This window comes from Triticum urartu, chromosome 2A, assembly GCF_056163025.1.
Source record: "Triticum urartu cultivar PI428250 chromosome 2A, HENAU_Tu73, whole genome shotgun sequence".
Classification (NCBI taxonomy): Eukaryota; Viridiplantae; Streptophyta; class Magnoliopsida; order Poales; family Poaceae; genus Triticum; species Triticum urartu.
In genome coordinates this window covers 694,335,316-694,406,510 of record NC_141874.1, presented here as the reverse complement: position 1 = coordinate 694,406,510, position 71,195 = coordinate 694,335,316, and the positions used below count along the sequence as shown (strand labels likewise).

Here is a 71,195-nt window from a genome sequence, read left to right as displayed (position 1 = left end):
CCCCGTCACATTACCGTTATGTGGATGCAGACTTCGAGGGTACGGTCTTGACCGCTTTATGGGAGCCGACTCCTTGGAGTCGACCTTCTCGCAGCCGGCTCCTCGGAGCCGGCCCTCCCGCGGCTTTCTTCATGAGGGCTGAAGTCGGGCCGCCTTCCAATAGCCGGCCTGGGAGACAGCCGGCCAGGGGAAGGAGGCCCCAAGTCTTGGATTCTTGAGAGCCGGATCGGCTCGTAATTTTTTCAGAAAGGCCAGGGAGAGCCGGCTAGGCTACCTGTGGTCACTTACTCCGACAGTAGTCCCCGAAGCTGAGCGAGCTTTGAGGCTGATAAAGGGACGACAAGCTTGGTCAGCTTCCTATCCTGAGGAGCCAGCTTTGCTTGTGCGTACCGTCTTCGGAAAAGCTCCGTTTCTCGTAGGTGGGAACGCGGGCCACGTGGCGAGGAAATCCTGCCAACGCACGCGCGCGACGGGACGCCGCCGCAGGCCCGGGCCCGCCACTCGCAGGCCTCGGTCCGAGCGCGGATCTTCCGCGGCCCACATGGACCGCTCGCCTTCCCGCGGCGGTTTTATTCTGCCATCAAGGCACAATAATCGCGGGACGTGGGGGAGTGGGCGCAGTTGATCCCCACGTTCCCCCACGCCGCGCCTCCTCGGCTCCGCCATGCGGTCTATAAGTAGGAGGAAGAGGGGGAGCGGCAGAGGCTCGCGCGCTCTCCCTCACTCCGCCCCTTCTCGCCCTCCTTCTTCTTCTCCTCCCTGCAGCAGCTCTTTGCCGCGCCGTTCCGCCGTCGCTTCGTTCCGCCGCCGCATCGTCTTGCTTCTCGCCATGCTGCCCCATGGCGCTGTCAAGCTCGTGGGATGGCTCCAACGTCCATGAGGACCACGTCGAGTTCCTCCGCCAGACGCGATGCCTGCCCGGCGAGAACTTCGTTCGGGTTCGTCTAGCGCCGGAGAAGGAGATTTCGCCGGCACCGGAGGAGGACGAGTGGGTGATCTTCCGCTCGCACTGCCTGCGTGGCTTCGGCCTTCCGGCGAGCGGGTTCCTTCGAGCCTTCCTCGAGTTCTACAACCTCCAGCCGCATCACCTCACGCCCAACATGGTGATGCTGCTGTCGGCCTTCGTCACGCTGTGCGAAGGCTTCCTTGGGGTCCTCCCCACGCTCGAGCTCTCGGCGGAATTCTTCCAGAGCAAACTCGGCACCATCGTCGTGGGCGTGCCTGCCCCCTGCGGAGCCTATATTGCCATGAGGCGGTCGGGCGAGAACAACCCGTTCCCGCCCATCCCGCTGATCCAGTCGGTGAAGCTCTGGCAGAAGTCATACTTTTACGTGAAGAATGTCGCGCAGCAAGGAGACTACGTCAACCTGCCGGCTTATGAAGCTAGCCCGCCGGCTGGGAGGCGACCTTCGTGGAGCTACCGGGCCAGGTCGTTGTCTCGGGCCGGGAACGCAGCCGTCTCCCGGCTTCGGGTGATGATCCAGTCGGAGGGCCTGACCGGAGCCGACTTGGTGGCCGCCTTCGTGGAGCGTCGGGTTCTTCCCCTCCAAAGCCGGCCTCACATGGTTTGTCAGATGAGCGGCCGCTTCGACCCAAGCCGGCTGAGCACCAGGGAGATGCCTCATGCGGAGGTCTCCTACATGGTGAACTATATCTCCAACTGCAAGCTCGCCGAGGATTGGCGGTACGGCAAGGGGCCGTACTCTCGCACCAACCCTCCGCCTGTCGTAAGTTTTTTTTTGGTAGCCGGCCTCATGATAGCCGGCCTCTGATCAGTCGGTTTGCCCCTAGCAGAACCCTCTCCTTCCGCCAACGACCGGGGCCGCAGGGGTAGAGCGCCAGCTCGTCCCTGACCACGCGGTGGACGACGCCGACGACCCGGACTTGGGAGCGGCCACCATGGAAGACGCCATCGTGGGGGAAAGCGACGAAGTCGGAGGCGCGGGGCTCACGGCCGGCTTCGAGGACTGGCCGGATGATGCCGAGGTCGAAGTCACCCCGCGCCGCCAGCCGGCGCCTGATCATCAAGGCGCGAGCTCATCCGCTGCGCCGGCTGCTGGCGGCGGCGCCCAGAAGCGCCGGGCCGTGTCGATCCTCTTCGGCAGCCGGCCGACGAAGTCCAAGGCTTCCACAGCGGCGACCAAGCGAGATGAGGCGGCCGCGAAGGCGGCCCGCTTCCGCAAGGCGGTGAAGCAGCCGCAGGCGATCTCAGCGTAAGTCGTCGAATGCTTGGATACATATTTTTTGTTGTTCTTCTTTTCGATTGAAAACTCTTCTAAACCTTTCTTTGCTCGCCGGACAGGGCGCCGCTTTCCCTTGAGCGGGGTCCGGGCGGCTCCGTAGTCGGGCTGACTGGAGGGTCTTCAGGCTCCCGCCGCGTGGATCCCCGCGCCGACCTCAGGGAGGCCACGGAGCGGAACGCACGAGAGGCACGGGAGGAGCGGGACGTGGCGGAGCGAAGGGCCGCCCAGGCGACGAAGGAGCTGGCTGATGCAGCAGCCAAGGCCCGGGCAGAGGCGGCAGCTGCGGAGACGGAGGCAGAGGCTTCGCACAACTAGCCTCCGCTGCTAGCCATTCCCCTCTGCGCCGTGGCCCCCAACATTCCTGTGCCTCTGCTGGAGGAGGTCGACCAAGAACCGCCGTTGATGGAGCGGAGGGAGGACTCCGTGATCTTCGTGGAGAGGGCGCCACCGGCAGCACCAACCGGAGCGGGCCAAGGCAGCCAGTCGGCTACGGCGCTAGAGCAGCCAGCTGGGGGTGAGCCGGAAGCAGGAGCCGGCCTCGAGGTGCAGCCGGCAATGCGCCAGCGCGCAGGGGGAGGCACCGCTGCGCCGCAGCCGCACCGAGCTACGGGTGCCGGCCAAACGGCGGAGGTCTTGGAGGCGGCCAGCACCGGCACGTCCGAGTGGACTCCCAGCGGCGGGATGGGCGAGCTGAATGTGGCGGCCCAAGAGGTTCGGAACCGGCTTCAGGCCCAAGCCGCCTCGCTGCAGCAATACACCCAGGAGTTCCTTGCGACGCGGGCCGTCATCCGGGTGGGTCTTCTATCTTTGGTTGCTTTGTTCTCTTGATTTCTTCCGTGGGGGCGCGTCAGCGCACCCACTGGGTGTAGTCCCCGAGATTCGGGCCGACTGCTGAGCAGTCGGGTCGGATCTTCCTTGACGACTACCTTATTCTCGCCTCCTGTCTAATCTTCCAGGAGTATCATAACCTCCGTGCTACCGCCTTCAACTCCCAGGCTCAGGAGCTGGGTCAGAGAACCGAAGACCTGATCAGCAGCCGGAGTACGTACTTGGTTTCGTTCATCTCCTGTGGGGGCGCGTCAGCGCACCCACTGGGTGTAGTCCCCGAGATTCGGGCCGACTGCTGAGCAGTCGGGTCGGATCTTTCCTGACGACTTCACCTTACTGTTTTTTTCTTTTGTCTTTCGTGCTCGCAGAAGCCAATGCCGACTTAAGGGGGCAGCTCAGCGAGGCGCAGGCCGCCCTTCATGCCAAGGAAACCGAGTACGAAGCCTTGGTCCTGGAGCGCGACCGCCTGGCCAAGAAGCTAGCTGACCAGGAGGAGAGCCACAAGGCGGCTCTGAAGAAGGCGCAGGATAACGAAGCCGCCCTGAAGGCCGAGTTCGAGACTGAAGCGGCGGGCTAGGCTGAGACCAGGCAAGCGCTGAATGAAGGCTTCGGCCGTATTGAGGATTTGATCGACGGTAAGCCGCCTTCCTCGCTCCTTGCCTGCCCCTTGCCGCCTGACTTGTGTTCTGACTTGAGCTGCTTTTTATTCTCTATGCAGACTACTTTCCTGGCTACTCCGTCTTTGCCGCCCAAACTATCGAGGCCCATCGCGAAGCGCGCCGGCAGGCGGGGGCTGAAGTCGCGCCGGACGCGAGTCGGTCGCTCGAAGAGCAACTCTTGGCGGTCCAAGCGCGGCTGCAGCCGGCTCATCGTATGCTCCGCCGCCTCCAGCGCACCGGAGCGCAGGTGTTGGCCGCCCTCTGGCCAAGCGAGATGATTCCCCGCACCCCAAGTAGGACTGCCGACTGGCTGGAGGTTGCGGTTGGCCGCTTCGAGGCCTGGAAGGCGTCGGCGGCCCGGCTTGGAGCTGGGCGGGCGCTGGAGTTCGTCTGAGCTTGGTATCCGGGGCTGAACCTGGACCAGCTGCGCACCTGGCGGCTGGAGGCCGACGAAGAGCTAGCGGAGGTGCGGTCGGCTATCGCTCAGCGCGCATCGACAATCGCCGAGTGTACTGACATCAGCGTCTTCGCTCCCGAGATTAATGATGATGGCGTTGCCCAGCCGGAGGAGTGGTTCGGGCTGGACCCGGCGGCGGGTGAAGACTCGGTAGAAGAGATCGCCTCCAGCGACGAAGGCGAAGACGACGAAGGAGAGGAAAGCGAAGACGTCGAGCCAGCCGGTGGAACAGCCAGCCAGCCTCAGCCTGACCGTGCCTCCAGCAACGACGCGCGCCTTCTGCGGGAGGCGGTGATCATGCCGAGGTTCGCCAGCCGGCCACTCCTCCAGCCGGTACTGCCGTCTCCACCGACCTGCCCGGCTTGTCAGTCGCTCCGCCGGCTTAGTCTGCCGTCCTTGTTTTTTCCTGCTTGTTGCCTTCTGAACAATTTTATTAAGCTTCCGCAGTTCCACCCACTGGGGGTGTATCCAAACTATGTTGAATGCTGGCCTTTTGAAGGTCTTTTATGTAAATATTATCGTGTGCATGTTTGGTTTCCATTCACGTATGCTTTTTATCCTTAGGCTGTTTCCTTTGCCGCCTTCCCCTTCTGGGAAGGCAAGTACTCGAGCTTTCTTAGATTGCAGCGAGGTGAATGAAAGCCGGCCGGTGGTGGGAGAAAAACCGGCTTTTGTTATATTAGTCCGTTAGTCCCTAGCCGTTTTTCGTGTGGGCACCCGTTCCTGCCCTTAACTCTTGCCAGCCGGACAGCCGGTTCTTCGAACTGCGACTTTTGGCAAGAGAAGGCTTGGGAGCCGGCACACTACTTGTCTGACTGCGGGTAGGACTTCTAATATAACTCCAGGCGGCCAGTCCCCGGGCCGACTAGTCGAACCCGGTGCCGGACGGAAAAAAGTGAATTCAATGACAAGGCCATAAGCATGATACTTTTCATTTATAGACAGAAGATGGCAGTCCCCGAGCTCTCCTCGGGGGCCCTATTGTCTCGTACATAGTACAAAAGTTAGTGTGATACATACTGCATTTCAGCTGTAAAACCTTCGGAGGAGGTTGGCGTTCCATGGTCGTTCCGACTCCTTGCCGGAGTCGTCTCTCTTTCGTGCCTTCGGCTTTTGCGCGCCGATCAGGTAGTAGGAGTCGTTGCCTAAGGCTCTGCTGATGACGAAGGGGCCCTCCCAAGGGGCCGAGAGCTTGTGCTGGCCGGCTGTTCGCTGGATCAGCCGGAGCACAAGATCGCCCTCTTGGAAGGATCTTGGCTTGACCTTCCGGCTGTAGTAGCGGCGCAGGCCCTGCTGATAGATGGCGGACCGGCTGAGGGCTAACAGCCGGCTTTCCTCCAGCAGGTCGACGCCGTCTTCTCGTGCTTCCTTGGCCTCCGCTTCCGTGTACATGGTTACTCGAGGCGAGTCGAACTCGATGTCAGTTGGGATGACCGCCTCGGCACCATACACGAGGAAGAAAGGGGTGAAGCCAGTTGACTTGTTTGGTGTAGTACGCAGACTCCAGAGGACAGCCGGCAACTCATCGAGCCAACAGCCGGCTGAACACTCCAGTGGTACGATCAGTCGGGGCTTGATGCCAGAAAGGATGAGGCCGTTGGCTCGTCGACCTGGCCGTTTGACTGCGGGTGGGCGACGGATGCTAGATCCAACCGGATGCCTTGCGTCACGCAGAAACATGCCAAGGCTCCCTTGGCGAAATTTGTGCCATTGTCGGTGATGATGTTGTGTGGCACGCCGTACCGAGTTGTTATATCTGCGATAAATGTGACGGCAGTCGGCCCATTCAGCTTCTTGATCGTCTTTTCTTCAATCCATTTGGTGAATTTGTCCATGGCGACAAGCAGATGTGTCATGCCGCCGCGCGCCGTCTTGAATGGGCCCACCATGTCCAGTCCCCAAACGGCGAAGGGCCAAGTGAGGGGAATGGTCTTGAGTGCTGAAGCCGGCATGTGTTGCTTGGAGCTGAAGAGTTGGCACCCTTTGCAATGTTTAACTAACTCCTTGGCGTCATCCAAAGCAGTCGGCCAAAAGAAACCATGGCGGAAGGCTTTGGCGACGAGTGATCTTGAGGCCGCATGGTGGCCGCATTCTCCTTGGTGGATGTCTCTGAGGATTGCAATGCCCTTCTCTTGCTCGACGCATCGCTGGAGGACTCCAGTGACACTGCGCTTGACGAGCTCTTTGTTGACGATTGTGTATGCTCCGGCTTGGCGTTGGACTTGTCTTGCCTCTACTTCGTTAGCCGGCAGATCTTGGTTTATTAGGAAGTTGAGGATGGATTGAGCCCATGACGGAGCTGCGACTTCTTCTATTGCCAAAACGGCTACTGCAACCAGGGCGGGCGGGCTGGGCGGTGAAATGCTGGAGTCGACCGCCGCCTGTTGTGTTGGTGTAGTCTCCGGGCCGACTACCACAGTCCCCGAGCCGGGTGAGGCAGTCCCCGGGTCGGGCGTAACTACGGAAGTCCCTGAGCCGCCTGCTGATACCCCCTGGCCGACTATCGAAGTCCCCGGGCCACCTGCTTGGTTCTTCGAGCCGGACCCGGCCGCGTCGGGGTCAGGCGGCACGAAGATGGAATCGGACTCTGGAGACGGCTTGATAGACGGCTTGAGGAGGCGTTGTAGAGAGACGCCGGTTGGTATTGCTTGCCGGGTGGAGCCTATTCGAGCCAGAGCATCAGCTGGCTCGTTGTCGGCTCGCGGTACGTGGAGGAACTCGCATCCTTCAAAATACCCACTGATCTGCTGAACGAGGAAGCGGTAGCTTGCCATATTTGCGTCCTTGGCGTCCTAGTCGCCGGATGATTGCTGGACCACCAAGTCCGAGTCGCCATAACATAGGATCCGGCGAATGCCGAGCTCTTTGGCAAGCCGGAGCCCGTGTACGAGTGCCTCGTACTCGGCTACATTGTTGGAGGCGGCAAAGTGGATTTGCAGCGTGTATCTGAGCTTGTCGCCTTTGGGAGAGGTGAGGACGATGCCGGCTCCCAAGCCGGTGCGCATCTTGGACCCATCGAAGTGCATGCGCCAATGAGTGGAGTCGGGAGCCGGCGGCAGGTACTGGGTCTCGGCCCAGTCGACGAGGAAATCGGCCAATGCTTGGGACTTGATGGCGGTGCGAGGCTGGTAGAAGATCGCGTAAGGGGCTAGCTCGATGGCCCATTTCGCCACCCGGCCGGATGCATCCCGGCTGCCTATGATCTCGGCCAGCGGGGCGGTGCATACAACCGTGATGGGATGCTCTTGGAAGTAGGGCTTCAGCTTCTTGGCGGCGAAGTACACGTCGTAGCACATCTTCTGGTAGTGCGGGTAGTTCTACTTCGAGGTAGACAGCACCTCGCTCAAATAGTACACCGGCCTCTGGACCGGCTGGGCTCAGCCTTCTTCTGGGCGTTGGACTATGATGACGGTGCTGACCATCCGGCTGGTTGCGGCAATGTAGAGGAGCATGGGCTCTTTCTCAGTCGGCGCCACCAGGACAGGCGGCGTGGCCAGCATCTTCTTCAGCTCGTGAAAAGCTTGATCGTCTTGGTCATTCCACTCGAAGTGGTTGGTCTTCTTCATGAGGCGGTAGAGGGGGAGAGCTTTCTCTCCGAGCCGGCTGATGAAGCGGTTTAGGGAGGCCAAGCACCCGGTGAACTTCTGGATGTCTCGAAGCTTTGTGGGAATCACCATTCTCTCAATGGCCTTGATCTTTACTGGGTTGCATTCGATGCCGCGTTCGGAGACCAGGAAGCCTAGGAGCTAGCCGGCTGGTACTCCGAACACGCATTTCTCGGGGTTAAGCTTGATTTGGAACCGGCGTAGGTTCTCAAATGTTTCCTTGAGGTCTTCCAGCAAGGTGCCGCGCTTCTCCGTCTTCACCACAATGTCGTCTACGTAGACGTGGGCATTTCTGCCGAGTTGCTTGAGGAGGCACTTCTGCATGCAACGCTGAAAAGTGGCACCGGCATTTCTCAAGCCGAATGTCATAGTCAGGTAGCAAAAGGCTCCAAATGGCGTGATGAAGGCGGTCTTCAGGCGGTCTGCCGGATTTAGCTTTATCTGGTGATACCCTGAGTAAGCATCCAAGAAACTCAACAGCTCACATCCGGCCGTGGAGTCTATCACTTGGTCAATCCTTGGTAGGGCAAAGGGATCTTTGGGGCAGGCCTTGTTGAGGCTCGTGTAGTCTATACACATGCGCCACTTGTTGTTTTTCTTTAGCACGAGGACCGGGTTGGCGAGCCACTCTGGAAAGAAAACTTCCATAATGAAGCCGGCTGCCAGAAGCCGGGCTATCTCCTCTCCCACAATCCTGTGTTTCTCCTCCGACAGTCAGCGGAGGGGTTGTTTGACTGGCTTTGCGTCTTCTCGGACGTGTAGTTTGTGCTCGGCGAATTCCTTCGGAATGCCCGGCATGTCCTTGGGGGACCATGCAAAGATGTCCCGATTCTCACGGAGGAAATCGGCGAGCTCGCCTTCCAATTTGCTGTTTAGGTGTGCCTCGATGACGGCAAACCTCTCTGGGTGCTCGGGGTCAAGAGGTATCTTCTTCGTCTCCTTGGTCAGCTGGAAAGATCCTTGAGCATCATGCTCCTTGGGATCGGGGGGCAAGGCCGACTGCTTGCCGGCTATGGCCATGACTCGGTCCAACATCTTCTTTTCTTCGGCAATCACAAGGGACTCGGCCAGCCGGCTGCTGGCTGCTGCGCACTCAGAGGACTTCTTGTAATCGCCGGCTACGGTGATGACGCCTTTGGTGCTTGGTATCTTCATCTTGAGGTATGCATAGTGGGGAACTGCCATGAATTTGGCCAAGGCAGGTCGGCCAAACAATGCATGGTAAGGGCTCTCCAGGTCCACCACTTCAAACCAGATCGCTTCCTGGCGGAAATGCTCCTTGTCCCCAAAAAGTACATCAATCTTGATCTTGCCAATGGGGGCGCAGGACAGGCCGGGTACGATGCCATGGAACATTGTCCGAGTAGGCATGAGTTGCTTTGTCTTGACGTTCAGCTTCTCCAGGGTGTCGCGGTACAAGATGTTGATGCTGCTCCCGCCGTCTATCAACACACGGGAGAAGTGGGCGGCGCGTCTGTCCATTGCAAGGGTGGCATCCAGAACCAACGCATAAGAGCCGGGAGATGGCATCACCTCTGGTGGTCGGCCCGGCTCCAGCTGATAGGTTTTTCTGACTAGTGCATGTGCTCGGCGGGGTTGGCAGCAACCATGCTGACTTCCTGGTTCTCTCGGCGTTTGCTGCGCCGGTCTTTGGGCTGGCTTGTAAAGACGATATAGGTGGCATGCTCGTCGGGGAATTCATCATGCACGGCTCCGACTGCGGGCCGAGCGGCCAGCGGCGACGGAACCGGAGGCGGCGGGCCGGCAGGCGGAGGCGGCGCGAGCCCTTCGCCTTTGGAGATTCAGGTGAGCCAATGGCACTTCCGGGTTGTGTGGTTGGACGGCTTCGCGCCGCTGTGGAACTTGCACGGGGCGTCGAGAGTTTGCTCGTAGGAGAAGGTCGGCTGCCAAGCCGGCTTGCCGCCCCTCTGCTTCTTGGGTGCGGGCCGCGCTTCGGGCTGCTCGTCTTCGACTGTGGCCACCTGCCGACTGGTGGAGGGCGGCACCGGGCCCTTGCGCTTGTGGTCGTTCGAGTGTGGGCGTCGACCGGAATCCCCAGCCGGCGTCTTGGGCGCCGGGTTGAGTACTCTTCCGGACGCGTCTACCCGGAGCTCGGTCTTCATTGAGGAGTCGGTGGTGGCGTACTTGTCCGCTATGTCCAGAAGCTCGTCGAGGGTAGTCGGCTCGTCGCAGAGAAGCTTGTGCTTGAGGAGGGTGCCTTCTTGCCACCCGGCTATGAAGTATTCTATGGCTTGCACCTCGTGCACCCCTTCGCAAGAGTTGCGGAGCTCGGCCCAACGCATGAGGTAGTCGCGAGTTGACTCGGCGGGGCCTTGTACGCACAAGGAGAGCTGTCTGGGCTTGGGAGCCCGCTTGTAGGTGCGGGTGAAGTTGCGGACGAAAGCTTCTGTGAAATCTAGCCAGTTGTTGATGCTGCGTGATTTGAGGCTGTTGAGCCAGGTCCGTGCCGTGCCTTGCAGCATGAGGGGCACATACTTCACGGCAACGCGCCGGTTGCCGTTGGCTATGCTAACCGCCGTGGAGTAGTCGATCAACCAATCTTCCGGCTTCACAGAGCCGTTGTACTTGGGCGTGTCTCTTGGGAACGAGAACCCTTTGTGGAAGGGCTCGTCGCGGATGCGGGGGCCGAAGCAAGGCGGACCGACATCGTCTTCTTCTTCCAGCGCCAGGGATCGCACCAGGCAGTCGATCTGATGGTGGGTGTCGTTTTCGCCGACTCCTTCGCGGCGACCTAGTCGGCCGCTGAGAGTCGGATGCGCCACAGGCGGAGGGGTGGGATATCTCTCTCCACGGGGCCGAGGCGGAGGCGGGTTGCCCCGCCACTCCACGGCCCGAGGGTGGCCTTCTGCGTCTCGCTCGATGGAGATCCGGGTTTGGCTTCGGCTGGCTGCCGGCTCTTTCTCGCGCCGCGCGCGGTCTCTACCCGAAGTCGGCGTCCGGGACGTCACGCCGTGATCTCGATGCGGGGGAGGGCTTTCCGCGCGGGCGTCGGCTTCGTGCCGCTGCGCGGCTGCATCGATCAGCTGCTGGATGCGTCGGGTCATGTGGGGGAATTCTTCGGCCCCCAGTCCATCTAGCTCATCTACGGCCGCCTAGGCGGCGCGCAGGTTCTCGAGTGGAGTGGCGTAGACTGGGCGGTCGACTCCTAGCGTGTCGGCAATGACAGTGCCGCGCTGTCTGACAACGCCGACCCGGCTGGGCCCGCCTGGGGGCGGCGTGCCAAAGGCGGCGCGGTCGGCCTCGCGTCGGTGGGCCTCAGCAAGGCGTCTCATGGAAACCAACTTCCGGCCCTCCGCGAGGAGGGCGAGGCGGCGAGCCTCCAGTGCTTCAGCATCGGCGTCGGCCGGGAGGGGGATGGACAAGTCGTGGACCGCCGCGTGCGGGGCGTCGTGGGCACTCTCGTCAGCAGCGCCGTCGTGGCCGATGACCATCACCTCGGTGGTGACAGCGTCGCAGCCATCGGCTTGGGGAAGCGGGTCGTTGTAGATCGTGACGTTGGTGGGGAAGGTGTCGAATGAGGTCGTGTCGGAGTCGACAGGCATCGGATCGGTGGAGCCAACCGACTCCAAGTCCACGGCAGGCTCGCCAGAGACGTGGAGCTGGCCGAGGAGGTTGACAAGGTGGTCGGTGCCCGCGTCGGGGGCGAGCTCGTCAAAGATGAGAGTCTTGTCAAGGAGATTGGCGAGGCTGCTCGCCGCACAGATGTTGGTGATGCCTTGTAGCACGTCGTGGCAAGCGCCATCGGGCGTGCCGGGCTGGCTACGCTCGCGGGGGAGGAAGAGGGTTCCCGTCCAGAACAGGTCTCCGGACGACGGTGCACCTAGCCCCACGGTGGGCACCAAATGTCGGGTGGTAGGTGCGACATATGCCAACGGGTGGCTTATCATTATGGGAGCCAGTAAAACATCGCCGGTGCCTGGAAACGGGATGAGGCGAAGACATGCACGCCGGCGAATCTTACCCAGCTTCGGGGCTCTCCGTGGAGATAACACCCCTACTGCTGCTCTGCGGGGTCTCCGCATGATCACTAGATGAACAAGTAGCTACACGATGCTCCTTGAGCTGTTTGGCAAGAGGAGGAAGAAGGGCTCTGCTTGCTCTCTTCTCCTCCCTACGTGGTGTCTAAAACTAGCAGGGATCCATCCTTTGCATGGGTGTCCCGGGGGGTTTATATATGCCTACCCCCCGGGGGTACAATGGTAATCCGGCTGGGTGTGGGGCCCAGCCGTCTATGTCTTCGCTCTTCGGCTTCTGCGCCGGCTGCTGGGGTGTAACACCCCGGATGTAACTTTCCCAATTTGTACTCCAACTCTTGCCGTTTCCGGCGTTAAGTTATATTTATTTCTCGGGTTCGGGTCTTTGTCTCCGTGTGTTGTTTTCGTTTTCATGCATCTCATATCATGTCATCATGTGCATTGCAATTGCTTACGTGTTTGTCTCATGCATTCGAGCATTTTCCCCGTTGTCCATTTTGCATTCCGGCGCTTCGTTCTCCTCCGGTGGTCATTTCTAGCTTTATTTCATGTGTGGGGATTAAACATTTCCGGATTGGACCGAGACTTGCCAAGCGGCCTTGGTTTACTACCGGTAGACCGCCTGTCAAGTTTCGTATCATTTGGACTTCGTTTGATACTCCAATGGTTAACCGAGGGACCAAAAAGGCCTCGTGTGTGTTGCAGCCCAACACCCCTCCAATTTGGCCCAAAACCCACCAAACTCTGCCCCATCATCTAGAGCATTCGATCACGATCGCGTGGCCGAAAACCGCACCTCATTTGGACTCTCCTAGCTCCACTTGTGCCTAGAAATAGACACCCCCCGATTTCGGATCTCTCCCTCTCCCCGAAACCCTAAAAATTCCCCCGCCACCGACGGACATGTCCGCCGCCTGACCGGACGCGTCCGCCCTGCCGCGCCCAGCCAACCACGACACACCACATGGCCGTCAGCCGCATCCACCACCGCCGGCCCGCCAGGCCCGAGGCCGGCCCCCGACGGCGCGCTCCCAGGCCGACCCCGCGCCGCCGCCCCGCCTTCGTCCTCTACGCCGCGCGCCGCCCACCGGCCGCCGCGCCACCGCGGCTCCACGCCGGAGCCCGCGCCCCGACGCCGGCCGGTGCCACCGCCATCCGCACCCGCCGCCGCAGACCTCCGCCACCACGCCGCCCGAGCCGGCGCCGCCCCTCACCAACTCCAGTGCCGCCCCTCCCCACGTCCGGCCTCCTCTTCTTCCTCTCCGGCAAGAACTCCGGCGAGCTTCAAGTTCCTCTACGGCGTTCCTCGGTTCCCGTGCGATCCAGATCTGAGATCCAATCTCACCTCGGTTGACTTTTTATCCCCGAACCCTAATTTTTCGTGCATACTTTGACCGGTGATATCTCCGCATCCGTAGATCCGTTTTGGACATATAGTATATCAAAATGTTCGCCTCGACGAGTACATCATTTCATTCCATTGCATCATTTTCATTTGAGCTCATCTTGAATCCCGAAATTCTGCTAGAAGAGGGCTTCGTGAGTTAATTGTCAGATCTGCTACTTCATCTTAGACTTTTGTCATTTTTGCCATGATTATTGTGTGCATGATATGCCTGTGAGTCCTTCATATGTTTTGTTAAGGATTTTGTCTTCTTTCCAGAGGTGCAACCCATGCATTTTTAGGATGTGTGTGGTGACTTGTGCAAGCTTGCAAAGTGAGGCAACCGGTAAATCTGTTTTTAGGGACTTAGTAGTTTTCACTGAGTCTGGGATTATTTAGTTCATGATGCCATATGTTCAGCTTGTTTCCTAGTGATCCGTGCCTCTTTTGAGGATGATCATTAAAGGAGTTTTGTTAATCTTGTTATGCTCTATCCATACATGTCTTTACTTGCAATTATGGAGCAACCTAGGTTGAGTCAATCGAGCTCTACTTTTGCTTCGTGGTGAATCTGGGTAGATCGTCAACTTGTTTGCGATTTTGCTGATGTTATTGTAGTTGATCCGTGCATGCTACGCCATTGTTCTTGTCATTCCTAGCTAGAATTTTGTGCCTTCTTAATGGATGTATGCTTTCCTGGACATGACTTGCACCGTGGTGAGTGCATCGAGCTTGTTTACGTGCCTTCGTGAGTTATATTTCAGCATGTCTCAGTTTTCACTAAGTCTGAAAACTGATTGTGTTTTAGCTATGTTCGTGTGCCCGTTAGTATATTTTGTGAACCCTTTTGGCCCCAGGTAACTTTGGGTCTTTTGTTAAGCTTGTTGAGTAGCTCCATTCCATGTTCTTACTTGTCTTAATCAGGTCATGTATCATGTTGTTTTGCTGCTCTGAAGAGGGCTTCGTGATCTGAAATTTCAGAGAAGTGTTAATTTCACCAAGTCTGGAATCTGTTTTGCATTTGCATTTTTGCCATGCTTGTTTGAACCTCATAATGGATGAATTGGCCGTAGCTCAGTGCTAGACTTTTGTTAAGCATCTTGTGTACATCCCTGCCATGCATTTTGTTGTCATGTTTGGGTGCTGTAGCATGTACATCTCGTTGCATTTAGATGCCTACTTGCTGTAAAACGCAGACCGGTGTCATTTTTGAAACGCTTGCCATTTCCAAACTGTAACTCCGATTCCGGCGTTCTTTATATCGTTTTCAAGCGATTTAATCTCATCTTTCCATTGGAACACTTGGAATTCCAAGTTGAGGCCAGGTTCATGCATTTCCTGTCATATCTTGCATTTTGCATCCCGCATCGCATCCCGCATAGCATGTCATCTTTGCATTGTGTTGTTTGAGTTTGCACGTGGTTTATTGTATCCTTGTTGCTTGTTTGTATTGTTTGGGTAGAGCCGGGAGACGAGTTCGCTAACGAGGAGCCCATTGAGTTTGCTCTTGAGGATCCAGTCAACTCTGACAACTGTGCAGGCAAGATGATCATACCCTCGAAATCACTACTATCTTTGCTATGCTAGTTTGCTCGCTCTTTTGCTATGCCATTGCTGCGATGCCTACCTTTTGCTTGTCAGCCTCCCAAATTGCCATGTCAACCTCTAACCCACCATGTCCTAGCAAACCGTTGATTGGCTATGTTACCTCTTTGCTCAGCCCCCCTCTTATAACGTTGCTAGTTGCAGGTGAAGATTGGAGCCGTTCCTTGTTGGAACATTTATTTACTTGTTGGGATATCATTATATTGCTATGTTATCTTAATGAATCTATATACTTGGTAAAGGGTGTAAGGCTCGGCCTCTCGCCCAGTGTTTTGTTCCACTCTTGCCGCCCTAGTTTCCGTCATATCGGTGTTATGTTCCCGGATTTTGCGTTCCTTACGCGGTTGGGTTATAATGGGAACCCCTTGACTGTCCGCCTTGAATAAAACTCCTCCAGAAGTGCCCAACCTTGGTTTTACCATTTGCCACCTAGCCTTTCCCTTGGGTTTCGCGGACTCAAGGGTCATCTTATTTTAACCCCCCCCCCCCCGGGCCAGTGCTCCTCTGAGTGTTGGTCCAACCTAGAGCACCGTGCGGGGCCGTCCCTCGGCAACTTGGGTTACATTGGCTCCCGTACGCTTAGCTTATCCGGTGTGCCCTGAGAACGAGATATGTGCAGCTCCTATCGGGATTTGTCGGCACAGCGGGTGGTGTTGCTGGACTTGTTTTACCATTGTCGGAGTTGTCTTGAATTACCGAGATACCAAGTCTGATCAGAACGTCTTGGGAGGAGGTCTATTCCTTCGTTGACCGTGAGAGCTTGTCATGGGCTAAGTTGGGACTCCCCTGCAGGGATTGAACTTTCAAAAGCCGTGCCCGCGGTTATGGGCAGATGGGAATTTGTTAATGTCCGGTTGTAGATAACTTGAACCTTATTTAATTAAAATGAATCAACTGAGTGTGTTACCGTGAAGGCCTCTTCTCGGCGGAGTCCGGGAAGTGGACACGGTGTTGGAGTAATGTTTGCGCAGGTTTCTCTCTAGTTTCTCGCTCGCGCTTTGCCTCCTCTTCTCGCTCTCTTTTGCGAATAAGTTAGCCACCACATATGCTAGTCGCTTGCTGCAGCTCCACATATAAATTGCCTTACCCTTCCTATAAGCTTAAATAGTCTTGATCGCGAGGGTGCGAGATTGCTGAGTCCCTGTGGCTCACAGATTCCTATTACACCAGATGCAGGTCTAGGTGATTTCGCTCCAGGTGACGAGTACGAGCTCAAGTGGGAGTTCGACGAGGACTCTCAGCGATACTACGTGTCTTTTCCTGATGATCAGTAGTGGTGCCCAGTTGGGGGTGATTGGGACCGTTGTCGCATGTTGGGTTTTCTTCTATTTTGGCGTCGTAGCCGGGCCATGAGTGTTTTGGATGATGTAATGTTATTTATGTACTTGATTGACGTGGCGAGTGTAAGCGAACTATGTTATCTCCCCTTTATTATTCATATTACATGGGATGTTGTGAAGATTGCCTAACTTGCGACATATGCCTTCAATGCGATTATGTCTCTAAGTCGTGCCTCGACACGTGGGAGCTATAGTCGCATCGAGGGTGTTACAAGTTGGTATCAGAGCCTTCCCCGACCTTAGGAGCCCCATTGCTTGATCGTTTTTAGCGGTCGAGTTGTGTCTAGAAAAATGTTTTGAGTCTTTAGGAATTATATATCAGAGAGCCTAGGAATTCTTTTTACTTCCCGGTCTCCTCATCGCTCTGGTAAGGCATCCTGACATAGAGTTTTGACTCTTCTCTTCTCAAATTTCACTAAAAAAATTTAGGATCACGCGAGTATCTTGGAATCGTTCCGATGGCTTATGATGAGAACATTGACTTGGTGCCTCCTGTCAGGGGTTTAGTGGAAGTGTCCCGGGGAGTTGAGCTCTGAGGTGTTGTCATCATAATTTTATCGTTGCAATTCTGGAATACTTGAGATATTTTCGCCGACATCGAAAATCTCTTTTATGCAGTTCATTGGTGAGATAACCTCGACGCCACCCAGTACTGGGGCGTGAGTTCGGGAGTATCGCCATAACTTGTATAACGGATGCTTTTCGAAGGTTGAGGTAGATGGTTTCCGAAGGTTTCTTGGTTATGTGTTGAAGGATGGATACAGCTGGATGTAGGATTTGCTAGTTTGGGTGAGATATTATGCTTCCCCTGTATCCCCAACACCTGATTGCATAACTGGAAAAGTGGGAGTTTCATAGGTGGGAATTCTAGTAGCTCTAGTTCTTCTTCCACGAATATTGGTTTGAGATTGGGATTTCTTACCGATTATTCGTTCTTGATCCGTACCTTGTTGATTTATTTCTCTACCTTAATTCTACGTGGCTTCTCAATTTATGGATATGTGACTATTTGAAGAGGAATGCATTCTTTCATTTTGTTCGGATGTGAAGACTATATGTTGCAATTTTCATTCCGTTGGTTTCAGCTTCATTTATCTGTCTTTGTGCTAACGGTGGTCAACCTCTTCAGGATGGCTCCCGCTAAGAGCACCAGTCAGAACCAGAATCAAGATCCGCCACCACCTCCACCTCCTCCGGAGGCATGGCAAGCTGTGATGGCCGCAACCAATGCAAACACACAGCTGATCATGCAAATTCTTCAAGAGCGCAATCAAGGCAGTCAAGGGAATCAAGGAAGCAGTCAGAGTCACTTTGCTACACTCAACCAGTTCCTTGCTAACGGGCCAAAGACTTTCAGCAATTGTGTTGAGGCAACCGATGCTGACGATTGGCTTGTGGATCTGTGTAAGCATTTCGAGTGCAGTAACGTCAGGCCTGAGTACTTTGTCAAGTTTGCTTCCTTCCAACTCAAAGATCAAGCTGCAGAATGGTTCCAGCAGTACAAGGATTCCAGAGGTGGACGTGTTATCACTTGGGATGATTTCCGTCGAGATTTCCGAGCTCATCATATTCCGCAGAGCGTGGTTGAAAGCAAGCGTGAGGAATTCCGCAATCTGAAGCAAGGCTCTTTGTCTATCTATGACTACAACAAGTTGTTCCAGAAGCTCGCCCGCTTTGCCAAGCAGGACGTCCCTGATGAGAAGAGCATGATATATCAGTTCAGGGGTGGTCTCAGAGAAGAAATTCAGCTCGCTCTTGTCCTCTTTGAGCCGTTGAGATACGATGAGTTCTACAACATGGCACTGAAGCAAGAGGCTGCTCAGTTGAGGTGTGATGCTTCCAAGAAGCGAGTCAGAGATGCTACTCCTTCTTCCTCTACTCAAGTGGCCAAGCAGCAGAAGTTTTGGCTTCCTCCTCCTCCGTTCCGTCAGCCGTATCAGCAGAAGAGCAAAGGTGGCAGTGGTTCTTCCCACCCACCCAACCCTGGCTTTCAGAACAAGACTTCGTCTCAAGCTCCAAGATCGAGTGCTCCGTATCACCGTCCGCTTTCTGAGGTCACGTGCAACAAGTGCCAACAGAAGGGTCACTATGCCAACAAGTGTTTCAACCAGAGGCGTCTTCCTCCTCCTCCTGTCAGATCGACAAGTACAGCTGTGGTCAAGCATAACCCCAAGCATGGCAAGGTGAATTTGATGAATGCACCTCAGGCAGAGGACTCGTCAGATGTGATCATGGGTAACTTTCCAGTTAACTCTTTTCCAGCAAAAGTTCTTTTTGACACTGGTGCATGGCATTGTTTCATGTCAAGATCATTTGTTTCCAAGCATGACTTCGTTTCACAAATGTTGGGTAAACCTATGGGAGTGGTTTCTCCGGCTAAGTCTATGAGGGCTACTTCAATAGTTCCGGATGTTTCTATCATGATGGGTGATTTCAAGTTTCTGGCTTCTCCAATGGTTCTTGGTAACTCAGATATTGATCTTATTCTCAGAATGGATTGGATTTCTAAGCACAAGGCTCAGCTTGATTGTGCAGCCAGGTAGATTCAGTTGACTCATTCATCTGAGGATGTAATTGTCTTTGCCGCTCGTGATGATACTATCCGTCTGTTTTCTCTCAATGAGAAGGGTGAATTGGATGCCATCTCTCAAATTCCAGTCGTTTACGAATATCAAGACGTCTTTCCAGAAGAGCTCCCAGGAATGCCTCCACACCGGCCAGTTGAATTTGTTATTGAACTTGAGCCTGGCACAGAACTGTGTGCAAACGTCCTTACAATCTCGGACCTGAAGAGTTGAAGGAACTGAAGAAGCAACTCGATGAGAAAGAAAGAATGGGTCTTATCCGGCCTAGTTCTTCTCTGTGGGGTTGTGGCGTTCTTTTTGTGAAGAAGAAGGATGGAACGGACCGACTTTGTGTTGATTACCGTCCAGTGAACAAGAAGACCATCAAGAACAAATACCCACTTCCCAACATCAATGAGCTATTCGAACAACTCAAAGGTGCCCAAGTATTCTCCAAGCTTGATCTCCGTATGGGTTATCACCAGATTCGCATTCGTGAAGAAGATATTCCCAAGACAGCATTCAGAACAAGCTTTGGTTCTTATGAATACACTGTCATGTCTTTTGGCCTCGCCAACGCTCCTCCGACATTCTCTCGCATGATGAACTTCATCTTCAATGCCTACACCAATGACTTCGTTCTGGTCTATCTCGACGACATTCTGGTTTTCTCGAAGAACAAGGAAGATCATGCCAAGCACTTGCGTTTGGTTCTTGATAAGCTCAGAGAACATCAGTTCTACGCCAAGTTCTCCAAGTGTGAATTTTGGCTCGATGAGGTTCTTTATCTTGGTCATATCATCTCTGCCAAGGGCATTGCCGTGAATCCCAAGAAGGTGTCTGCAATTGTGAATTGGGAACCTCCTCAGAACGTGAAGCAACTCTGCAGTTTTCTCGGTCTCGCAAGCTATTGCCGAAGATTCGTTGAAAACTTTTCTAAGATTGCGAAGCCTCTCTCTAATCTTCTCCAGAAGCACGTCAAGTACGTTTGGTCTCCGGAGTGTGATATTGCTTTCAACACTTTGAAAGAGAAGTTGATCACTACTCCAGTTTTGACTCCGCCTGATGAATCCAAGCCGTACGAGGTCTTTTGTGATGCCTCTCTCCAAGGTCTTGGCGCAGTTTTGATGCAAGATAAGAAAGTTGTTGCTTATACCTCTCGCCAGTTGAAGCCTAATGAGAAGAACTATCCCACTCATGATCTCGAGTTGGCGGCAGTTGTGCATGCTCTGTTGACTTGGAGACATCTTCTATTGGGAAGAAAAGTGGACATTTTCACTGATCACAAGAGTCTCAAGTACATCTTCACTCAGCCTAATCTCAACCTCAGGCAAACTCGATGGGTCGAAATGATTCAAGAGTATAATCCGAGTATTGAGTACACTCCAGGCAAGGCCAATGTGATTGCTGACGCTTTGAGCAGAAAGACTTACTGCAACAGTCTGATTCTTAAGCCTTATCAACCCGAGCTTTGTGAAGCTTTCCGCAAACTTAATCTGCAAGTTGTTCCTCAAGGTTTCCTCGCCGACCTTCAAGTCTCTCCTACCTTGGAAGACCAGATCCGCTTCAGCACAGCTTTCCATCCTCAAACAAGCGGTCAAGTCGAGCGTGTCAACCAGATTCTTGAAGATATGCTCAGGGCTTCTGTGATCTCCTTCGGCATGAAGTGGGAGGATTGTCTTCCTTATGTTGAATTCTCATACAACAACAGTTTTCAAGCAAGTTCGGGCAAGGCCCCATTTGAAATTCTGTATGGCAGGAAGTGTCGTACCCCTCTCAACTGGTCTGAAACCGGTGAACGTCAGCTTTTGGGTAATGACTTAATCACAGAGGCAGAAGAAATGTGTAAAGTCATTCGTGATAACCTCAAAGCAGCCCAATCCCGCCAGAAGAGCTACTATGATAGTAAGCACCGTGATTTGGCTTTCGAGATCGGAGATCATGTTTACCTCCGTGTCTCTCCTATGAAAGGTACTCGTCGCTTCGGTATCAAAGGGAAGCTTGCCCCTAGATACATGGGACCTTTCAAGATTGTCAGCAAGAGAGGCGACCTCGCCTATCAACTCGAGCTTCCTTCAAACTTCGCAAATGTTCATGACGTGTTCCATGTCTCTCAGCTTCGAAAGTGCTTCAAGACTCCTGACCGCACCGTCAACTTCGAGGACATTGAGCTCCAAGAAGATCTCTCTTATCGTGAGCACCCAGTTGCTATTCTTGAAGAGACTGAACGCAAGACTCGCAAGAAGTCAATCAAATTTCTCAAAGTCAAGTGGTCACACCATTTTGACCGTGAAGCTACCTGGGAACGCGAGGATCACCTCCGTTCTGAGTACCTGGCGTTCTTTCAGTCCTAGATCTCGGGACAAGATCTTTTCGTAGTGGTGGACTGTTGTAACACCCCGGATGTAACTTTCCCAATTTGTACTCCAACTCTTGCCGTTTCCGGCGTTAAGTTATATTTATTTATCGGGTTCGGGTCTTTGTCTCCGTGTGTTGTTTTCGTTTTCATGCATCTCATATCATGTCATCATGTGCATTGCATTTGCTTACGTGTTCGTCTCATGCATTCGAGCATTTTCCCCGTTGTCCGTTTTGCATTCCGGCGCTTCATTCTCCTCCGGTGGTCATTTCTAGCTTTGTTTCGTGTGTGGGGATTAAACATTTCCGGATTGGACCAAGACTTGCCAAGCGGCCTTGGTTTACTACCGGTAGACCGCCTGCCAAGTTTCGTATCATTTGGACTTTGTTTGATACTCCAACGGTTAACCGAGGGACCGAAAAGGCCTCGTGTGTGTTGCAGCCCAACACCCCTCCAATTTGGCCCAAAACCCACCAAACTCTGCCCCATCATCTAGAGCATTCGATCACAATCGCGTGGCCGAAAACCGCACCTCATTTGGACTCTCCTAGCTCCACTTGTACCTATAAATAGACACCCCCCGATTTCGGATCTCTCCCTCTCCCCGAAACCCTAAAAATTCCCCCGCCACCGACGGACATGTCCGCCGCCTGACCGGACACGTCCACCCCGCCGCGCCCAGCCAACCACGACGCGCTATGTGGCCGTCAGCCGCATCCACCGCCGCCGGCCCGCCAGGCCCGAGGCCGGCCCCCGACGCCGCACTCCCGGGCCGACCCCGCGCCGCCGCCCCGCCTTCGTCCTCTACGCCGCGCGCCACCCACCGGCCGCCGCGCCACCGCGGCTCCACGCCGGAGCCCGCGCCCCGACGCCGGCCGGCGCCGCGGCCATCTGCGCCCGCCGCCGCGGACCTCCGCCACCACGCCGCCCGAGCCGGCGCCGCCCCTCGCCATGTCCGGCCTCCTCTTCTTCCTCTCCGGCAAGAACTCCGGCGAGCTTCAAGTTCCTCTCCGGCGTGCCTCGGTTCCCGTGCGATCCAGATCTGAGATCCAATCTCACCTCGGTTGACTTTTTATCCCCGAACCCTAATTTTTCGTGCATACTTTGACCGGTGATATCTCCGCATCCGTAGCTCCGTTTTGGACATATAGTATATCAAAATGTTCGTCTCGACGAGTACATCATTTCATTCCATTGCATCATTTTCATTTGAGCTCATATTGATGCCCGAAATGCTGCTAGAAGAGGGCTTCGTGAGTTAATTGTCAGATCTGCTAGTTCATTTTAGACTTTTGTCATTTTTGCCATGATTATTGTGTGCATGATATGCCTGTGGGTCCTTCATATGTTTTGTTAAGGATTTTGTCTTATTTCCAGAGGTGCAACCCATGTATTTTTAGGATGTGTGTGGTGACTTGTGCAAGCTTGCAAAGTGAGGCAACCGGTAAATCTGTTTTCAGGGACTTAGTAGTTTTCACTAAGTCTGGGATTATTTAGTTCATGATGCCATATGTTCAGCTTGTTTCCTAGTGATCCGTGCCTTTTTTGAGGATGACCAGTAAAGGAGTTTTGTTAATATTGTTATGCTCTATCCATCCATGTCTTTACTTGCAATTATGGAGCACCCTAGCTTGAGTCAATCGAGCTCTACTTTTGCTTCGTGGTGAATCTGGGTAGATCGTCAACTTGTTTGCGATTTTGCTGATGTTATTGTAGTTGATCCGTGCATGCTACGCCATTGTTCTTGTCATTCCTAGCTAGAATTTTGTGCCTTCTTAATGGATGTATGCTTTCCTTGCCATGACTTGCACCGTGGTGAGTGCATCGAGCTTGTTTACGTGCCTTCGTGAGTTATATTTCAGCATGTCTCAGTTTTCACTAAGTCTGAAAACTGATTGTGTTTTAGCTATGTTCGTGTGCCCGTTAGTATATTTTGTGAACCCTTTTGGCCCCAGGTAACTTTGGGTCTTTTGTTAAGCTTGTTGAGTAGCTCCATTCCATGTTCTTACTTGTCTTAATCAGGTCATGTATCATGTTGTTTTGCTGCTCCGAAGAGGGCTTCGTGATCTGAAATTTCAGAGAAGTGTTAATTTCACTAAGTCTGGAATCTGTTTTGCATTTGCGTTTTTGCCATGCTTGTTTGAACCTCATAATGGATGAATTGGCCGTAGCTCAGTGCTAGACTTTTGTTAAGCATCTTGTGTACATACCTTCCATGCATTTTGTTGTCATGTTTGGGTGCTGTAGCATGTTCATCTCATTAAATTTAGATGCCTACTTGCTGTAAAATGCGAACCGGTGTGATTTTTGAAACGCTTGCCATTTCCAAACCGTAACTCCGATTCCGGCGTTATTTATATCGTTTTCAAGCGATTTCATCTCATCTTTCCAGTGGCACACTTGGAATTCCATGTTGAGGCCAGGTTCATGCATTTCCTGTCATATCTTGCATTTTGCATCCCGCATCGCATCCCGCATAGCATGTCATCTTTGCATTGTGTTGTTTGAGTTTGCACGTGGTTGATTGTATCCTTGTTGCTTGTTTGTCTTGTTTGGGTAGAGCCGGGAGACAATTTCTCTAACGAGGAGCCCGTTGAGTTTGCTCTTGAGGATCTAGTCAACTCTGACAACTGTGCAGGCAAGATGATCATACCCTCGAAATCACTACTATCTTTGCTATGCTAGTTTGCTCGCTCTTTTGCTATGCCATTGCTGCGATGCCTACCTTTTGCTTGTCAGCCTCCCAAATTGCCATGTCAACCTCTAACCCACCATGTCCTAGCAAACCGTTGATTGGCTATGTTACCGCTTTGCTCAGCCCCCCTCTTATAACGTTGCTAGTTGCAGGTGAAGATTGGAGCCGTTCCTTGTTGGAACATTTATTTACTTGTTGGGATATCATTATATTGCTATGTTATCTTAATGCATCTATATACTTGGTAAAGGGTGGAAGGCTCGGCCTCTCGCCCAGTGTTTTGTTCCACTCTTGCCGCCCTAGTTTCCGTCATATCGGTGTTATGTTCCCGGATTTTGCGTTCCTTACGCGGTTGGGTTATAATGGGAACCCCTTGACTGTCCGCCTTGAATAAAACTCCTCCAGCAGTGCCCAACCTTGGTTTTACCATTTGCCACCTAGCCTTTCCCTTGGGTTTCATGGACTCAAGGGTCATCTTATTTTAAACCCCCCCCCCCGGGCCAGTTCTCCTCTGAGTGTTGGTCCAACCTAGAGCACCGTGCGGGGCCGTCCCTCGGCAACTTGGGTTACGTTGGCTCCCGTACGCTTAGCTTATCCGGTGTGCCCTGAGAACGAGATATGTGCAGCTCCTATCGGGATTTGTCGGCACAGCGGGTGGTGTTGCTAGACTTGTTTTACCATTGTCGGAGTTGTCTTGAATTACCGAGATACCGAGTCTGATCGGAACGTCTTGGGAGGAGGTCTATTCCTTCATTGACCGTGAGAGCTTGTCATGGGCTAAGTTGGGACTCCCCTGCAGGGATTGAACTTTCGAAAGCCGTGCCCGCGGTTATGGGCAGATGGGAATTTGTTAATGTCTGGTTGTAGATAACTTGAACCTTATTTAATTAAAATGAATCAACTGAGTGTGTTACCGTGAAGGCCTCTTCTCGGCGGAGTCCGGGAAGTGGACACGGTGTTGGAGTAATGTTTGCGCACGTTGCTCTCTAGTTTCTCGCTCGTGCTTTGCCTCCTCTTCTCGCTCTCTTTTGCGAATAAGTTAGCCACCACATATGCTAGTCGCTTGCTGCAGCTCCACATATAAATTGCCTTACCCTTCCTATAAGCTTAAATAGTCTTGATAGCGAGGGTGCGAGATTGCTGAGTCCCTGTGGCTCACAGATTCCTATTACACCAGATGCAAGTCCAGGTGATTTCGCTCCAGGTGACGAGTACGAGCTCAAGTGGGAGTTCGACGAGGACTCTCAGCGATACTACGTGTCTTTTCCTGATGATCAGTAGTGGTGCCCAGTTGGGGGTGATTGGGACCGTTGTCGCATGTTGGGTTTTCTTCTATTTTGGCGTCGTAGCCGGGCCATGAGTGTTTTGGATGATGTAATGTTATTTACGTACTTGATTGACGTGGCGAGTGTAAGCCAACTATGTTATCTCCCCTTTATTATTCATATTACATGGGATGTTGTGAAGATTGCCTAACTTGCGACATATGCCTTCAATGCGATTATGTCTCTAAGTTGTGCCTCGACACGTGGGAGCTATAGTCGCATCGAGGGTGTTACATGGGGCCCGCCGGCTGGTGGGTACCGCCGGCTACCGGCTCCTTGGTCGACAGGCAGGCCCCACTGTCCAGGGCCTTGTCGATGGCTGGTTACTGTTGCTCAATCTTGGTGACGAGGGCTTCGCTGAGGTAAGCGTGGCTACAGTGCTGCCATCCGGCGGGTGACCACTGTAGCCTCGCCGCGTCTTGTCTCCTTAATGGGGCATCTCCTTCGAGGGGGTGGCAAGCCGGCTGGAGAGAGCCGGCTCCGTCTTGGGCCGACTGGGGGAGGCCAGGCCGCCTTCGGGTGTCTCTCTGCCCGAAGGGGCCCACCGCCCGTGGGCCGTACTGGTAGCCCGTCGTGGATGACATCAGGGTCAACGTGGCAACAGTGCTGCGCCGGACGGGTCATGGCCACCCGTACGGCGCACTGTGCCAGGCGCGCTCCGGGATTCGGGGGTGGCAGGCTTCACTGTAGCCACGCCCCGTCACATCGCCGTTATGTGGATGCAGACTTCGAGGGTACGGTCTTAACCGCTTTATGGGAGCCGGCTCCTTGGAGTCGACCTTCTCGTAGCCGGCTCCTCGGAGCCGGCCCTCCCGCGGCTTTCTTCATGAGGGCTAAATTCGGGCCGCCTTCCAACAGCCGGCCTGGGAGACAGCCGGCCAGGGGAAGGCGGCCCCATGTCTTGGATTCTTGAGAGCCGGATCGGCTCGTAATTTTTTCAGAAAGGCCAGGGGGAGCCGGCTAGGCTACCCGTGGTCACTTACTCCGACACCTTTCTTCATGGTTTATGGAGCGGAGGCGGTTCTCCCTAGTGACATCCGTCATGACTCGCCCCGTGTGGCAGCTTATGTTGAAGCTGATAATGAGACAGCACTTCAGGATTCCCTAGACTTGTTAGATGAGGAGCGTGATCTTGCAGCAGCATGTTCGGCAATTTATCAACAAGATCTCCGACGTTATCACAGCCGCCGGGTTAAGACCAGAACCTTTCAGGAGGGCGATTTGGTTCTCCGACTCATCCAGGATCAAACTGATATGCACAAGTTATCCCCACCTTGGGAAGAACCTTTTGTGGTCAGCAAGAATCTGCACAACGGGTACCTCATTGATGTTCGAGAGCACAAAGACTCACGTAAATCGGAGGAGGAGACCAAGCGGCCGTGGAACATAGCTCTTCTTCGGCCTTACTATACTTGAGCCATAGGCTCTTCATATGTACATATTTATGACAATGTATATATTATATAATAAACCAGAGCCTCGAATAAAGTGGGGTCTCTGTTCTTTTTATATCATGTGTGTGCTTCCAAAAGTTTCTACTGACAAAGCAGAGTTTTCTTAAACCGGTCTCTGCAGCCGCACAGATACAAAAGAAAATCACTAGGGGACTTGGTCATATCTGAACTATAGCTACACCTCTTGATCGGTTTGAAACCATAAAGGGATATCACTAGGGGGCTTGGTCATATCTGAACCATAGCTGCACCTCTTGATCGGTTGGAAACCACAAAGGGATATCACTAGGGGGCTTGGTCATATCTGAACCGTGGCTACACCTCTTGATTGGCGTAAGGCCAACATGAATTTACTTCAGGGCCAAAGAGAGTGTTGCACAAAGCATAAGCTCAAACATGGGCACCCACTGAGTACAGCTCAAAAAGTTACTTGGGGGCTCTTTTTGCAAAGCAATAAAGAGTTTGAAAGGACCCTTGTAATTGGCTATCAAGCCATGGCTTGGAAGCCTGGTGTATTCACCTAAAACCCCGGGTTAACCTGCCTTCATCAAGTAAGCCACTCCTGTCCAGGTAATCCTGGTATGAGCCGCCGAACGTTTGACAAGTCAATCTTATACAGACCCTGAACTTGTCAAAGTTAAAACGACGATTGGTTAATTGGAGGCCCATCTTAAAAGGCTTTGTTAAATGGTTTAACTCAGCGGCCTGGCAGCCCATGAAAAGCCTCGATTTGGAGCCTGGCAGCTCGTAAAAGCCTCGCATGTTCTTTTTGAGTTCTATTTGCTAAGTTTTTCGCCTTTGTTGAGGTTCATAGTATCTTCTGATAAACCGGCGTCCTTAACCCGGCTTGGCTTTCAACTACAAGTTGTCAGTATATGATCAGGTATAATCCAGCGTTCATTAACCCGGTCTGGTATTGACTAACAAGTCGCCAGTGTTACAAGGAAAACCCAGTGTTTATTACATCCTGGTACGTTTTATTATCATAATCTGGCAAATTAAGGACGGAGTTATTAGTGCTCCGGATTGGTGTTTACACCTTTATCATACAAGCAGTTGGGCAGCCAACGAGGTATGTTGCAGATATTATTATACTTTGATTATACATCCAAGTATTGTTTATGTTTGGGCATCATGACCCGTCCAGTGGTAAACCCCTAGGACACTTTTAAGTTCTTGTATACAGAAACACAAATCATCATGGGCTATGCATAAATAGATCCCAAAAAAGTGGAGCAAGTTTTCACAATATCAAAGCACCACAACACATGCTCGATGGCATGATAGATAAGGGAGTTTTTGCTATCCTATTACAAGAAGCTTCAAAATGGCTCCAATTGAGTAATTGTTTTTAAGCATTGGCACACAATGGCTGATAAACCGGCTGCTGGTTTAAGATGCTTCGTCCAGACGGTTTGACGGTTGAGGGTCATTTGGTGCAATCACTTCTTCTTCATCCCTCCCCAGATGCTGGAAATCAACCGTTGACCAATCGATTCCGTTTAAAGCTTGAAACACGGCTTCTTCATGGATAAGGCTAGAAGGGTTAATGTCAGGAGCATAAGTATGCTTACGGATTGGAGGCACAAGTTCTTCGACTTCATGGATTTCTGCAGGCTGTCTCTTCCCTTCGGTGTCGTAAGCCGGCTGAAAATGAGATAAATCTGTGTCTTCTGCCAGTTTGTTGGCTATTGGCCGCATTTCCTTTGTCAGCCTCCGAAGATCATCATTGTCGAAGTTTGAACCGTCCTCCTTCACACCTGGATATCCTTTTATAATGTCATCCGCTTCAAGGTCTGGAATCCATGCCTTGGCCCGGATTAGTGCGGTTAATGCTCCTGCTCTTGCAGCTGCTTTCTTCAGTTCGGTAATCCGGGCTGGTAGCATGGCCAGCTTCTCAAGAGTTTCTTTTATCAGTGACGGCGCCGGTTTATTGTAAGCCGCAGTGCAAATAGCATGCTGGGATCTAGAGTACATCTATTCAATCAAGGTATAAGCCGCTTTAAGCTTCATCCGCATATCAGCACCCACATGAGCAATGCGAGTGCCTGTCATGGTTTAATATCAGCCAAACTGATAAACATCAAAGTCTCATGAATTGGACAAACAGCATAAGGAGATACTTACCAGATACAACGGATGTCATAGCATTGATTTGCCGCTTCAAACCAGTTAATTCATCTACAACTGGCTTCAGGGCTGCTTCGGCATCCTCAGCTTTTTTGGTTAAACCGGCCTTCTCAGTTTCCCAGTCAGCATGTTCCTTGTTAAAAGACTCCTTCAGCTTTTCCATCGTTGTCAGGGCTTTGGTCAGCTCCTCTTTGGCTTTCGCAGCTTCTGCTTGTTGGGACTTCACGTTCTCTTGCAAATCAGCGGTTCGAGCATCTCTATTGCTTAGCTCGGCCTGTAACGGTGAAGATATGTCAACAACAGGATATATATTTTCTAAGTACAAAGCGTATAACAAGTTATGCACTTTGTACCTGGGGGCTAATGCCTATTTGCTCTGATTCACTACATCTTTTATAAGTCTCCAGAACAATGCAAGCATTATCCTTGACACTTGGGGGCTAATGTACATCTGTTCAAAACGGACGCATGGATTAAAAACCCAGATTACCTCACAAAGTTAAACCGGCCTTTGGGGGCTACACTGAGGAAGGCTATATAATTACATTGGTAAAGTATCGGTTTTGGTTTTCACTAAGGAACTGACATTTTGGGGGTCAGTAGGAGAGGATTAAAGTGTCATAAAGACCCGGTTTAAGATTAACATCATAAAACGGCCCTTGGGGGCTACTTGGACTAGCATTTCAACTTTGGAATCAAGAAGGGAAATGAAAATACCTCATAGCGTTCCTTCATCAAGTTCACCAAACCGGCTTCATAGTCACGATTTGAGTGCAGACGGTTTAAGAAACCGGAGTGAAGTTCTTCAGCACTGAGATGGGCATAGCTTGATAAGTCAGTACTCCATTTGCCCTTTTCCCTAGAAGCACGCTCTTCTTTGGCACTATGTTGGGCCAAGATTACGGGATGGCCAGGAGAGCTGTGGCCCATGCCAGTAATGATAACATCATCTCCTTGGCCTTCAGTGGTTTTTGCGGGTGGTGACGGAGTGTCAGTACCTCTCACCGGACTAGCCTGGTTTGGAGCTGCCGGTTCAGTATCAGGCACAGCAGGATCAGCTTTTGGTCTTGAAGGGGCGGTTCATCAAAGGTAGCTTCAGGATGAGGACCCTCCGATTCACGAGTTTGGTCCGGTTCACCTATTTGCTCTTCTTCAAAAACCGTCTGGTCTTCTGATGGATTGTTGACCCGAGCTTTCTTCCTGGGTCTGGCTTTGGCTCTGTAAACAAAATTATAAGAGGTTTAGCATCTTATTCAAGATTTGCAACGCATTTGAAGGAAGGGTTTGAATGATTACCCAGCTACAGTCTTAAGAGGGGGGAGTTGGTTTGTTGTTGACTCGCCAGAAGATGAGGGAGGTGTCACCTGATAATTTGAATCGGGCAGATTAAGAGGTTGTCTGAAATAACCTGCCTTGGGATAAGAATTGTCAGAAGTGGGAGAGACCTCAGACCAGCGCTTCCGAACCGGGGTATCAGGTAAACCGGCCGAAGTGACCTATTGGCCACTGTGTCGGGTTGTCCGGCGAACTTCATGCTGCTATGTCTTCAAAATAAATGTTGGATCCAAGTAAGCAAGAGGATGAGAAAAGCTTACTTTCCGGATTGCTTGACGGGTTTTTGGCGTTGGCATAGAGTCTGAACCGGAGGAAAGGGGAATTACCTCTACATCATTAGCCCGACTCCCTTCTACGTCCTCCTGATAAAGATCATTGTTAATGAGGTGCATGAAAAGGGAGCCAAGTGAGTCAAGTTCTACCTAAACTTCCGGATCATCTGCATCTTCATCAAGTTCCATGTTGATCCGGTCAGCCGTTTTCCGCTTTGAGGTACGCTTGACGGCTTTGGTTTTGGGAGGGGATGGCTTGGCCGCTTTATCTACGGATTTCCGCTTCCAGAAGGGATCATCACCCTGTTGGTACACAAACAGAAGAAAGTTTACAAGTTGAACAATTTAAAGACATCAAGATAAAAGGGAAGCATAGTGCTTATAGGAGGCGGTTTATTCTGGGTGTAGAAGGGGCTCAAGCTGGTTTGGCGACAGACTGATTCCGGTTCATTCAAAATTTTCTTGACGCTTTCAATAACTTCTTCATCGGTTACCTAAATGTTGATGTGGCGTTGGGGGTATTCTAAATCACCGGTATACTCACACATTAAACCAGGGCGGCGGCTTAGTGGCAAGACGCTCCAAGATATCCAGCACCGCACAAAATCAACGCCTGTTAAACCGTTGGCCATAAAGGCCCGGAGCTTGGCGAGTTGAGGGGCATATTTGGCCCGTTCCACAGAACTCAAATGTTGCGGCATTGGATGAGTGTTGGAAAGTCGGTGATCACGGTAGCCTGGAAGAGGGCTCTCATCTTCGGGAGAGGTATCTATGCAGTAGAACCAAGTCTGGTTCCATTCCTTAGGATGGCTATGCAGTTTGGCATGAGGGAATTCAACTTCCTTCCGCTTTTGAACAGAGACACCACCAAGCTCAGTGTTAGGACCGTTTACAAATTCTGTACGCCGGTTCAAATGAAAAAAGTCCCGGAACAGCTCAGCAGTTGGTTCTTCCTGTAAGTACATTTCACAGAAGACTTGGAAGTTGCATATATTGGACACAGAGTTGGGTCCGATATCTTGAGGATGGAGTTGGAAGCTGGCAAGCACATCTCGGTAAAATTTTGACCCTGGCAGTTTGAAACCACGGCCTATGTGGTCGACAAAAACCACTACCTCACCCTGCCTCGGGGTTGGAGGATTCTCCGTTCCTGGAGCTCACCATTTAATTTCAGTTTTCTTCGGCAAGGTGCCGATACTGACCATTCCGTTCAATTGTTCCTCGGTGAGCCAGGAACAAGCCCAGTTGCAAGCGGCAAACTGTTTGGCCATTGTGAAACGAAAAGCTGGAAAAGAAATGCCGATTTACAAATCATTCATGATGACACACAAGATGCAATAGGAATAAAGATATACAGATATGTGAAATTGCATAAACCGGAGACTAATACAATAATGAATGACAAGGTCATATCAAGGTAAAGGAGGTTTGCCGGTTTACTAGGGGACTAATGGTATGAGATAGATTGTTTTTTACAAGGGTAAACCGCCTACATGGTACAGAGGATACAGATCTAAGGCGAAAAGGGCTAAGTAAAGAAAAACAAGTTTCACGAGGACATCTGCCGTGACAAACCCATGACAACAACCACCATTCTATTCCACCTAAAGTGCTATGTCCATGGCTCGCGCTCATGTATTGCATGAAGATTGAAAAAGTTTGAGAACACCAAAAGTATGAAACAATTGCTTGGCTTGCCATCGGGGTTGTGCATGATTTAAATACTTTGTGTGATGAAGATAGAGCATGGCCAGACTATATGATTTTGTAGGGATAACTTTCTTTGGCCATGTTATTTTGAAGAGACATAATTGCTTAGTTAGTATGCTTGAAGTATTATTATTTCTATGTCAATATTGAACTTTTGTCTTGAATCTTTCGGATCTGAATATTCATACCACAATTAAGAAGAATTACATTGAAATTATGCCAAGTAGCATTCCACATCAAAAATTCTGTTTTTATCATTTACCTACTCGAGGACGAGCAGGAATTAAGCTTGGGGATGCTTGATATGTCTCCAACGTATCTATAATTTTTGATTGTTCCATGCTATATTATATTCTATTTTGGACATTATTGGGCTTTATTATACACTTTTATATCATTTTTGGGACTAACCTATTAACCGGAGGCCCAGCCCAGAATTGTTGTTTTTTGCCTAAAAAGAATATCAAACGGAATGAAACCTTCGGGAACGTGATTTTCAGAACGAACATGATCCAGAGGACTTGGACCCTACGTCAAGCAATCAACGAGGAAGGCACGAGGTAGGGGGGTGCCTACCCCCCCCTAGGCGCGCCCTCCACCCTCGTGGGCCCCCTGTTGCTCCACCGACGTACTCCTTCCTCCTATATATACCTACGTACCCCCAAATTACCAGATACGGAGCCAAAACCCTAATTCCACCGCCGTAACTTTCTGTATCCACGAGATCCCATCTTGGGGCCTTTTCCGGAGCTCCGCCGGAGGGGGCATCGATCACGGAGGGCTTCTACATCAACACCATAGCCCCTCCGATGAAGTGTGAGTAGTTTACTTCAGACCTACAGGTCCATAGTTATTAGCTAGATGGCTTCTTCTCTCTTTTTGGATCTCAATACAAATTTCTCCCCCTCTCTTGTGGAGATCTATTCGACGTAATATTCTTTTGCGGTGTGTTTGTTGAGACCGATGAATTGTGGGTTTATGATCAAGTTTATCTATGAACAATATTTGAATCTTCTCTGGATTCTTTTATGTATGATTGGTTATCTTTGCAAGTCTCTTCGAATTATTAGTTTGGTTTGGCCTACTAGATTGATCTTTCTTGCAATGGGAGAAGTGCTTAGTTTTGGTTTCAATCTTGCGGTGTCCTTTCCCAGTGACAGTAGGGGCAGCAAGGCACGTATTGTATTGTTGCCATCGAGGATAACAAGATGGGGTTTATATCATATTGCATGAGTTTATCCCTCTACATCATGTCATCTTGCTTAAAGCGTTACTCTGTTCTCTCTAACTTAATACTCTAGATGCAAGCTGGATAGCGGTCGATGTGTGGAGTAATAGTAGTAGATGCAGGCAGGAGTCGGTCTACTTGTCTCGGACGTGATGCCTATATACATGATCATACCTAGATATTCTCATAACTATGCTCAATTCTGTCAATTGCTCAACAGTAATTTGTTCACCCACCGTAAATACTTATGCTCTTGAGAGAAGCCACTAGTGAAACCTATGGCCCCGGGGTCTATTTTCCATCATATTAATCTTCCAATACTTAGTTATTTCCTTTGCAATTTATTTTACTTTGCATCTTTTATTTCTCTTTATCATAAAAATACCAAAAATATTATCCTATCATATCTATCAGATCTCACTCTCGTAAGTGACCGTGTAGGGATTGACAACCCCTTATCGCGTTGGTTGCGAGGATTTATTTGTTTGTGTAGGTGCGAGGGACTCGTGCGTAGCCTCCTACTGGATTGATACCTTGGTTCTCAAAAACTGAGGGAAATACTTATGCTACTTTGCTGCATCACCCTTTCCTCTTCAAGGGAAAACCAACGCAGTGCTCAAGAGGTAGCACGTACGCGTAATGTCGGTCCGGGCCGCTTCATCAAACAATACCGCCGAACCAAAGTATGACATGCTGGTAAGCAGTATGACTTGTATCACCCACAACTCACTTGTGTTCTACTCGTGCATATAACATCTACGCATAAAACCTGGTGTCGGTGTCAAAACTGGCGGATCTCGGGCAGGGGGTCCCGAATAGGGATGGAAATTTTATCCACGGATCTGGATACCCATGGATACCCGACCCGGTTGGGCAAGGGTATGGAGCACATTCTCGCCCATGGGTCCATGGATATGGATACCCACGAACAGCCGGGTTGGGCATGGTTATAGACTGTGCTCCATGGATATCCAATGGATACCCGTATGACATGTGGGGCCATATGCAAGTGATAGTAGAAAGAGTGAATCAATAGGAAATGGCAGGAAATATGCAACTTGTTCCATGAGCTATATGCTGGAGAATCAACCTCTGGTATGTCACACTTAAGGACTCATCATATTACTTGTTTCCTACTTATGCATGTGGCTTATGTTGTCATTTGTGAGTGAATGATGATGAGTTTATTTGCTCTTTGGGAAGGCTTCATGCTGACTTTTCTATGCCCATGGAGCTCCATGGGTATGTGGGTATCCAGTGGGTTTGGACATGGGCACAAGTTTTGCCCATGGATAATTTGGTGGATGGGCAGAGGGTAGGAAGATGGGTCATGGGTTGGATTTGGACCAGCTCCACCCACCCCAAACCCGACCCATTGCCATCCCTAGTCCCGAACTGTGCGTCTAAGGCCGATGGTAACAGGAGGCAGGGGACACGATGTTTACCCAGGTTCGGGCCCTCTTGATGGAGGTAATACCCTACGTCCTGCTTGATTGTTCTTGATGATATGAGTATTACAAGAGTTGATCTACCACAAGATCGTAGAGGCTAAACCCTAGAAGCTAGCCTATGGTCTGATTGTATCTTGTCCTACAGACTAAACCCTCCGGTTTATATAGACACCGGAGGGGGCTAGGGTTACACAGAGTCGGTTACAAGGGAGGAGATCAACATATCCGTATTGCCTAGCTTGCCTTCCACGCCAAGGAGAGTCCCATCCGGACACGGGACAAAGTCTTCAATCTTGTATCTTCATAGTCCAACAGTCCGGCCAAAGGATATAATCCAGCTGTCCGGAGACCCCCTAATCCAGGACTCCCTCAGTAGCCCCTGAACCAGGCTTCAATGACGATGAGTCCGGCGCGCAGTATTGTCTTCGGCATTGCAAGGCGGGTTCCTCCTCCGAATACTCCATGGAAGATTTTGAACACAAGGATAGTGTCTGGCTCTACAAAAAAAGTTCCACATACCATCGTAGAGAGAATAATATTTCCACAAATCTAATCTGCTGACATGTTTTGACAGCATGACATCACGCCACGACCCGGTCATTATTCGAACCGTTTTTCTCAACCAGCACCGCACATATCGCGAGGCGGTTTTCTTGACACGTCTTATCAAAGAAGAGATCGTGTTCCCCTTATTACGGGATTCTCATCAATACGGACGTGGGTAACCCAACTGCGCCATCAATTATGACGCTTGGGGAATAAGCGATTTTGCCAGGCAAGTGGGGAGGCGCATTGCCTCTTTCGCCCTTATAAAGGGATTAGGATTCACTCTTTTTACCCATGCCTTCTTCCTCCTTGCTTACCCATTCTCGCACACTCGAGCTCCAGCACCCAAGTTCGCGTCTTTCTTCTCAAACCACTCCAAGCATGTCCGAAGCGGGAGGCAAGTGGATGGTCTCCTCCTTCGCGGAGGAGAACATCACAAAGTTACGGGAAGCCGGATATCTGGCTACGGATATCGCGCACCGGTTGCCAGATGCAGGGCAGATCCTCCCTACGCCCGAACCCCATGAGAGGATAGTTTTTCTTACCCACTTCGTCCGCGGACTGGGATTTCCCCTCCACCCATTTGTCCGCGAGCTCATGTTCTACTACGGGCTGGGTTTTCATGATCTGGCCCCCAATTTCATCCTCAACATCTTGGCGTTTATCGTCGTGTGCGAGGCCTTCCTCCGCATCAAGCCCCATTTTGGCCTGTGGCTGAAGACCTTCAATGTCAAACCGAAGGTGGTGGTCGGCCAGCAAGCAGAGTGCGAAGGCGCCATGGTGGGGAAGATGCCTAACGTCACCTGGCTCGAAGGCTCCTATGTGGAGACCATAAAGGGGTGGCAATCGGAGTGGTTCTACATCACCGAGCCGCGTGACACCAACTGGGCGACGGCCCCCGAATTTCGATCCGGAATCCCCACGCGGCTCACTTCCTGGAAAGAGAAGGGCCTGTCCTGGGGTTCTTTGGTAGAGCTGACCGGACTCCAGACCTGCATCAGGAACATGATGAGCAAGAAAATCAAGATCGTCGATGTGGTCCAAGTCATGCTCTTCCACCGGATTCTCCCGTGTCAACAACGGGTATTCAACTTGTGGGAGTTCGACCCGGCCAAGCACCAGACGCTGCGAGAGCTCTATGACACGATGCACGAGGGCATCTGGAGGGTGTTGTTCAAGCGCGCCGAGGTACCTCCTTCCCTCACCGAGGACCGCGGACTCAGCGCAAAGCGTCGCGCCAATCCGGTAAGTTTTTTATATTTCACAGGGCATCCATTTTCCCCAGTTTAATCATGTGTGGGATCTAAGCCTTCCATGCCTTTAACAGGACTGGGTGAAGACAGCGGAGCAGATCGATTGACCCGCCCCCTGCCTGAAGATCCTACAGATGCTCTCCTGACGGAGATGCTAGTTCCGGCACCTTACGAGGTGCCAGTGAAGAAGGCCAAAAAGAAGGCCGCGGGGACCCGAAAGGGTCTCCGGCGCAAGGTTGTATCGGACTCATCGTCCAATAACTCTGACGCGCCCTCCTCCCATGAAAACAAGGAGGAGGAAGAGGAAAGTTCTCCCCCCAGCCGGGGGAGACAAGAAAAGGAAGGCCGACCCAACTGGGGAGGCCGAAGGGTCCAAGAAAGGAAGGACCCTCCCTCCGGACTGCTCCATGATGGCCGCCTACAGCGACGACGAGTGGCTACCCAGGGTCAAGCCCCTGGCAAAGTTGTAAGTATCCGGACACCATAGTAATTCATGGTATGTTTTATTGCACTGCTTCTCTTCATGCCGAACATGATTATGCAGTCCGTCCCGAGCTCATCTTGACGTAGCTTCGTCGAGCGGTTCGTTGGACTCATCGGATATGAACAGCGGTTCTCTTCCGACCGCCTCCACCCCTTGCCCTACGGATAACATCGAGGTGTTGTCCCAACAGGCACCGGGCCAAGGGGAGGTAGTCCTGGAGGCGCCTCGAGGCGACCTTTCGGACCCTAGGCGCAAAGGGAGCAGGACTCCCATGGGCTCCAGGTTCGGCCCCCAGCCGAACATTGCACCAGAATCTTCGGTGGTTCCGAACTCCAGCGGGCGACCCCCCGTTAAGGGGGGCAAGCCGCCCATGCCGGTGTTCTTTGTCTATCCAGAGGCACCGAACAACTTGCTGGAAGCGCTTCGCGGCGCTTCCATCGACGAAGAGCACCGCACTATCATGAGTGCGGTGATCGAGAAAGTTCAGTCCGCCAAAAACGGACTGACCGAAGCTTGCGCCAGCCTACTAACAGGCTTTGAGGTAAGCAATCAAAATATAAGAAAATATTACCGCATAGATAGTAGCCCCTGATGCTCTGTTCGGCGTTCGAGAAGAAAGGCCGAAATAGAGGATCAAATGATAACTCAGGAGTCTAATCAGAATATATCTATGTGTATGTGCAGGTTACACTGCTGGCAACTGCCGTGTGTACTGCAGAGGTCTCTGCACTGAAGCAGGACCTGGAGCGGTCTGAGAATGAGCTCAGCCTTACCAAGAGGCACCTCGAGGAGAGCAAAGGTAAGCAATACCTTGTCTATATATATATATATATATATATATATATATATAAAAGAAGTTCGGGTGTAAAGTAATAGGATCATCATGGGTTTGCCAGGGGCCATGACCGAAGTGGCGACCCTGAAGAAGGCGCTGTCCGAGGCCGAAGACAAAGCGGCCAAGGAGCTCATTGAGCGGGAGAAACAAGAAGCCCGAGTGGGCGAGGTGCAGCAGGAGCTCGAGGCTCTCGCCAAAAAACACGAGTCCTTGGATCTTGACTCTAAGACGCGAGAGTCCGAGCTTGCGCGGGCGCTTGAAAGCGCCCGGAGCGCCAAGGCTGAAGCCCACAAGGCCCTCCAGGAGATTGATGCGGTGAAGAAGATAGCAGCGGGTAAGGCATTCATTATGCAAAGAAAGCATGTGAAGGAAAATTTCCTTTTTCTTACCCGAGTTCAGAGCTCTCCAGGAGCGTTTGCAGATCTTCCCCGCAGTGTACTGGATGCCGCGGAGGTTTACCGAGCTGAGGAGGGGAGCTCGACGGAGAAGTTGTTCTGGTCTCAGTATACTGGGACTGAACACCCCGTGCCCTTGAGCGACCAGCTGAAGCAATTCGTCAAGCTTCACAAGGCGGACGGACAGGCCATGAGGGGCCTTATAGTCCGGATGTGGCCTGGCGAGCCCCTGTCCGGCAGCTACTTCGGTCTGGTGAGGCGGCTCGTGGACGCCTGCCCACGGCTTGAAGTCATAAAGCGGTCCATCTGCATCGAGGGTGCGCGCAGGGCTTTTGCCCTAGCGAAGGTGCACTGGGCGAAGCTGGACGCCATGAAGCTGGTGAAGGAGGGGCCGCCGGAGGGCAAGGAGCATTGCTGCCCCGAAATGTATTATGATAGTGTCCTGAAGGGTTCCCGCCTTGTGGCGGATGAATGTGCCAGGGATGTAATTTTCGAATGAACATGCTCATGTGATCCTGTAATGTGAAACAAGTTCATCTGTGCTATGCAACGCTTTTTCTTAATTTAAAATATTACCTTCTGTGCGGCCGTTTACAAAATCTGAGAGTTGGCCAGTTGTCGGCTTCTGCCCCCATGTAACTAGTACTGGGGTGTTCGGGATAAACCTGAGCACTCTTTACCCCAATTTTGGGTCCTTCAAGGGAGGTGTTCAGCGCAACGAACCAGGCAATCGGACTATAAGGCTTTATCACTCTCACTTAGCCATAGAAGTCTACAATTTTATATTTTGGTGAAGCCCCTAGTATTCGGAAGGCCGAATTTGGGGTGCTATACACGCCTAAGCCGGACAAGGCCGACTCCTCGCCCGAAGCGGAAAAAGTCTTTAAGGACTTGAGACCTCTTGAACAGCGACCAGTCTCTCGCCTTATCATGACAGTCAGTTTTTCGCTTTCTCTACTAAGGTGCTCGTCCGGAAGAACCGGGACACAGTCGCAGTAGTTCTCCCATCGCTACCTTAGCCGATATAGCGGAACGTAAGGTACCAAAGCATGGGAGCCGGGCAAACCCAACTATTGACCCAAGACATGATTCGGAGCTGATGCATATAATGCTATAAGTTCGGGGTGCCACACTGTCGAAAGTGTTCGGACTTCTCGCGCCGTATTATGGGGTAAACGAAAGCCCCTGGCGTACTGACCGTACCCGAATTTACGGGTGCGGATTGTCGTAAATGGACAAAAAGGAGAAAAAAAGAATGAATAATGCAATAATAGACTAATGCTATGCATTGTTATTTAAATAATACATCGAAGCGTACTGGTACAGGTAGTGCAATAAGCAGAAAGTAGGACTATTCGAAATGTCCTATCCAAGGCAAGCTGCGTATGGATAGTAGAAAGAGGGTATTATTATTAGAGACCACCTGGGGGTTCCCGTGTACATGTTAGCCTCTTGCCGCCTTGGTTGTTCCTTCCCGTAATGTGTCCGGCAATCGTACTGCCGGAAAGGGCTTCCAGAAAGTTAGGCCCTGAAAGAGAAAAGAAATGATAAAGGTATACAGCCCCTAGGGCTGTTAAGCCGCATTGCGGGACGTGCCCTGATCGTGCCCCCGCCTATGTCCATGGTATATTCAATGCGTAATTATGTACGCGCGGCACGGATTTTGCCGCTTGACTGGGACTGGGATGGGGGACGAATTGCTAGGCGAGCTCTGAACGTGCCAGGCAATCCTGTTGCAGTTTACTCCGGACACGCTTGAAGGTGTTCGGGGGTTGTATCGCCAAATTAGTGGTTTGCCTTGAAAGGCTGCTTTGTGCTTCTGCTGCGAGGGCCGCGGTGTGCTCTTCCGTGCGGAGCGCTCCGTTCTGTGTTTCCATTCACTGTTATGACCCCCCGAGGTCCTGGCATCTTGAGCTTGAGGTATGCGTAATGCGGTACTGCATTGAATCTTGCAAATGCAGTTCGTCCGAGCAGTGCATGATAGCCACTGCGAAACGGGATGATGTCAAAGATTAACTCCTCACTTCGGAAGTTGTCCGGTGATCCGAAGACCACTTCCAGTGTGATTGAGCCCGTGTAATGGGCCTCTACACCTGGGATGATGCCCTTAAAGGTGGTTTTGGTGGGTTTGATCCTCAAGGGATCGATACCCAATTTTCGCACTGTATCCTGATAGAGCAGGTTCAGGTTGCTGCTGCCGTCCATAAGGACTCGAGTGAGGTGAAATCCGTCGATGATGGGGTCTAGGACCAGTGCGGCGGATCTGCCATGACGGATACTAGTGGGGTGGTCCCTACGATGAAAGGTGATCGGGCAAGCAGACCATGGGTTGAACTTTGGGGCAATGGGTTCCATCGCATAGACGTCCCTTAGTGCACGCTTCCGCTCCCTCTTGGGGTGGGTTGCATATATCATGTTCACCGTCTTCACTTGTGGGGGAACCCCTTCTGTCCTCGTGTTCGGCGGCCGGGGCTCCTCATCATCATCACTATGCAGCCCCTTGTCCTTGTTTTCGGCATTTAACTTGTCGGGCTGCTTGAACACCCAGCATTCTCTGTTGGTGTGATTGGCTGGCTTGTCGAGGGTGTCGTGGATTTGACACGAGCGATCCAGTATGCGATCCAAACTGGATAGAGCCGGAGTACTTCTTTTAAATGGCTTTTTCTGCTCACCGGATCTAGACCCTCTGAATCCTGCATTGACTGTTGTACCCTCGGTGTTATCGCCGTTATTGCGGCACTTTGGTCTGTTACGACATTGTCTGCCGTTGGCATATTTGGTATCCAAAGTGCCCGGATTCCTCGATGTGTTATTGCTGCGAGCCAGCCAGCTGTCCTCGCCCGCGCAAAAGCGGGTCATGAGTGTCGTGAGGGCTGCCATAGACTTCGGCTTCTCCTGGCCAAGGTGGCGGGCAAGCCACTCGTCATGGATGTTGTGCTTGAATGCCGCTAGGGCCTCTGCGTCCGGACAGTCGACAATTTGGTTTTTCTTACTTAGGAACCGAGTCCAGAATTGTCTGGCCAACTCCCCTGGCTGCTGAGTTATATGGCTCAAGTCATCAGCATCCGGTGGTCGCACATAAGTGCCCTGGAAGTTGTCAAGGAATGCATCTTCCAGATCCTCCCAACTGCCGACGGAGTCTGCTGGCAAGCTATTCAGCCAATGCCGAGCAGGTCCTTTGAGTTTTAGTGGGAGGTACTTGATGGCATGTAGATCATCACTGCGAGCCATGTGGATGTGAAGGAGGAAATCCTCAATCCATACAGCGGGGTCTGTTGTACCATCATATGATTCGATATACGGATTTGAAAGCCTCCGGGAATTCATGATCCATTACTTCATCAGTGAAGCATAGGGGGTGTGCGGCGCCTCTGTGCCGAGCTATATCACGATGCAGTTAATATGAGTCTTGTCTGCTGTATTCGGCCCGGTCGGATTTGCTTTTGGTGTATCCGGCGTGACGATCATCGTCACGTGTTGGTGCGCGTGCCCGTGACCCATATATTGACCTTGCAAATTTTGCCTTACTGTCCAATACGTCTCGCAGGTCCCGTGTGTTGCCCCGGTCCTTGGTATTTTTGATTGAGTGGCGGCGGGGTGCAGGTTGAACTTCAGGCTGAAACACCTCTCTGGCTCGGCCACGCAGTGGCCGGTCAGCTGCATCCTACACTGGTGAATGAGGTTTCAATGCTTCCTCCTCGAGGTGAGGTAGCAACCTGCGTTCTGGGTAACTCTTGGAGGGGCGCTCGAGTTCGTATTCCTCGGCTGCAAGGACTTCGGTCCATATGTCTGCTAGCAAGTCTTGATCGGCTTGAAGTTGTTGTTGCTTTTTCTTTAGGCTATTTGCTATGGCCATAAGCCGGCACTTGAAGCGCTCCTGCTCGACGGGGTCCTCAGGCACAATAAATTCTTCGTCGCTGAGGCTCGCCTCGTCTTCGGAGAGAGGCATGTAGTTGTGCTCCTCCGGTTCTCCATCTGCTGCCTGCTCTGGAGGGCTAGCTTGTTCATCCTCCGGCTCTACATCGTGCTGGAGGGGATTGTGGTTGTCTTCGGCACTATCCGGAGTGTTATTATCTCCTGTGCCGGTATCACTACTTTTGTTGTGGCGGGACTTAGAGCGGCGCCGCTGACGTCGGCGCTTGGGTTGCTTCTTGGAGGGGTCATCCTCCGTTGTCTCGTCGCCATTGCCTTCTTTAGGGGTGTCCACCATGTATATGTCGTATGATGAGGTAGCGGTCCAGCGCCCTGTGGGCGGTGGTTCCTGCTCGTCTCCTGCATCGTCGTCCATACCGTCGATGTCTTCAGAGTCGAAGTCGAGCATGTCAGTTAAATCGTCGACAGTGGCTACTAAGTGGGTGGTGGGTGGGCAGCGAATTTCTTCGTCGTCCGCATCCCATTCTAGCCGGACATAGTTCGACCAAGGTTCTCCTGATAGGGAGAGAGACCTTAATGAATTTAGCACATCGTCGAAGGGTGAGTGCTGAAAGATATCCATGGAGGTGAACTCCATGATCGGCGCCCAGTCGGATTCGACGGGCACGGATGTAAGCGGCTCAGAGTTCCTAGCCGGAGGTGAATCCAGTGGTTCAGCGACACGGCTCTCGTAAGGGTTGAAGTCACTATCCGGCTCTATTGCCACTGAGAGTGCGGCCTCCATGGCGGGGTCTATCCCTCCGCTCTCAGATAGCAAGATTTGCTCCGGATTGACGGCTGGAGTAGTTGCAGATGCGATCTCCCGAATATTGTCCGATGGCAGAGTTACGTCATGCTCATCGTGACTGTGCAGCGCATCTGACATGGGCTCGAATCCGTCAAAGATCAAGTCACCGCGGATGTCAGCAGTGTAGTTTAAGTTTCCGAACCTGACCTGATGGCCAGGGGCATAGCTCTCGATCTGCTCCAGATGGCCAAGCGAATTGGCTCGCAGTGCGAAGCCGCCGAATACGAAGATCTGTCCGGGGGGGAACCTCACCTTGGACCGCATCATTACCGATGATCGAAGGAGCCATCGAGCCTTACGGTGACGGCACAATGGAACTCTCAATGAAAGCACCAATGTCGGTGTCAAAACCGGCGGATCTCGGGTAGGGGGTCCCGAACTGTGCGTCTAAGGCCGATGGTAACAGGAGGCAGGGGACACGATGTTTACCCAGGTTCGGGCCCTCTTGATGGAGGTAATACCCTACGTCCTGCTTGATTGTTCTTGATGATATGAGTATTACAAGAGTTGATCTACCATGAGATCGTAGAGGCTAAACCCTAGAAGCTAGTCTATGGTCTAATTGTATCTTGTCCTATGGACTAAACCCTCCGGTTTATATAGACACTGGAGGGGGCTAGGGTTACACAGAGTCGGTTACAAGGGAGGAGATCTACATATCTGTATTGCCTAGCTTGTCTTCCATGCCAAGGAGAGTCCCATCCGGACACGGGACGAAGTCTTCAATCTTGTATCTTCATAGTCCAACAGTCCGGCCAAAAGATATAATCCGGCTGTCCGAAGACCCCCTAATCCAGGACTCCCTCACCTGGCTCGGATGCCACTGTTGGGGAACGTAGTAATTTAAAAAAAAATCTACGTACACACAGGATCATGGTGATGCATAGCAACGAGAGGGGAGAGTGTGTCCACGTACTGTCATAGACCGACTGCGGAAGCGTTAGCACAACGCGGTTGATGTAGTCGTACGTCTTCACGATCCGACCGATCCAAGTACCGAACGCACGGCACCTCCAATGCACACGTTCAACACGATGACGTCCCGCGAGTTCCGATCCAGCAAAGCTTCACAGGAGAGTTTCATTAGCACGACGGCGTGGTGACGGTGATGATGATGCTACCGACGCAGGGCTTCGCCTAAGCACCGCTACGATATGATCGAGGTGGATTATGGTGGAGGGGGGCACCGCACACAGCTAAGAGATCAATGATCAATTGTTGTGTCTATGGGGTGCCCCCTGCCCTCGTATATAAAGGAGCAAGGGGAGGAGGTGGCCGGCCAGGGAGAGGCGCGCCAAGAGGGGAAGTCCTACTCCCACTAGGAGTAGGACTCCTCCTTTTCCTAGTAGGAGTAGGAGAGGGGGAAGGAAAGGGAGAGGAGGAGAATGAAAGAGGGGGCCGGCCCCCTTTGCCCTAAACCAATTCGGTTTGGGCCTTGGGGGGGCGCGCCCCACACTCCCATTACTGCCCTCTATTTCCACTAAGGCCCATGTAGGCCCATTAAGCCCCGGGGGGTCCGGTAACCCCCGGCACTCTGGTATATGTCTGAAACCATCCGGAACCTTTCTGGTATCCGAACATAGTCGTCCAATATATCGATCTTTATGTCTCGACCATTTCGAGACTCCTCGTCATGTCCGTGATCATATCCGGGACTCCGAACTACCTTCGGTACATCAAAACACAAAAACTCATAATACCGATCGTCATCGAACTTTAAGCGTGTGGACCCTACGGGTTCGAGAACTATGTAGACATGACCGAGACACGTCTCCGGTCAATAACCAATAGCAGAACCTGGATGCTCATATTGGTTCCCACATATTCTACGAAGATCTTTATCGGTCAAACTACATAACAACATACGTTGTTCCCTTTGTCATCGGTATGTTACTTGCCCGAGATTCGATCGTCGGTATCCCAATACCTAGTTCAATCTCGTTACCGGCAAGTCTCTTTACTTGTTCCATAATGCACTATCCCGCAACTAACTCATTAGCTACATTGCTTGCAAGGCTTATAGTGATGTGCATTACCGAGAGGGCCCAGAGATACCTCTCTGACAATCGGAGTGACAAATCCTAATCTCGAAATACACCAACTCAACAAGTACCTTCGGAGACACCTGTAGAGCACCTTTATAATCACCCAGTTACGTTGTGATGTTTGGTAGCACACAAAGTGTTCTTCCGATAAACAGGAGTTGCATAATCCCATAGTCATAGGAACATGTATAAGTCATGAAGAAAGCAATAGCAACATACTAAACGATCAAGTGCTAAGCTAACGGAATGGGTCAAATCAATCACATCATTCTCCTAATGATGTGATCTCATTAATCAAATGACAACTCATGTCTATGGCTAGGAAACATAACCATCTTTGATCAACGAGCTAGTCAAGTAGAGGCATACTAGTGACACTCTGTTTGTCTATGTATTCACACATGTATCATGTTTCTGGTTAATACAATTCTAGCATGAATAATAAACATTTATCATGATATAAGGAAATAAATATTAACTTTATTATTGCCTCTAGGGCATATTTCCTTCAGCCGCCGCAGCCACGCCCCCACCACGTACCTGGGCTCCTCGACGTCGTTGTCTCCTGCTCGACGCCCACTAAGATCCGTTGCCTCATCACGTCGCCGACGCATGCAGATCGGGCGAGGTCCCCTGTGCTGCCGCCACCAGCCACGAGGTTGGGAGAGCTGGGCGAAGAATGCGCAGGGGTCCGCTCTGCAACCACTAAGATTTTGAAGAAGTTCAAAATAGATCAGTTAAAGAAAGGGTTCTTGCCTGTGTTGCAAGGTGTAAAGTTGAGTAAGACTCAAAGCCCGACCACGGCAGAAGATAGAGAGAGAATGAAAGTCATTCCCTATGCCTCAGCCATAGGTCCTATAAAGTATGCCATGCTGTGTACCAGACCTATTGTATACCTTGCCATGAGTTTGGCAAGGGAGTACAATAGTGATCTAGGAGTAGATCACTGGACAGCGGTCAAAAATATCCTTAGAGGACTAAGGAAATATTTCTCGGTTATGGAAGTGATAAAGAGTTCATTGTAAAGAGTTACGTCGATGCAAGATTTTAAACCGATCCAGATGAGTCTGAGTCTCAATCTGGATACATATTGAAAGTGGGAGCAATTAGCTAGAGTAGCTCCATGCAGAGCATTGTAGACATAGAAATTTGCAAAATACATACGGATTTGAATGTGACAGACCCGTTGACTAAACCTCTCTCACAAGCAAAACATGATCACACCTTAGTACTCTTTGGGTGTTAATCACATGGCCATGTGAATTAGATTACTGACTCTAGTAAACCCTTTGGGTGTTAGTCACATAGCGATGTGAACTATGGGTGTTAATCACATGGTGATGTGAACTATTGGTGTTAAATCACATGGCGATGTGAACTAGATTATTGACTCTAGTGCAAGTGGGAGACTGAAGGAAATATGCCGTGGAGGCAATAATAAAGTTGTTATTTATATTTCCTTATATCATGATAAATGTTTATTATTCATGCTAGAATTTTATTAACCGTAAACTTGATACACGTGTGAATACATAGACAAAACAAAGTCTCCCCGGTATGCCTCTACTTGACTAGCTCGTTAATCAAAGATGGTTAAGTTTCCTAACCATAGACATGTGTTGTCATTTGATGAACGGGATCACATCATTAATAGAATGATGTGATGGACAAGACCCATCCGTTAGCTTAGCATAATGATCGTTGAGTTTTATTGCTATTTCTTTCTTCATGACTTATACATATTCCTCTGACTATGAGATTATGCAACTCCCGAATACCGGAGGAACACCTTGTGTGCTCTCAAGCATCACAACATAACTGGGTGATTAATAAGATGCTCTACAGGTGTGTCCAAAGGTGTTTGTTGGGTTGGCATAGATCGAAATTAGGATTTGTCACTCCGATTATCAGAGAGGTATCTCTGGGCCCTCTTGGTAATGCACATCACTATAAGCCTTGCAAGCAATGTGACTAATGAGTTAGTTGTGGAATGATGCATTATGGAATGAGTAAAGAGACTTGCCGGTAACGAGATTGAACTAGGTATGATGATACCGACGATCGAATGTCGGGCAAGTAACATACCGATGACAAAGGGAATAACGTATGTTGTGTTACAGTTTGACCGATAAAGATCTTTGTAGAATATGTGGGAACCAATATGAGCATCCAGGTTCCGCCATTGGTTATTGATCGGAGATGTGTCTCGTTCATGTCTACATAGTTCTTGAACTCGTAGGGTCTGCATGCTTAATGTTCGATGACGATTTGTATTATGAGTTATGTGTTTTGGTGACCGAAGTTTGTTCGGAGTCCCGGATGAGATCGCGAACATGACAAGGAGTCTCGAAATTGGTCGAGAGGTAAATATTGATATATTGGAAGGTAGTATTCAGACACAGGAAGGGTTCCGGAGTGTATCGGGTACATACCGGAGTACCGGAGGGGTTACCGGAACCCCCCAAAGGAAAATATGGGCCATAGGAGGGAGGCTAACCAGCACATAAGGGGCTGGTGCGCCCCCCACAAGGGAGGAGGCTGAATTGGTTTAGGGAAGGGGGCGCCACCCCCCTTTCCTTCTCCTACTCCCACTCCTTCCTTTTCCCTCCGGTGAAGAAAGGAAAAGGGGGGGGCGAATCCTACTAGGACTAGGAGTCCTAGTAGGACTCCCGCCATGGCACACCCCTCTTGGCCGGCCACCCCCTCCTCCCCTCCTTTATATACGGGGGCGGGGGCACCCCAAAGGCACATCAATTGTTCTCTTAGCTGTGTGCGGTGGCCCCCTCCACGGTTTAATCCTCCAGTCATAGCGTCATAGTGCTTAGGCGAAGCCCTATACGGATCACATCACCATCACCGTCACCACGATGTCGTGCTGACGGAACTCTCCCTCGACCCTCTGCTGGATCAGGAGTTCGAGGGACGCCATCAAGCTGAACGCATGCTAAACTCGGAGGTGCGGTACATTCGGTACTAGATCGGTTGGATCGTGAAGACGTTCGACTACATCAACCGCGTTAACCTAACGCTTCCGCTTTCGGTCTACGATGGTACGTGGACACACTCTCCCCCTCTCATTGCTATGCATCTCCTAGATAGATCTTGCGTGTTCGTAGGAACTTTTTGAAATTGCATGCTACGTTCCCCAACACTTTGGCACATTGGTATGACCATGTCTCGCCTTATTATTATATAAATTCACTATGTATCATGCTTTTGTTATTCCCAACACAAGGATGGGTGTATCCATGTTCATTGTTTGTAAATGTTTTAGTTGAGCATAGATCAACATGTGGGATACAACTAGAGGTTTTTTTTATAAGATTGATGTATCCGTCTTCTCACTTTGAGAGGGGGTGTAGATTCTTGTGGAACCCACAATAATGGTGTCGGTGTTGTCATCGTCGCATTGGAAATTTGGCCATGTGGGAAGAATGGTCTAATGCCCTATATATATGGGAGAGAGAACCCCCACTAGGAAAAAAATCATTATTTTTGATATAGCAAATTAGTATAGTGCTACATTTTCTCTTGTGATAACCGTTGGTTTACTTGTTGGGCCATGCCTTTCTTGTCTCAAGGCAAGGATGGCAACATATGAACACAATATGCACATGTTTCTTGGTTTACTAAATTTTGATAACGGAATCTCCGAATTTGTAAACCTCATCAAGACAATTTTTTTGGCAAATTCTCGAGAAGGATAAACATGGGGAGCACATGAAGGTCTATTAGTGGATAATTCAGATAAGGTATCACAACTGAATTGCCTGGCTAGATGAATATATACAAATATGCAAGTGTGCCTCCCCAAAATATTATGAATGTGGCCACTCTATGCATATTCCTAGCATTGATGTATGATGTGTACATGTATGTCCAATATTTAAATATAAATATGGGATATATAGTGTTCTACTTTCTTCCGTAAAGAGCTTATATGGAAGTTATATTTATGATGGTTGTTAGATCTATAACAAAAGGGCCTTGTAGGAGTGTTTTTTAATATAATTAATACATGTTGGAATCATAATTGAATAGTCATAACAAAAATCCAAACTTGGAAAGGTTTTCATACGTAGATTCAACTCACGAGTGAAACTTGAGTGGTATTATATGCCACTATTACCATTGCAAAATATTATGCTAATGTATCATATATCTCATATTGTATTGCAAAGGGAGAAGTACCAGCCATTAGTAAAGGACCAATCATGGTATGTCATAAGAAACAGTATAACACTATGGGCATGGTGGATAATAAGCAAAATGTCAAGGTAAAGGAAGAGGATGAGGAATATATGAATACAAAAGTGAAAAGGAAGCAAAATAAAGATGAAGGTGTGATAAGAAAATAGAGGAGAAGCAAAATTCCTCGAAGAGGAAGATGGCTAAGTACAAGGAGGAGAAAGAGAATAAATCAAGAGTTGTTGATAAGAATGATGATAAGGAGAAGGAGAGGGAGGATCGGAGGAAATGAAAGGGAAATGAGAAGAATGTGAAGTCACATAAGGAAAGAAAGGAGGAGAATGAGAATGAGAAAGAAGAGCAAGAGCAGCGAGAAATTCAAAAGGAGAAAGAGGAGGAATAAAAGGAGATAAATGAGCAGAAGGGAAGGAAGGAGATCGATAAAGAGGAAGAGGGGTGAAAGAAGAGGCGTGAGAAAGACCAGGATGGCAAAAAAATCGCCCACTTATTTAGGGCATTGACGTCCCATTCATTTATGGACACATGGCAAGTTTTCTTGATCACCAACAAACAAAAGAGACTAACTCATTTTAGCTATTCCATTTTTAACTGCCATATTTTGCATGATTGCTGTGAAGGTTATCTTTTCCATTGTGGTTCAATTTTAGAAATTGTGCTCTCTAATTGTATAGATTTAAAACGATAGATATATCTATTTCACCCAATAGATTCTTTGTTCAATTAGTGATTGATATGTTTCAAACATGGACTATACAATGTTTTCTGCCGTTGAGAAGGATAAACAAGATAACATATCCAAAATATAAACTACTTCATGAATGTTGATATTTTTGTGTAGATTATAAATAAAAGAGACATATGTAACATTTCCGCAAAATATAATGTCAATTGAGCGATGACTGATAGCTTGGAAATAATTAGTACATGTAGTACTTTATTTATTGGTATGAGATGGCTTGATTTTGTAAAATGATTCTTGTATTCTTGTTATCATGCTAACGTTTGTCTATGTGCACATCGAACTGTAAGAAGAATCAGAGCATCGTCCACCCAAGAAGTCCAAGGCTAAGGTGATATGGTTGCCATCTCGTGATTCATCTTCTAAGGCAGCAGCATCAAGTGATAATTTGGCAGGTAATTAAGAATAGCCGTACAATGGATTGATTTCATATTAGCTATTGTGTTGGCTAAATGTTGTCAAATGATTCATAGGCTCTTGTTATCTACCTAACCTATATGCACATCCATTGTAAGCAGAGTTGGCCAGTCGTCCATCCAAAGAATACAAGGTTGAGGGCAAAAGCTCTGCTGCTCCCTTAATTGTTTATACCAGGTATGTTGCTTCAGCATCTAAAAGAGTTCCCTTCAAAAAAGCGTCTGAAGGAGCAGCGTCAAGTGAAAATTTGGATAGTATCTAAGAAGCCTCGGATGTAGAATCGAATTCAAAATGAGTAGTCCTACTTGTTTTACGCACACACATATATATTGGCTTAAGATGGCTTAGATGTTGTGTTAGTCTTGGCTCTGCTAGCTAGATATAGCTGTCTTATACTATAAAATGGTTCATATCTATATCCTCTTGTCATCGAGTTAATGAACTTTGCCCGCATAAAGTTTATACAGGTGTATTCGCACCAGAATCCGTGTGGACGGACTTAACCACGTGGCAGAAATCTTTTGGTAAAAGGCATAGTAAACACAATCAATTTCCAATGTTCAACAAGAGAAATGGTGAAAACCAACCTCACAGAGGTAAAACTTATTTTCTTCCTTCCTTTCTTCTTTCCTTCCTTCCTTGCTCCTGTAAGCGTGCTCTTCTATTATACTGCTAGTACTAATTCGAACAAACTTGAAGTGAACTATCTTGATATAAGTCTGCATCTTTTTATACTAGTTGTAATCTAGTTTATGGGAAGGCTGGGATAAACGTTGCACCAAAAAAAGGCTCACGTCCCACTTTATATATAAAGCAATGATCATGCAAACCAAGCCATACAACACGAACCAGCAATACACGCGCACAAGGCTAGATAGAAGGGTCTTAAGGACAACTACACAACCCCGAAAACTTGAAGCACACTACACGAGGAAGCAACTTGGAGACGTCGGAGCTCTCAACCGTGAACGAGTCACCGCGAAGAGATGAAGTCGTGCACGACGAGCCGGGTACTTCAAGGGCGCGCCATCAAGAAGGGCAAGACATTGGAGCGCCGCCACCGCCTGATCCAAGGATCAAGGTTTCCCTCGAAGCAACATGAAGGACGAAGAGTAGCCACGACAACGCCTTCAACAAGGAAATGACGCCCATAGCCGATGCCGCCGTCGTCCTGGTAGAGCCAGAGCAGGCTTCCACCCCGGCAAGCACTTCTCCTTCAGAACATAGTACAACAGGCTACGGCTCCTGCGCCAACGCCACCGACAACCGGACTCTGGCTACCACGCCGCCCACATGGCATGTCACCTAGTCAATACCCGAGCCGCGAGCTCTGCCCCTAAGCACCGCAGCTCCCACCACCAAGGCCGCCGCCCTGGCATCCATAGCTCCAACTCCACCCTCGCCCCACGCTTGCAACCAAGATGACAAAAGAGACGGGCGGGAAGGCACCACCTTCCCAACCCCTGGACAACTCCCAAGACCACACTCACCCCCGGTCTAGACATCTCTAGCCTCCACCGCCCCACCTTGCGCCTCCGGGCAAAGGCGAGCTCCCCAGTAGCGCACCACCACTAGACAGGAGGCAAGGATGATGTCAAGGCACCCCTGCCGATAGAACATCCCTCAACGGTGGGCGAAATTGGAAAAGTCCAGCCCTTTGGGCACCCTGCACACGCCTATCTTGGGGATGGAGTGGACCCGCTCTCAGATCGACACCGCCACCGAATACCGCGCCATCCACCACCGCTACATCTGCCGTGAGCAGCAGGTGTCGCAACTCCCTCGACGAGGGCGGCCACGAAGGCAGCGGCGGCCTTGCCGCACCTAGATCTGGGTTGCCAGCCTCGGCCGCCGCAGCCCCGCCCCCACCACGTACCTGGGCTCCTCGACGCCACTGGCTCCTGCCCGACGCCCACTAAGATCCGCCGCCTCATCACGCCGCCGACACACGCAGATCAGGCGAGGTCCGCTATGCTGCCGCCACCAGCCACGAGGTTGGGAGAGCTGGGCGGGGATTGCGCAGGGGTCCGCTCCGCAGCCACCTTCCTTGGAGGCCGCCCGGACTTTGCAGGTGGCGCCTCCGGCGGCTACACAACGAGAAGGGGGAAGAAGGGGAGTCGGCGGCACGCAAGGATCCCCCCCCCCCCCCCGTATCGCCAGACGCGGGAGAATTACTATTACAATCCCGGGATAAACGTCGCAGAGGCGTCCAGTAACTCAAAGGGAGAAGGAAGACGCCATGAAGAAGACGCGGAGGTTCAAATCCGAGAGGCCCTCCGCCGTCAAGGAAATGAAGCACATCGATGTCTAAGCCTCCTGAGTCACAATGCACATGTTCAAAGCCAAGCATTTAGTATCTCTTTCTTTTTACTCTCTGTATTACTTGTTGACAATACTCATATGTACTACTATTTGACTCCATTGCTCGCTTACTGATCGACTTGGGACACTTTAGATCATCCCAAACATGTTCATCGAAAATTTCCTCCCGAAGGACAGCAGGAAGATGACGCTGTGGGACCCGCAGGCGAAGCCATGGAAGGTGCGGGACGAGTATACCAGCGGCGTGTGCCCCCGTGCGGCATTCAACACCGGGTGGGGCGTGCTCGTCATGGAGAACAACCTGGAGAGGTGGGACGTGTGCATCTTCGAGCTCCTGGGCCATGACTACAACATCAAGCTGCACATCTACAGGGCCGTGCCGGAGATGACCCCTGCGTCATCGCCACAAACCCAGTCACAGACGAGTGATTGTGTGCCTGAAAGTGGCAGACATGTTATATTGTCGTTGTCAAAACATAACGTTTGGAATTATGTGTTTCCGTTTGTTCGCCGTGACCTAGGGTTTTTCCCTTGCCCCGAATTCCCTTTTATATGTTATGTATATATATGTAATCCCGAAATATTTGAAAGTTCCATCCAGCCGCCGGGCCGCCGCCCCAACCCATATAAATCTCATCGAGATCTTCTCCCGTCCTCACAACCAACGAACCTCCATCTAAATCCACATCCAGATCTTCTCCCGTCCTCTCCTTCGAATTTGAATCGATCGAACACCCCTTGGAGAGGCCTGTATTCTGATCCATCGAGATCGCGATTGGTTCACTGCTACGCGCTTGGTAAGCCCTACTACGGTATATCTGATCTATGCTAGATCAACAAAATCTTTAGCTTTTCAATCACCTTGGCGTTCTGCAAATCCATGGTGTGCATCGTGATTTTGTTCTTTCCACCCCAAGAAATGGTGTTCGTTGTTCCTACATGATTTAGTTCAGCGTAGATTCAACTTGTGGGATATAATTAATTACAGGTTTTACCGGTTGACAAGATTGAATTCCTTCTTCTCTCGCCCTGGGCGTATATTCCTAATGATGCATTCGGTTTTATGCTACCTCTTCTCCAGTGATAGTCGTTGTGTTGCTAGTTAGGCCATACTTTTCTTGTCTCAAGACAAGGATGGTGCAAATTTGAATCATCCATATATGCATGCTCTTGATTTCCTGAATTTGCACAAGAATGGTCGAATTTGTAAATCTCTTCAAGAAAAATAAATGTGTTAATTTGGCAAATACTCCAAAAGGATAAAAAAAGGGGACCACTGTTAATGGATAGATCAGACAGGGTATCAAAACCGCATTACCTAGCGACATGGATATATACAGATATACAAGTATGCCGCGACACAAAATTATGTGTGCATGTAGCCACTATATATATATGTTAATATGTATGTATGTATACTTGTGTGCACCGTTAAAGCATCGTTAGGGCAAAAGTGTGTCGTTGCCCGCCTCAGCCTTTCTAGATACACCCAGCACAACCTCACCTCGCCCTGCTCAGCAAGAGGTGGGGCGGAGGTCTAGCCGAAAAGATTAGCTTAGTAGAAGCGTGAAGTAGTGCCAAGGGCGACCCATCTCTCGTGCCGTGGCGGCGTGGCCACAGCCATGCCCAGGCAGCGGCGAGCGACTTTTTTATTCTCCTGTGAGGTCAGCCACCATGTATTTCCTTTGTAGCTCCGCCACTGCTTGTGTGTCCAACATTCAAATATAAATATGGGATAGATTTTGTTCTTTTTCCATCCCTCAAGAGCTTATATAGTAATTATATTTATGTTGATTGTTAGTTTTATAACAAAGGAGTCTGTAGGAGTGTTCTTGAAAATAAGTAATGCAGTTGGGAATATCCAATGCAAACAAACTTGTGTTTTATGTAGATTCAGCTCTCGAGTAAAACTTGAGTATATATATACATCATTGTTACCTTCGCCAAAAGTGTTATACTAATATATGCATATATTTCTCCTATTGTATTGCAGAGACAGAAGTGTGTGGCATATGTAAAGGTCCAATCATGGTACACCATCAAAAGCAATATAGCACTATGGGTATGATAGATGATAAGCAGAATGTGAAAGTGAAAGAAGAGGGTGGTGAAAATACGAATGCGAAAGAGAAAAAGAAACAAAGCAAAGATGAAGGTGATAAGAAAAAGGAGGTGAAGAAGATGACTAAGTATAAGGAGAAGAAAGAGAGAACGAGGGGTAATGACAAGGATAATGAGAAGGAGAAGGAGAATCAGAGGAAAAGGAAAGAAAATGAGAAGAAGATGAGGGCACATAAGGAAAGAGAGAAGAAGGAGAATGATAAAGAGGAGGAGTTGAAGGAGCAGAATGACACAAAAAATTGCCCACAGTTCTTTAGGTTCCTAATGACCAGTTCATCTATGGAACAAGAGGTAAGTTTTCTTGATTCATAACAGAAATTAAGGAGACTAACCCATTTTTGGTCCTCCATTTTTATGTATCGTATTTTCATGATTGTTGTGAAGGTTCTCTTTCCGTTTGCTGTCCACTTTAGGAATGGTGCTTACTAATTTGACAAAGTTAAAATGGTACATATTTCATCAGAATTTTTGTTCGATTAGTCATTGATATTTTTCAAATATGGACTATACTATGTGGTCTGACTTTGAAAAGGAATAAAAGAGAGATAACATATCCGCAACATATATGAGTATGTCATCCAATATATAAACTAGTTCATCAAAGTTGATTTTATTCGTATTTATAGTTTTGTAGATTGTAAAGAAAAGAGACACATGTAAATTTTTCCCCAAAATATAATGCCAAGTGAGAGTGACCGAGACAATATATGCTTGTTTGGATAGGGGCTTGGACCCAAGCCTTGAATTCGTTTAGACTGATTATTTACACCATTAACTATTACCAAACTCTTGAAATCAATCTCCAACACTACTATCAAACATGTCACTACTAAAGGGGCAGAACTGATCGCTTTTGATGGGTGCCAGGATCAGCACTAATCTGTTGTCTGTGGAGACTCATCCATCACTCGTGGGATAGAGCCCATCGGTGGAGTGCCTATGTTTTAAATAGCGGGCTATGGCATTTAGCGGCGACCCTTAAAAACAGCTATAGCGGGCTATAGGGGAGCTATAGCGGCAAATTGTACGTGAAATCATTTAGCGGCAACACCCTCAAACAGCTATAGCGGAGCTATAGCGGGGCTATAGCCGGCTATTTAAAACTATGTAAGACACGGACAGTCGCTCGTCACTGACCATGTCAGCACTCTGACGTATATATGACCGTCCTTATGTGGTGACAAGTTAAATGCTATGTATTCATAGCATGCAGCACATATCATTTTTCACTATAACAAACATTTCATATATTCAGAACATTTGCTTGAAAGATTCTGAAAAACTGCATCATCACATAGACAGAAACTCATTACACATTCATCTGAACATAAAATCCATCGGCCATTTGTAAGACATAGCACACAACCTTTTTATATTATTTTTTAGTTTTGGGTTGTGCTCGACATACTTAGTCATTGATTTATATGATAACATATGTTGCAGACAATTCCCGAAGACTGCCACAAATACTTGGAAGAGTGTACAGGAACAGTTTCACTGAGAGGTCCAAGCGGAAATTTATGGCCCGTAGAGCTGGCTAAAATCTCCGGGGAGCTATGCTTTGCACGTGGATGGAAGGAGTTCCTCTGCGACCATCGCATCGTGTATGGCTACCTGCTGGTTTTCCGTTACGATGGGAACTCACAGTTCTCAGTCACGGTATTCTTGCCATCATCCTGCGAGGCACCGTATGCGTTTCTAGCCCAGCCGCAGCGCATGGGCGCCACCGCTGTGGCAGCAAAGGATGAGAATGGGCACACGGGCACCAATGCAGATGGTACTGCCCCGCAAGAAGAAGACTCTCACATTGGCACAGGTGCAGATGGTACTCCACAAAATGAAGGAGAAGAAGAAGATGCTTCAGAAGAATATGAAGGGAGCGACAACATGAGTGTCGATGCTGACGGCGCTGGTCCACAAAAGGAAGAAGAAGATGCATTATCAGAGAATCCGGATAATGAGGAAGAAAGTGAATGGCGCAGCGCACCATCGCAGCAACAGAAGGAGGATCAAGACAAGATCGACAATGGTTTTGTGGTCGGGAAGAGGACTAGGTTCAGGAAGGTTGATGATATCATGACAGAAGTGGTCCGATCCAAGAAGTCCAAGGCTAAGGAAGGGAAAAGACATGAAGCTCAATCTAGTGATTCGAAGTCTGAAGGAGAAGCATTAGGTGACAGTTTAGAAAGTAATTAAGAAGAACCCTCCCACACTGATCGATTGATTTCAAAATTATTAGTACCACTTCTACTTTTTACATATATGTTGGTTTGAAATGGTTTAATGTTGTCAAATAATTCTTATGATGGTTTTATCGAGCTAATTGTGACTGTGTGCACATCAATTAAAAGCAGAATCGGGGCTTCGTCCACCCAGGAAGTCCAAGGCTACTGAGGAGAAAAGGCCTGAAGCTCCATCAGGTGATAGTTTGGCAGGTAACCAAGAATAACCCTCCGATGGATGATTGATTTCAAAATAATTGATAGTACTACTTTTTACATACATATTGGTGTGAGATGGCTTGGTGTTGTAAAATGATTTATGTGCTCTTGTTATCGAGCTAACATGTACATGTGTCCACATCGATGTAAGCAGAATTGGTCCATTGTTCACCCAAGAAGTCCAAGGCTGAGGGGAAAAGGTCTACTGCTTTAGCTTCTAAAGGAGCAGCATCAAGTGACAGATTGAAAGGTAATTAAGAGGAAGCCTCTGATCGAGAATCGGTTTCAAAATAAGTAGAATTTTTCTTGCAGGTAAAAAAGTATTACTTGTTTCACACACATGTATTAGTTTGGGATGGCTTAAATGTGTGTCAGTTTTCGTTCTGCTATCTAGATAGCAATGGTCTTGTACCGTAAAATGATTCCTATATAAGCATTAGGTGACAGTTTAGCAAGTATTAAGAAGAACCCTTCCACACTGATCGATTGATTTCAAAACTATTATTACCATTACTTTTTACACGTATATTGGTTTGAAACGATTTAATGTTGTAAAATGATTCTTATGCTCTTTTTATGGAGCTAACCTGTGTCTCTGTGCACATCAATCCAATTATAAGCAGAATCAAAGCGTTGTCCACCCAGGAAGCCCAAGGCTGCGAAGGGGAAAAGGCCTCAAGGTCCATGTGGCCATTCGGAGTCTGAGGGAGCAGAATCAGGTGACAGTTTGGCAGGTAACTAGAATAACCCAATCAATGATTGATTTCAAAATAACTGGTACTACTTTTTACGTATATATTGCTATGAGATGGCTTGGTGTTGTAAAATGATTTCTGTGCTCTTATTATCGTGCTAAAATGTACATGTGTGCATATTGATGTAAGCAGAATTGGTCCGTCGTCCACCCAAGAAGTCCAGGGCTGAGGGGAAAGGGTCTGCTGCTTCATCAGCTTCTAAAGGAATGACGTCAAGTCACAGTTTGGCAGGTAATTAACTTGAAGCCTCCGATCGAGTATTGGTTTGAGATGGCTTAAATGCTGTGTCAGTTTTGACTCTGCTATTTAGATAGCAATGGTCTTCTCCGCTGAAAAAAGATAGCAATGGTCAATTGGTCATGTCATCGAGCTAACTTGCGCGCATATAGTTCATACAGGTGTACTTGCGCCAGAATCCGTATGCAAGGACTTAACCAAATTACACAAATCTTTTGGTAAAAAATATAGTATGAAGGCTCAGTTCCCGATGTTCAATAACAGCAATAGTGAAAACCAACCTGGTAGAGGTAAATCTTCTTCCTTCCTACGCTGATTACAACAAAATTTGAACTGAACTATCTTAGTAATTTGCATCTTCTTTTATACTTAGTTATCGTCAAGGTTCAGAGAAGGCCGGAATTAAAGTCGCAGAGACGTCAAGTAACCCAAAGGGACAAGGAATATGCTATGGACAGGGCACAGAGGTTCCAATCCAAGAGGCCCTTCGTGATCAAGGAAATAAAGCACACCGATGTCTATGTGTCGTACTTCATGGTAATTGATCGAATTCTTCTCTGGATGGATACACATATTCTAAAACTGCATTGCTCGCTTACTGATCGACCTGGGACACTGCAGATCATTCCAGAAATGTTCGTTGAAAATTTCCTCCCGAAGGAAAGCAGGAAGATGACGCTGTGGGACCCACAGGCGAAGCCGTGGAAGGTGTGGTACGAGTACACCGGCGGGGAGTGTCCCCGTGCGGCGTTCAGCGCCGGGTGGGGCGCGCTCGCCATGGAGAACTACCTGGAGAACAGGGACTTGTGTGTGTTCGAGCTCCTGGATGATGACTACAACATCAAGCTGCACGTCTATAGGGCCGTGCTGGATATCACCCCCTTCGCCCTGGCCCCAAAACATCATCAACAGGGTTGTGCATAGCCCTTTGTTTTTGTTCTAGTATATCGTTGATGATGGAGGTGTGTGTTGGTGACTATTTTGTTGAATTATTATCAGATCATATTACTTGGTGAATCGTGTTTTTGGCTGTTTTATTGAATATTGGCATTCATTGCTTTTCTTGTCGTAGCAAATATCAATATATATGTGATTTCTTTACAGAGAAAGCCATTAGATAGCTCTTTTTTACTGCATTGTTGATCAAAAATGGTACAAGAAAGTTCGGCAGTTCAGTCCAATTAAGGCACATTTCTTCTTGCGTCACTCGCTTAAGTACGGGATGCCAGATCTCTTAAAACTTTTTTTGAGGAAAGCTGTCATGGGCTCATGGCCGATTTTATTGATCAGGATTCAAAGATATATCATTTTCTAAGGCAGCCAAAATCAGGAGGATCGTCAAGCCATTGATGGTTACCCTCGGTAAACTTTGCCAGATTATGAGTAGCCCTATTGGCCTCCCTAGGGGAATGTGAAAAAACTACACGAGAGAAATTGTGACAAAGAAAAGTACACTCTTCATATATAGCAGCCGCCACACCTAGAGAGTTTCCGCCATTGTGCATGAAACTTCCATGCAATCACTTTCAACTAATAGTCTATTGCACCCTACGTTCCCAGCAAGAATCAAACCGTCTCGAAGGGCGGTAGCTTCAACAGTAGGGGCATCCAGTGGCGGACCTCGAGTTTGACGACAGGGGGTGCTAACCTTATCACTTACAATAAAAGTACCATGTATAACCATAAAAAATTATCAGTTTAGCATTTTAACCCTATAATACACATAGAATTAGACTAATTACTACTAGGTAAAAAAAGTTTAGCATTTTGGAGGGGATGCATGGCACCCCCACTAGATGAGCCACTGGGGGCATCATCAACAAATGGGAGGTTCCAGCTTCCTCCTATGACAGGAACAACATGATGATCCCGGACGAATGTGCATGTCCATCCCGAGCCAGTGTCCTCGTTGAAGGTAGCGTCAACATTCAGATTTACAAAATCTTCAGGTGGTTTAATCCATCCTTGTCTAACAATCTGAGCACTACTCAATTTGTTAACTCTTGCAAAAAAAAAATTTTGAGACCAACTCTTGCAAAATTTAATGCCAGCACAGAGATAGACTGGGCCGATTTAACCGGCGCTTGCAAGCTGTCACCATGAGTACATTTCCTTCGCTCCCACCAAGCATACCAGGCAACAACAACGACTAGATCACACCTTCAAACACCTACCAGATACGGTGCAGCATTCTCATCCATTAGCAGTCGCTCGAGAGGCCCAATTCCATCAGCCACTTCAAAGCAAGTGTCTTCAATAATTTGCATCATTCCAAGGCATGACCATATACATTGAAGAAGACATGATTCATACTTTCACAGTCCACTGAACATATAGGGCATTGGCTAAAATTCTGCATATGCCGATTTGCAAGGCCAACATAGGAAGGAATCGCCCCATATAAAGCACGCCAACAATGTATCTTCACCTTAACAGGTGTTTTCAAGGCCCACAAAGCTCTCCAGATAGGGTTGGTCGACGAAGAATTATTAGGCCTTGTCATCCGTAGTTTTCGACCATGCTGATTATCGCATTCAATATAATAAGCAGACTTGACCGTAAAAATTCGATTCTTATTATAGTGCCATGACACAAAATCCTCCATCATCACAATGGCCAGCGGGATTTCAGAATTCTTTCCACGTCAACGGCCCAAAATAGTTCTCTACCCAATGCTTCATCCTATACACGGTTTTCATCATCAATTAGTTCAGCAACCTTTGTAATTACTATATTTCCTCTCCTTGTCATTAATTACCTTCCTAGTTGGCCTGCTAGGAATCCAACAATCATTCCAAATATCAATTTTATTACCATCTCACACCCTCCAAATATGTCATCTTTTAAAAGTTCGAATTCCTGCCCAAATGCTTTGCCAAGTGTATAGGAGCTTCCCTTTTTCAGTTCACAATTTAATAGAACACCTGAGGGAAAATACTTAGCACGAAGAACTTGGGCGCATAAAGAATTTGGCGCACAAAGCAACCTCCAACATTGTTTTTACAAGATAGCAAGATTGAAACTCTCCAAATCCTTGAAACTCATACCTCCTTGTTTCTTTGGGATACACATTTTCCACCATGCAAACCAGTGCATATGCTTCTGTTGGTCAACATATCCCCACTAGAATTGGGACATTGCAGAGATTATCCCTTTACAAATCCGTTGGAAAACCTGCAAACTGACATGACATATGTTGGTATAGCTTGAATGATGGATTTCAATAATGTTTCCTTTTCGCCAAAAGATAGCATTTTTTCCTTCCAACTGTAGAGAAGTATGCAAACTCTATCAATAAGATACTGAAATTGTTTGAAAGGGGGTATTATTTTCTTAGTTCTCTATCAACTTGACAACTTGTAGGCTTTGATAAAACAGTCCACTTGTGAGCCGTCAGACCCCGTTTTGTCCCTTCTACTGAAAACAAGGGTTTGGCTGATTTTCTGAAACAAAATATACACTTATTTGTTACTATTAATTTGAACTGGATCACGCCAACAATTTTGAAATGGAGGAAGTACTATTTTATTCTAGCTGAGACATCAATAATAACAACGTTCCCGGTATGGGCCCCTCATAGAAGAGATTAAGGAGCTTCTTGACTCTCGGGATGAATTTCGTTTGTGTTGGGCTAGGCATTGCGCAAATCGCGCAGCACATAATCTAGCTAGGGATGGTTGCCTTAATAAGTTGTGCAAGATCTGGTTTTCAATTCCCCCCTCTTGTATTCATGACATTGTTGTGGGTGAAGCCGCTTAGTTAATAAATTGGCAGCGATGTTCCCTAAAAAAACGCCGGGTGACAAGAAACTCACTTTCCCTGGTCGTCCTAGATACCTTTTGTGTGCCACAAAATAATACTTGAATCTTTGCCAAGAAGTGAAGAAACCAGGCACATCAAAACTATAATTTCTTCAAATTACATTATCTGTGTTACTAGTGGAGAAAACTGTTGACAAATCTTCATATAGTGCCAACGCTGATTTTTTAATTACCTGAAAGATTCTTGAAATGTATTTCCTAGTCACTCTTGACTTCTCTTTCGAAGTGAATCACTCTTGATTTCTACTGCGGGACTATATATCATTATCTCTTTCCTTAGGTCCATGAATTACCCCACTAATATGTATAACAAATTTGCCCGCTTATTTTATCCCGGTCGTAGAACTTAGAATGACACAATCCCTTGTCAAAATGCATCCTTCTAGACACCTCTAATTTGAACATACCAAAGATCGAAAATGGTGTCCTGGACAAAAATTGTAGGATGCTCCAAATTCATCTTTCAGTATGAACTATGACTAAGGAGAAGCATTAACATTGACACCCACAAACTCTGTGAGGTATGCACATCAATCCTTTAGACACAGTTCATCAATCTGTCATTACACATCCCGTGTTTGATTCATGCTGCACGAGACGAGGTCATGGTACCTGGTTGATACATCTTTGTCATTTCTAGTTCTCATATTTGAATATCGTAATCTACTGCTATAGAGACACAGCCTGTGAGTTTCTCGTTTATGAGAAGTAAGTGACAACTTACCCCCTGATGTACCTTTCCGTCTAGCTAGGCCTTGCAAACTAACCTAAATAATTTCATCTGCCAAGTACAGCCTCATTTCTTGCACGTAGATAGACTCCGGACTAAATAAATTTCCACAGGAGGAGCCCCCACCAGGAAAATCAAGATCGTCTACAACACATCCTTCCCCCACTCAACGCCACCACAGCGAGCCGACGGGCAAAGTCCACACGATGTCAACGACAGGCAGGGAGTTCCTACTTGTGGATGGTGTCCTGATGCATTCATGTATGTAGTCCATATGAAAATATGTTGGAAAATTAGGCAAATTCATGGTTAGTTCTATTAAATAATTTACGACTAGAATGGTAATTAGCATGCGAAGCTCTAGCATACTGGATTGTCGAAACAACAACATCGCTCATGCAACAACTATCATAATTAAAGACAAGATCAGATCACGGTACACGTACTAATTGTCCGTAGATGAAGTTGCCATGACTGTTGCAGGAGCGACGATGTTGTTGACGTCGATGTTGGTGGTGACAACTTGTCCCGTGTTCACGAACTTCCGCAATCGCGTGGAGCGCTTCCCGAAAACCTTATTCACCATCTTCCGGTGTAGGATCAAAAGGGTGAGAGATTTCGAAGACCTGCTCTCCCATTGCCGGCGATCGGGGTGGAGTAGACTACGGTGATGGCGCAAGTAGAGAGAGGAGGCAAAACCCTAACTCGATTTCGGTGTGTCTTTGGGCATGGCCGGTAGCAGTATATATAATATATAGGACCAGAGGCAGTATCGTGCGGTGATCACGATCACAAACCTACTTTGGATTCTACGTTGTATACTTACCAAACAAGAAATAATTAACTTGTCACCAATACATCAAAAAATAAAACTGTAAAAGAAAGTTGCACCTATGCAAGGCAATGGACCGGTTTTCGGCAGACCATTCACGCATAGGTCGCATGTGTGCGCCGCCCCTGTCCGGCTAGGCAAGTGAGGGCGCTTGTGGTCTTCTATTTCTCTCCTCAACACGCCACATAAAGTGGCCAAGAGAACCCACTATATATAGAGGTCTCACACCTCCTCAACTTCCGGGACGAGATTAAACATTAGAGTCACCACTTGTTATTTTACACATGGACCACTTTGAGATTTTAAAAATTGTTAATGGGCCATGCCCATTCAATTCCAATATATTACTAGCATTGACTTGTAAAATAATGACCCGGAAGATTATCCCACAAGTACATGCTTCCTAGGCACTTTTAACTGCGGGACTAAAACTATTAGATCATGATAAGTGGCATACGTGTGGCACGGACACATGATAATTTCGAACGTTTTTTATGCTAAGTTTAGTAATGCGAGGATGGCAACTTTAGTTGTGAAGCATGCCAATTTCCTTTTCGGATTCAGTCTTTTTTTGTTGTTTTCCTTTTCAAATTGCAACTTTAACTGTAAAAATGTTAGGTCCAGATTATTTCATACCATACGTGTGGAACTTATCATTTGGGAAACTATTTTCACGCTTTCCGAGATTCAAGTTTGATCGTAAATTTAACCAACGAGACGGACTGTGGCGGGAACAAGAATTATACCACGGAATTATAGTATATTTTTTGTTCCCGACGCAGTCGGTCTCGTTGGTTAAATTTACGGTCAAACTTGGATCTCGAAAAACACGGGCGCACTATATTGTGAAATGGAGGGAGTAGCATCATGACAAATCCTTTCAGTCCATCTCATCCCTGTCGCAACACTCACAAACCCTGACTAAATACGTCCTAGTAGCTTCTTAATGACAAAATGCAAACACTACCAAAGCTCGAAAAGGACGGGCGGTGACGGGTCAGGAATCGCCGGTACACTCCAGACCATCTTTCAGTAGGAGCTACGGCTAAGGAGGAGCATCAACATCGGCGACCAACCACCCAATCTCCTCTCTGAGGTGGTACGCACATCAGCCTTTCAGACACATTTCACCAATCGGTCATTATTTACACGCCCGACGTCTCATTCCGCACGAGACCATCACGGCATCCGGTTGATAGTACATCTCTGTCACCCATTTCTCGTCCCGATGTTTGCTTCTAAGCTCATCCTTGACTTACTGTGTGTGTTCTCGTCCTAGGAAGGGCGTCCGTGGGCGGCAGCAAGCAGCCAGCAGGGTGCGATCGATATGGCGTCCAACTACAAGATGAAAGGGTTCTTCAAGGGCTTCAAGATCATCTCCCAGATCTTCGGTGAGCGCGTGTAACTAACTAGGACTAGCTAGTGTGGGGGTTTCTGAATTTGGTCGTGCAGAACAGGGACAGACAGGCGTGATCTGAATTTGTTCTTGCAGCGGCCAAGGAGCAGGAGATGGTGATCGGCCGGCCGACGGACGTGAAGCACGTCGCGCACATCGGCTGGAGCAGCTCCACGCCGGGGACGCTCACGGGGAATGCTTCTCCAAGCTGGGTAACCATTTCAGTGCGACCGTACACGCAAATTCTGGTTCCATCTGCCTGCCTGATCACCTTTACTTCCCAGATGAATGTCATCGAGGGGTCGTCTGACTTCTCGTCCTTGGGCTACTTCGCGCCGTCCGCAGGGACGTCCTGGACTTCTCAAGGTATGTTCAAACGTGCAACGCCGCTGTTTTCGTATGGAGTGAGAGCAGTTTTGTGTCTCTTGTCTCGGCATAATTCTCTATTTGGTCTGGCGGCTTCTTGTGATTGTGCCTTGTTTTGGGAAGATTATGATTCATCGTCTGAGACTTTGAGTGTACATGTGCAAACATGGCAACCTGCACTATTTTATGCTGGGCACGAGGCCACGTTCAACAAATTTTATTCGCTTGATCTTGATCTGGTATCCCGAAGCTGCGCCCGGAACACATGTTAGTAAACAATTCGCATGCTAGTGAGCTCTCAACCACCACCCAGTCCACAAGCGTGTTTTGCAGACATTTTGATAAAACTAGCATTTTATTGAAAATTATTAGTACCGATAAAACCAAAGTTACCTTTATCCCTTTTTAAAACTTGAAGGCAAGAGTTTCCCGGTTAATGTGGAAAACCAGGCTAAAACTATAACAACAACCATCCACACCGACCGTCATAGAACATGACAACCCATGGGGAACCACCAGCTTGGCTTACAACATAAACCTCACTCAACCTTCTAGGTGCATGCAAGTGTCACCTTCATCGCTCCTCCACAAACTAGTGGTTCCAACTTCGTTTCAAATGGCCATCGACCATATGTGTGATAGTCCACTTAAGCGCTACCTTTGTCTTCACATTCCAGAATTAAGGGATCACACAAATCATGTTCAAACTATAAAATTGTAGAATTGTTTGGTCAATCTACCGATAAGTTACGTATTTGACAACAACATGCTAGGATACATGTACAACTACCTACAAATGGCAAACATTGTCTGCATTACACGGTTTTCGCATTTTTAGGACATGTTTGGAGCTTCTTCAGTGATCAGACGTATACATTAGGAAAGGGTGTATTTTTGGTCTCTCAGCTACTAGCGAAATCAAATTTTGACCCCTAACTCTATTACTAGAAATCCTTGGTCACAAAAGTGTCAAACACATCTAGGTTCGGTCCTTTGCCCAATCAAAAGGGTTTCAACAATGCCTAGCAGTGGCACATGATAGCTCAGTCAATACAATTTTTTTTAACAAAAATAAGAAAAGTAGGAACGACGGATGGAGGGCATTAAATTAAAGATTTTACTTTTTAGTTCAAAACTCAACAAATTTAGATAAAAACAAGAATACATATTTTTTAAATAGAAATTTAGAAGAAAAATATGGATTTTCTTCAGGAAAGTAGATTTTGTTAAGATTTACAAAAATAATAAATACTTTTTTATAGGAAAACTAGTTTCAACTTTAGAAGCAAAAATCAGGAATATTACCAAAAAAAAGGCCTTAAAATATGTGGAGCCTAAAACACAAAGAAGCGAATTTTTTAAAAAAAACTTTTGAATCTTATTTATCCATGGGTTTCCAAAATCTTTTCCATTGTAATAGACTTTATAAACCCTTACAATCTTTAGTTACTTAATCGAAATGCTTTCGTTTTTCCTTACTTTTGCTATATTTTATTTTCCTATTATTTATGATTGATTTTCCAACCCTCGATGCTAAGTAGGTCGCCAGTAGTGGCGATTCTACTAGGGGGGCTTCGATAGGCTTAAGCCCGCCCTCCGAAAATCCTATTTTAACTAAATATACCACTTGAAAATTATATTGAGGTGTTTTACATGCACCAATTGCAATGCACTTGTTAATTAGATTAAAAACTTATGTTTTGAGCCTGCCCTCCATTGTCATGCTAGATTTGCCACTGGTTAGCACATGTATGAAACCACCGCATCATCAAAGACGCTTTTGGTGAAGTAAGGGACTAGATCTAGACGTTTTGACACTTGAGGGGCCAAAAATTCATGCTTTTAAAATGGAACTAAAATTATTATTATGTAGAAATTGGAAAAAATGGATTTTTTAGTTGTTTTCTTGTCACTGATGAGCGTATAAAACAACTATATGTGACTCTTGGGCAGACTTCGAGCAGCAGCACCAACTCCCACGGGACATGTTGCCTCTCAAGATAGCTTCAGAGATCACCGGGGAAGACGTAGCGGCAGCTCCACGCCCTGATGTTCCACGCCCGCCACCGAGAAAGACAAGGCGAAAGAAGAAAACAACGGTTGGCTCTCTAGTAGATTCGTCAATGCCAAATGATTCATCTACATCAGTCTCGAAGGCAGCAACAGCCGTTACCGATACCATTGACACCAGTGGCGTGATGCAGTGACAGGCAAGGCTGCAAAGTGTGTTTGTAAGTGTGGGTGTGCGGTTCTAAAAAACTGAGAATTGTAAATGTATTGATTTCATAGGTAGCTGAATACAATGGATTGTTCTAAAAGCGTGCATTTCTTTTTTTCTCTTATGATTAATTCATCTTCATTTGTTACTTTCTTCTCATTCGCGGTTTGTGATGCCCATGTTCTTGCAACAAGATGACAGTTCGACTCTACTGATTAACTAAATGATGAAGTACAATCAAACAAGTTGGGATAGCAATGAATATCAAAATATCCTAATAAGATCTAAAGTTTCAACAGGGTCTTTTGATGTCTCCATTTCTAGTTGGATCTGCTTGCATCTCAATATTTCTCGAACCTTCTGATGAAACCCCATAATGAACCAACAAAAATAGGTCAGAAGTTAAAACACGATGACCTAGGACACAATTTTTACAAGGATATGTAATTTTATATCTTTCACCGAAAACTATACAAGAAAAGAGAGAACCAATGATCAAAGCAAACTCGGCATCATAGTTGTCGCTACCGTCACCATGAAGCTTAGGCCTCAATCTGCGTTGTCGGAAAGCCGTTAACCCACCTGGCCGAAATATAATAGTCTCCTCTCCACGGCAGCCATAACATGACGAGATAGAGTTGTGAGACTCTAATTTCTTATTATGTATCTCTACCGCCAAGGCATAGCCGCTATCCCACACAAGACATATATACCTCATAGAGATCCACACTTACCCGTGTTCTCCTAGTGTTGATAAATAGATCACCAAAGACTAGTATGGCAAAAATCGCGTCCCTTGCCCTGCTCCAACCAGATTTGGTTTTTGCCTCACTTTCTCTCTATGGAAGCTTTAAAAAAACACAACAGACGCATTGTAGGCAATCAACATCTGAAATCCTGGCAATCATCAAGAACAAAGCTACTCTTGGGGTGACAATGGTTAGTGTTGATCTCGGAGGAGGAGATGATGTTGTACCTTATTTTCTCTCCTAGTAGTGTGGCTTTTCTAAACATCCTTGTATAGCTACATTTATAACTATGTGTCCTTTCCTGTGTTTTGTGTAATTTGTGGATTGATTTCTTCTCAATTTTTCTTTGGCAAAATGAATGGCTCGATGAAGTTATTTCGTTTTTTTAAATGGTGAAGTTATTTTGTAACCTTTCTTTGCACTGCGAGGAAATAAAGATCCAATCTAGCCCGGCTCGTTTGAGTGACCCTCATATTAGGTTTTTTTTTGAGGGGCCCCTAGAGGGAGCGACTATGTCTCGCTGTAAGCGAGACATAATCAGCTCAAGCAGAAGGCGGCGGCCTAAATGAGCCGGCCCAGCTCGCGCGAGGCCACTGCCTCTTTTTTGTTTGTTTGACCTTTTGTTTCTTTTTTTCATTTTTTACTTTTGTTTAGTGTTCCAAAAATTCTAAACATATATATTACAAAATGTACTTTTCGTGATGTTTTGAAAAATGTTAATCATGCACTGAAAAATGTTAAATGTGTATAGAAAAAAATTATAGCGTACATACAAAAAGTGTATACAAAAAATATACAATGTGTGTTAAAAAAGTTGATCATGTATTTAAAATATGTTAATCAAGCATTTGAAAATAATGCTAAACAAGTATTTGGAAAAATGTTGACTATATATAAAAAATGTTGACCATGTATTAAAAAATATGATTTTTTATCATGTATGTGAAAAAATTAATCAAGTTTTTTAAATAATGTTGAACAAGTATTTAAAAAATTTAATCAAGCATTCGGAAAATGTGTAGAAAAAAGGTTGATTATGCATTCCAAAAATGTTAATCTTGCAATTTAATAATGTTAAAATGTGCATAGAAAAATATTGACCATGTATTAGAAAATTATTAATCTTGTATTGAAAACATGTCAATCAAGCATTTGAAATTTTCTAACTATGTATGGAGAAAACGATGACCATGTATTAAAGAATGTTGAGCGTGTATTTGAAAAAGTGTTCAAAAACATGCATTTAAGAAAAATGTAGATCATGTATTTGAAAAAATTCAATGTGTATCAAAAAATGTTTCATGTGTATACTAAAAATTTATATTGTATACTGAGAAAAGCACGAAACAAAAGAAAAATGAAGAAAACCAAAAAAATAAAGAAAATAATCAAAACAAAGAAACAAAACTAGACGGAAAAAACAAAGAAACCGTTCAAAAAAGCAAAACCAAAGTATAATGAAGAAAACCGATGAAAAAACAACGAAATCATAGAATATCAAAGAAAAAATAAAAAATAAATAAAACAGATGAAGAAATAAAGAAAATCAAAGAAAAAAAGGAAAAATGAAGCAAATAACCACCAAAGGAAACCAAAGTAAAAACCAAAAACAACCAGCAAAGAAAACCATCAGAAGAACCAAAAACATGAAAAAACAAAGGAAAAATAAAAATAAAATGAGAAAAAAATACAAGCGAGACGAGCGAACGAGCGAACTCACTCGATCAAACAAACTCAATGAAGGAAAAAAAGACAAAACAGGCCGGCCCGGTAGCTACACTATGGGGTAAAAAGCTTCAACGGGAGTATCTTCTATCTCGCATAACGCGAGATGTGATTCTCGCAAAATCACTAATTAAAGAGCAATCTTTAAAAAGTCACCCCCACCTCTCATGTTGCAACAAGTGACGCACTACATGTGTGACATTTGTCGCAACTTGGGAGTTTTCATTTTCTTATAAATGCGTTTATTCAAAATGTTTTATCTCTTAAATTGTGCGTTCAAATCTCGAACCATTGAATTCCTCACGTCGAGATCTACGAGACTAGATCCCATGTTGATAGGGGAGAAGGCCAATTTGGCTCCCGGGCTCAGCTGCACCTGCTCCGATGAAAAAAATCAAAACAAATATTAAAAAATTTCAAAAAAAATCAAAAAAAATTGTGTGGTAGATAATTTGATGCGTGGGGTTCGCTGCAAATTTCAACCCGTTTGGATATTTGAGCAGCTCTCCACAAAAAAGAAAAAATCGGGGTCTGTAAAAAAGTTTATTGTTCACGAACTGTTTTAACCCAATTTGTCTTTTTTGCCGAGAGCTGCTCAGATATCCAAATGAGTTGAAATTTGGAGCGGACCTCATGCGTCAAATTATCTACCACATAAAAAATTGGAATTTTTTGAATTTTTCTAGTATTTGTTTCTGAGCGGGAGCATCTGAGCCTGGGCTCAGATGCAGATTTTCAGGTTTTGACGAACTTTTTTTCTCGAAAAAAACCGAATCGAAAGCATGTTTTTTCCCTTTCCAAAAGAGGCATGGCCATGCCTCTCGTGGAAGCAAACCCGTGCCTCTTGCGAAAGGAAAAAAATGTGTTTTTTTCGTTTTCAAGAGGCACGGGTGTCCCTCTCGCGGAAGCTAATCCGTGCCTCTCGTGGAACCAAATCCGTGCCTCACGGGGAAGTAAAAACAATGTGTTTTTCACGCAATTTTTTTCAAATTTTATTTTTGGTCCAAAAGATAAGAAAGACCAGTGAAAGCCTAAAGGAACCATCTAAAAAGTCAAAAACGCGTGCGAAAAACAATCCAGAGGAAGCATCCAAAGCGCGACACGTGACGACGGCTGAGAGCACGCCAAGTGGCATGCTCCCAGCCCATCCCTAGTGACACTTGGGGAGGCTCTCAAAGGAGCGCTCCGTCTCGCGCACCC

General features: G+C 48.3%; 2 protein-coding genes and 2 pseudogenes across 2 annotated transcripts; all 4 read left to right on the top strand.

Moving 5' to 3' along the window:
- The first annotated feature begins 12,751 nt into the window (after positions 1–12,751).
- LOC147986840 (uncharacterized) lies at positions 12,752–49,789 on the top strand (annotated as a pseudogene).
- A 232-nt stretch (positions 49,790–50,021) lies between these two features.
- On the top strand, positions 50,022–54,512 carry LOC147986839 (uncharacterized; annotated as a pseudogene).
- Positions 54,513–54,607: 95 nt separating this feature from the next.
- On the top strand, positions 54,608–59,155 carry LOC147986838 (uncharacterized). Its single transcript, XM_087540167.1, has 9 exons — positions 54,608–55,016; positions 56,169–56,913; positions 57,080–57,160; positions 57,321–57,416; positions 57,790–57,900; positions 58,054–58,152; positions 58,311–58,448; positions 58,532–58,695; positions 58,780–59,155. Exons 1-9 carry the CDS (start codon positions 54,633–54,635, stop codon positions 59,080–59,082), a joined length of 2,121 nt encoding a protein of 706 aa, XP_087396293.1. The 5' UTR covers positions 54,608–54,632; the 3' UTR covers positions 59,083–59,155.
- A 5,565-nt stretch (positions 59,156–64,720) lies between these two features.
- Positions 64,721–67,669, top strand: LOC125539797 (uncharacterized). Its single transcript, XM_048703316.2, has 5 exons — positions 64,721–64,739; positions 64,821–64,932; positions 65,034–65,149; positions 65,222–65,303; positions 67,257–67,669. The coding sequence occupies exons 2-5, from the start codon at positions 64,869–64,871 to the stop codon at positions 67,508–67,510; spliced, it is 516 nt and encodes a 171-aa protein (XP_048559273.1). The 5' UTR covers positions 64,721–64,739; positions 64,821–64,868; the 3' UTR covers positions 67,511–67,669.
- The last annotated feature ends 3,526 nt before the right edge of the window (positions 67,670–71,195 follow it).

What these genes read in the sequence shown, in the direction of transcription:
- LOC125539797 (XM_048703316.2), top strand. Translation starts at nt 64,869, where the DNA reads ATGGCGTCCAACTACAAGATGAAAGGGTTCTTCAAGGGCTTCAAGATC. An exon ending in GATCATCTCCCAGATCTTCG is followed by an intron (nt 64,933 to 65,033) that starts GTGAGCGCGTGT and finishes TTGTTCTTGCAG; the next exon opens with CGGCCAAGGAGCAGGAGATG. An exon ending in GACGTCCTGGACTTCTCAAG is followed by an intron (nt 65,304 to 67,256) that starts GTATGTTCAAAC and finishes ACTCTTGGGCAG; the next exon opens with ACTTCGAGCAGCAGCACCAA.
- LOC147986838 (XM_087540167.1), top strand. Translation starts at nt 54,633, where the DNA reads ATGGTACACCATCAAAAGCAATATAGCACTATGGGTATGATAGATGAT. An exon ending in GTTCATCTATGGAACAAGAG is followed by an intron (nt 55,017 to 56,168) that starts GTAAGTTTTCTT and finishes CATATGTTGCAG; the next exon opens with ACAATTCCCGAAGACTGCCA. An exon ending in TGAAAACCAACCTGGTAGAG is followed by an intron (nt 58,449 to 58,531) that starts GTAAATCTTCTT and finishes TTTTATACTTAG; the next exon opens with TTATCGTCAAGGTTCAGAGA.